Source organism: Quercus robur, chromosome 6, assembly GCF_932294415.1.
Source record: "Quercus robur chromosome 6, dhQueRobu3.1, whole genome shotgun sequence".
In the NCBI taxonomy this organism is placed as follows: domain Eukaryota; kingdom Viridiplantae; phylum Streptophyta; class Magnoliopsida; order Fagales; family Fagaceae; genus Quercus; species Quercus robur.
This window is the reverse complement of record NC_065539.1, coordinates 5,430,994-5,503,082: the sequence shown is the minus strand read 5'-3', so window position 1 is coordinate 5,503,082 and position 72,089 is coordinate 5,430,994. Positions and strand designations below refer to the sequence as shown.

General features: G+C 33.2%; 3 protein-coding genes across 6 annotated transcripts; 2 read left to right on the top strand and 1 right to left on the bottom strand.

Moving 5' to 3' along the window:
• The first annotated feature begins 34,073 nt into the window (after nucleotides 1–34,073).
• On the top strand, nucleotides 34,074–36,132 carry LOC126732434 (uncharacterized). 3 transcript variants are annotated; one of them, XM_050435282.1, is made up of 5 exons: nucleotides 34,074–34,162; nucleotides 34,435–34,595; nucleotides 34,777–34,841; nucleotides 35,077–35,173; nucleotides 35,760–36,132. In XM_050435282.1, exons 2-4 carry the CDS (start codon nucleotides 34,451–34,453, stop codon nucleotides 35,143–35,145), a joined length of 279 nt encoding a protein of 92 aa, XP_050291239.1. In that variant the 5' UTR covers nucleotides 34,074–34,162; nucleotides 34,435–34,450; the 3' UTR covers nucleotides 35,146–35,173; nucleotides 35,760–36,132. The 3 variants fall into 3 exon arrangements, with proteins under 3 accessions (XP_050291239.1, XP_050291240.1, XP_050291238.1); XM_050435283.1 differs by having other exon boundaries at nucleotides 35,702–36,132; XM_050435281.1 differs by lacking the exon at nucleotides 35,760–36,132 and having other exon boundaries at nucleotides 35,077–35,380.
• Nucleotides 36,133–44,359: 8,227 nt separating this feature from the next.
• LOC126732433 (uncharacterized) lies at nucleotides 44,360–45,027 on the top strand. Its single transcript, XM_050435280.1, has one exon. The coding sequence runs from the start codon at nucleotides 44,470–44,472 to the stop codon at nucleotides 44,908–44,910; it is 441 nt and encodes a 146-aa protein (XP_050291237.1). The 5' UTR covers nucleotides 44,360–44,469; the 3' UTR covers nucleotides 44,911–45,027.
• Nucleotides 45,028–46,954: 1,927 nt separating this feature from the next.
• On the bottom strand, nucleotides 46,955–62,002 carry LOC126732432 (uncharacterized). Of its 2 annotated transcripts, XM_050435278.1 has the most exons (14): nucleotides 61,597–62,002; nucleotides 60,695–60,771; nucleotides 60,081–60,239; nucleotides 56,658–56,871; nucleotides 54,529–54,615; nucleotides 54,282–54,421; nucleotides 52,116–52,196; nucleotides 51,949–52,013; nucleotides 50,994–51,169; nucleotides 49,741–49,871; nucleotides 49,554–49,641; nucleotides 48,441–48,654; nucleotides 48,200–48,300; nucleotides 46,955–47,870 (listed from the first exon to the last, which is right to left on the bottom strand). In XM_050435278.1, the coding sequence occupies exons 1-14, from the start codon at nucleotides 61,762–61,764 to the stop codon at nucleotides 47,358–47,360; spliced, it is 2,214 nt and encodes a 737-aa protein (XP_050291235.1). In that variant the 5' UTR covers nucleotides 61,765–62,002; the 3' UTR covers nucleotides 46,955–47,357. The 2 variants fall into 2 exon arrangements, with proteins under 2 accessions (XP_050291235.1, XP_050291236.1); XM_050435279.1 differs by lacking the exon at nucleotides 61,597–62,002 and having other exon boundaries at nucleotides 60,081–60,217.
• Nucleotides 62,003–72,089: the final 10,087 nt, after the last annotated feature.

The following is a 72,089-nucleotide window of genomic DNA, read 5'->3' as shown; positions in this document are numbered from 1 at the left end:
TCAAGAAGATATCCTCTACTGAAACTGTAAAGGAAGCATGAACCATCCTCTAGACAACCTATGAAGGAACTAAGGCTATCAAGGATTCAAAGCTTCAGAGGCTTACCACGAGCTTTGAAGAGATTAAGATGGAGGAGGATGAGTCATTCGATGAATTCTATGCCAAACTCAAGGACATAGTGAACTCAGCATTTAATCTTGGGGAAATCATTTTCGAACCCAAGATTGTTAAAAAGGTGCTCAGATCTCTACTCGAGAGATTTCATGCCAAGATCACAACAATTGAGAAATCAAAGGATATTGATAAAATTCCTTTGACAGAGCTGGTGGGCAATCTGCAGACTTATGAGTCTTCAGACGATGATGATTCTAAAATGAAATCCTACATTACAAGGCAGTTCAAAAAGTTTATGAAGAATGCCGATGTCAAAGGATTTGACAAAGACCGCAAGCAGTACAGTTCGTCTCAGTTCAAGAACCAAGACAAAGGAAAGAAGGATGCTAGGGATGGCGATCAATACACTGTTCCCTCAAGACCAAAGTGTTTTGGGTGTCAAGGTTTCGGTTACATGAAACAAGATTACCCTACATATCTCGAGACCATTGGAAAGAGTAAGGCACTTGCTGCTACTTTGAGTGACACCAAGCCTGAAGATAATTTTGATAATGAGGATGATGGAATCCTAAATGCCTTCACTGCCACTGTAAATCGTACTGAGCGGATTGTTGAAGATGTGGATGAAGAAGAGGACTTAGTGGAGTCTAATTTGAGAAGATGGATGAGCAAGATGACATCCACACAGCTTATGCAAAATTATTCAAAGTCTCGAAAAAGCATGAGAAGTTGTATAAGTTGGCCACCAAGAAGCTTAGTTATATGGAGCTTGAACGAAAAGAAATCTCCACGAAGTTTGATGAAACCAATCAGACCATTTTAGCACTGAGATTTGAGAATAATTTCTTAGATGAGAAGACCATGAAACTTGAGGCAGAGCTGTTCCAAGTCAGAGCTCAATTGGAAAGGACTTCAAGTGCAAAGCTTAACGAGATGCTCAACCTTTAAAAATTTGCTTCTGATCGAACTAGTTTAGAGTATGATTTCTCTTCTCCTAATATTGCTTCTCCTAGTACTACTATTTTTGTTTCACCTGCTAATAATGTTGAATTTGAGAACAATGATGTGAAAACTGTTTTAGCTAGTGAAAACATAGACAATGGCAAATCTATCTTAAGAGCACCCCCTAAACTTGATAAGAAAGAGATTAAAAACCCTAGAGCTAAGAACGGAAACACTCGAAAGCCTAAACCAAAGAAGCAGTATCACTGTCATCACTATGGAGTGACTGGGCATACTCTACCAAATTGTTATAAGTGGTTAGCCACTTAACAAAATAAATATATGATCTTATTAGGAAACCGGAATTAGTTTTCATCCTCCTTTGCTTCTCTTGGAGATCTTCTCAAAGCCTTCATGTTCCTTTCGAACTTGAACAGTTTCAATCCTTCCCCCTTACCGCCAGATCAAGGGTTTGCTAAACGGAAAGGTTTTTCCAAGGTGTGGAAGGAAAAAGGCTCCAAGTGATTTAGTCACTTTTTCTCTATCTCCCCTTTCTTGTTTTTTAGTATGCATTACTTGTGTGTTTTGCTTTCTTATTTTGAGTTAGTTTAGTTTTATACTTTGCTTTGTTTAACATGTTTTTGTTTGTTTATTTCCAATTTTGTTTTATTTTGCTTTTCATAATTTTTTTTTTTGAAAAATCAGAAAAATATAAAAATAGTATGTGTTATGTGTACATTGGTACTTGTGTACCTTGAATGTCTATTGAAACAAAGTTTTCTAAAATTTGTGTTTTTTGTAATTTAGATGAGCATCTCTATACACAACTAAGCAAGTGAGCTTTGTGGTTCGTGTTTTTGATAAGTAAGGTTAAGTAATCTCTTGTACTAAATACTCGTATCACTCTTTTTGATGAGAAAAACTAGAAAATCCTAAAAGAAAGGCATAAATAATCATCTCGCCACTGTTGCCCGCCAATCATGAAATGACATCTGTATGTTTCGACATAACAAAAGTGCAATGTCAAAAGTTTAACATAATTGTGTATTCCTTTTCTTTCTCTTATATGTCCATGCATGGTTTGCTTAAAAGAAAAATATGTAAAGAAAAATAAAAGTAAAAAGAATCAAAATGTTTTATATATGATTACAAGCGTGTATTCTAGGAGATGTGGGAGTTATAAGATGTACCTCAAAGGCGATAGTCCCCATCAAGCAGTTATGATTGCGTGTGAGTTAAAGTAATTTTCTCATATCTCAAATCGTCATAACATGTAGACATTTTTGCAATCTTGCGATATTTTTCACACACAACACTCAATATTCTTTGCTACTCTTAATACATGTGCATGTACAATGTGATATAGCCATCACAAAGAATACATGTGTTAATGTATGCTCACTAAATTTTCTAAACTTTTTTTGAAACATAAAATTGGTTAGACTTGTTTATTATGTGTGTGTGTGTTTTGGATCTAAATTCTTGACATTTTTCTTAATGAGAGATGTTTTTGAGAGCTTAAAATGATGTTTAGATCTTTGGTTGAGTAGCATGGTTGAGTGCATTCATGTCTGTGTTTTTCTCTTCTTTTGAAAAACTGTTTTTGAACAATCTCAACAGCTTCTTGACACCTCTCGATAGCTTGGCTATCTATCAAGCCTCTTGAACTTCTTTCCTCGATAGTTGTTATCGCAATTTCGATCCATCGAGGTTTTTGATAGCTTCTCGACAGCTTCTCAATCCATCAAGGAAGTTTTTGTATGCTCGATAGCTGCTCGACAGCTTCTTGATCCATCGAGGTCACTTTGCTTTGGACACCTCTTGATAGCTCCTCGATAGCTCATTTTGGCAAATTTTAATTCTTGACACCTCTCAATCCATCGAGCTGCATATGTTTCTATATATAGGGTCAGCGCGATATTTCTCTCATTTCTCCTCGATCTCTCTTGACAGAACTTATCTCCTCACCTTCCCAAACTCTTTTCTCTCACTCCAAACCTCATTCCCAAGTTATTTTCGGCCTAGATTGATTCTTCCTTCACTAGTAAGATCTTGTTTTCCCTATTTTTCATGCATCTCATTCATATAGATCTAGGTTTTTTGGGTTTTTGAAATTTTTTTGGGGTTTTTCAAAATTGATAAGGTTTTTACAAAATTTTTGGGATGGGTTTTGTTTAAATGATCCTAAATGTTCATGCATTGCATCACATTTGTATTTTTAACTATGATTCATGCATTTTAGATGTGTGCCTACTATGTTAAAATGTTGTGTGTTGGTAGGATTGGATTGGGCTGAGCCCATGATGTTTTTAATGTTTCATGTCACATGTTCATGCATTTTTGATACATATGTACCTTTATTTATCTTTATTTTGATATTGATCTGTGTTGGCGCTTCTTTGCGTGTCTCTCTCTCCCTCTCTCTTTTTTTCGATTAGTTGCTCTATGGCACCTAAACGAAAATCTATTCTGTCTCGGAACCCTCTTCGTTTTGGGGCATTTTGTTCTTCTTCCCCCCGCTAATTCTACTCCATCTCATGTCCAGTTCCGTGATGATAAAGCCTGTAAGGACTTTTTGAAGAACTTCTCACGACGCAGCATTCATTCGGAACGCCAAGTCGTTCTATCGGACTTTTTTTATACTAACCTTCCAACTATCATCTACAGTAAGGGTTGGGAGTCATTGTGTGGCATCCCAGTCACCTGTCCTTCTGTGATCGAACGGGAGTTTTATTTCAACATCCACGGATTCAACTATTATGTACCTCATTTTGTCACTTGCGTTCTAGGTACGCGTATTGTGGTCACTCTGGATCTTATATTTGAGGTGCTACACGTACCGTGGGTAGAGTTTGCTTACTACCCCGGTTGTGATTGTCTTCGGATCCTTCCGTGATCATACAGGAGTTTTACTTCAACATCCACAGATTCAACTATTCTGTACCTCATTTTGTCACTTGCGCTCGAGGTACGCGCATTGTAGTCACTCTAGATCTTATATTTGAGGTGCTACATGTACCGAGGGTAGAGTTTGCTTACTACCCCGGTTGTGATTGTCTTCGGACTGTGTCTAGAGGCGAACTTTCGTCTCACTTCTGTGAGACACCTTCTTATTGAGGTGACCTCCAAAACACCCATTGCTCAAGCTTTGCAAAAGGTCCGAAATTCTTTAACATGGTGATGACATTCGTTCTTCATCTATTGTCTCACTATAACTCTATCACAGAGCCTCGTGCTTGATTTTTGTTATCCCTTCTTAAGGGACTCACTATAGATTTTCCCTCCCATTTCATTCTCTCCCACATAGATGTTTGATACGGCAACCCGTGATAAGCTCATTTTCCCTTCGGCTATCACACAAATTCTCTGCCATTATTTTGTTTCCTATCCCGTGTCTACACACTTCTCCCCTATGTGTGCCATAGACGTTGTTACCGTTAAACGGAGCGAGGCTCAGCTTCGACCGAAGCGGCCACGGACTGAGATGACGACTTCTTTGGCTTCTTCTACTCCTTCTTCATCCACTCCTTCTTCATCGACAAGTGGTTTGACCCTCGAGGCGGTCATAGCGCAGCGTCAGCACATGGATGCTTGCCTTGACACACTCAATGATGAGTTGTGTCAGGTGAACACCCATGTCAGCTGTATTGCACGACGGCAGGCTCGCCTTGATGGCTTCATAAAGTCTCCCTCTCCTTCTCCAAAGGCATTTTCTTGAGGATGATAGCTCTTCTAGTGACAACACGATAATTGCTTGAGCTACTTACTCTTTGTCATTCGTAACAAAAAGGGGAAGTAGTTTTGGGATGAGAGTGGTCATGTATTTAGGGCAAGAGTTAGCATAGGACATTTTTGTGATAAGAGGAGTGTTTATATTTTTGAGGGATGTAGTGAGGTTATTATGTATTTTCTTTTCTTTCTTTTACATTTACCTCATGTATACCGGTCTTGTCACCATTTGACATACATTGTACTTATCTTTTGATATATATATATATATATATATATATATGTTGATGTATGTTATTCACCTATCTTTTCATGTGTTGTATCTTTTCATGTGTTGTTTCTTCTCACTTTTTATGCATATGCTTCTTATTATTTGTATGCAATCTTTTATTTATGTTTTACACTAAGATGTCGTGATGAGTTTTATTTAAAGTGTTTTCAAAATACAGGTTGTCAAAGTCTTTCTTGCCATGAACTCTCTTCTTGCAAATTTTTTCAAGAGTTTGTGTTGGGATAGATTTTATTGTATTCAACAAATAAATATGAGTTAAGTGATTTATGACTTCTCTTATATGTTCATTTGTTTGTTGTGGTTTTGTCATGGATTGCCAAATGGGGAGATTGTTAGGACATATGTGAATCATGTTAGAAACATATGTCAATATAGAATTGGCTAATCCTTTGACAAAACGCATTTTACTTGTAATTGGGAAGATCTAGAATATGTTTAATACTTCAAAGAATAAGGTTTCAAGTCCAAGTGTTAAAACCATGCAAATCTATCCGAGAATCAAGTGAAGAAGTGTTGGATTTTAAAACTCGACAGCTAGCTCAACAGATAGCATCTATCGAGGTTTAAAAGACAACTTTTGCTCGATGCTCGACAGCTGCTCGAGTATCTATCGAGATTTATGAAAATTAGATTTTGAGTTCTGATTTTCATCCAATCCGTGTATATATGTTTGAGCTTTCTTTTCTCACAACCCTAAACATATATAAGGATTATTTTAAGGGCCGTCATAGTTGATGCAAGTGAGTGTAACTTGATGCAAAGGTTTTTCATAAGTATATTGTGACCAGAGACAATTTGCCTTAAATTCATCTTTTTCTTCAAAAAGCTGCTATGTTTGTATGCCGTAGGGTTTTGTAACCAAGGAATTTCGTGATCTTCATCGTGTTGATAAACTGAAAAACTTTGCAGCCAACATCCTTCTCAAGTTAGTGGTTAGTCACAAACTTGGATCTGTGCATCAATTGGTTAGTCACGTACTGAGAGCTGTACATTGAAAGGAGAGATTGTCACTATAGAATAAGTCCATTTGGGTATTGGAGTAAGGGTTCAACTATAGGTTGGTATAAGATACTGAGATTCCTTTACTTGTAACCACTTGCTATGATAATAGTGGATTCTCAGAAGTGGTAACCTTAAAATCACCCGGTGAAATTTTTGCCTTGGAGGTTTTCCCCATTTGTAAACAAATCCCTGTGTGAACTTTATTTTTCGCTACATATTAACTTAGTTGGTGATTTATTTGTGCTACCACGCGTATTGTATGTTAATCGGATTAATTAATTAACTTGACTAATTAATTGATTAATTTATCACAAGGGGTTATTACATTCTTGGCCTATCACTAGACAATCTTTAAAACATCTCAACAGCTTGGGAACTCAGTTATAGATCATACAAATGGGTTATTTCTTATATAGGATAATTGGATCATTTGGTTAGGAAGTTAGTTAAGCCATTTTTTTTTTTTTTGGTTGATAATTTGACAATTTATAATGAGAAATGGGGGATTCGATTCCCGAATATTTTTATTGGAAATATCAGGAGACGCCAACTAAGCACGTACTAAAATGAACTAGGATCTAATTAGCTAGCCAATAATTAAGAATTGAAAATAATATTCCAATAGAAATCAATCATGATCTTGTATACGAGTTGCTAGTAATTTCTCAAATCAATTAATGAGAAATGTTGTATTTGTATTTTTTTTTTAATCCCTCTCTCTCCATAATCTACTTAACCAATAAACACTCATACCTTAGATTAGTTTTTGTTTCTCAAAAAAAAAAAAAAAAAAAAAAAACCTTGGACTAGTTTTCAAATTTCCCATATATATTTCCCTATACACCAAAACGAGATATTTCCCTTTACACCTATACACAAAACTCCTAAGCACAACTACTCACCATCCAATGAAAATTGCATCCCTTCTTTTGTTACTAGTGGAAATAAATGACACTTATCAATTACATAGAAGACTTGAAGCAACTTTTCATTCAAGTAAAAGATATGAACGTGATTGTCAAGAACAGACTACTCACTTTGTGGGTTGGTTATTGGTTGAAATTACTACTCCGTTTTGGTTATTATATAATGTCTTCTCATTAAAAATTGGACACTCCTTAATCAACACATTCATTCAACGTCAAGATCACTTTTTCTCTTTTATCCTAGTAATAGGATTGGTTTGTTTGTCAAGATTGTGATTTCTCATGAATGGCGTATAAGAGATTTATGGATGACACTTAGGTGAAAGAAAAAGTTTATAGACAAGGGGAGCTTAGTAAGACTTGTCCATAACGCAGAGAGGTCTCGAAACCTACAAAGAGACAATGACTCACATAGTCATAGTAAATACGAGATTGTTGGATATACATATATACATTGAGATTGTTGGGTATCATTCCAACATAGACTATAAAGTATAAACACGACATGGCTTTGTTATAAACTTTAAAGTCCCTAACTGATGATGCAGCAGTACCATTCCACTTAAGTCTTATTCAGCATGTGTTATAATCGTGTGTCTCTCTAGTCAATCAATTATTTCTGTTAATTCCTGAATTTGTACAAGTAGATACACTTATAACCCTAAAAATAATGAAGAAGAAAGTTATGCTAATAACAGATTTAGCCTCTGCTCTAGGTGCATATAAATAGAGTTCATCTCCTGTAATCATTATGATACCATTCAATAAAACTAATTAGCATTTTCTGGCTCATTTTCTATGAAATTTGTCCCAAAATTTTCAAAATAATCTCTATATATTATATCAACTTCTCAATTAAAGTCTCTACAAAGTGTTATCTTTCCAACCATACTTATAAAAAAAAGATATGAGTTGAAGATTCCAACTTAGTGCAAAAAAAAAGTATCTTAACCACATTATAAAAAATAAAAATAAAAGGCTAAATTGCAAATTACACCCCTAAAGTTTTGGGATGTTTGAATTTTATACCCTAAAATTTTAGAATTTTAATCCACTGAAGTTTGCAGGTCTAAAATCTGAAACTTTAGAGTGTAAAATCCAAACATCCCTAAACTTTAGGAAATAAAATCCAAACACCCATAAATTTTAAGAAATAGAATTCAAATTCTGAAACGTAAGAAAGGATGGCAATGGGGCGGGGTGGGTCCGAAGGATGGGGTCTTTGCCCCCACCTCGCATGGTTTTGTCTTACTCCATCCTCGCCGCACCCCACATGACGAGAAAATTTTTCTTACCTCATCCCAACCTCTTGGGGCCCTGTGAAGCCTGCCTCATCATGTAAAGCTCTACTTCTTGTTAATTTGTCCACAACTATTACAATTGTTTTTAATTAAACCTGTTTTGTTAATAAAAATATATTTGAAATTATAAATAAATTCATCCCATCAAATCAGACTAATTTTTAGCAAAAACTGAGTAATATTATTAAAGTGTTTAACAAGACAATATCACAACAAAAATAAATATCTCATAATACAAAATCAATGATTCAATAGTATATAAATTTGTTTATAATAAAGAAAAAAGAAAATGTTAAAATTGGTACCTTATTTCCAATCTTGCTAGAGAAAAAAAAGAGGCAAAAAACATTGTTGGGTAGAAAAAATTACAATTTAACCTTTATTAATGCGAGGCGGGGCAAGGCGGGGCGGGAATGGGGCGGGTTGGGTCTAAAATGTCTAAACCTATCCCTGCTCTGCCCCATGGTGCAGGGGTAAAATCTCACTTCATCCCTACCCCATTACCTTTGTGAGGTGAGGAAAATCCACGTGGAGCGAAGTGAGGAGAGGCGGGTCAAGCGGGGTGGGACAAAATTATCATTCCTACATTAAATGTAAAATTCAAACACCCCATAATTTCAGGGTGTAAAATTCATACACCCCAAACTTTAAAAGTGTAATTTGCAATTTACTAAAAAAAAAAAAAAATCTTTACAAATTTCTATCTTTAGCTGTAGCATACTCACTTTTTCCTTATTTAATAAAAAAATAAAAGCTAATGGCCACAAATATAAGAATACGACCTCTCAAGTTTTCCAAAAATGTTTGTTAGGCAAGTAACCCAATTACAAAATCACACATGGGGGTGCCTCACTCACTGCCTCTATAAATAGACAATTCACTAAAACAATTGTTTCCTTCGTTTTTTATTAGAAACCCACCAGCTTCCATGCAAGTCGTTATACGTGCTTTTCCAAAACCGATTCATATGATATGAAAGTGAATTTAATATAAAGCAATACAATTTTTTTACCTGTCAGGCTATATTTGTAGCAATGCCTAAAAATATATCAGTTTTTGTACTTTCTCTTTCGCAGTCCACATCACTCTGTATTTTCCGGAATAATCTGATTTGATTTTTAATAATGATATGTTTGTATACTTCTTTTATATATATATATATGTATGTATCTATATATATATATATATATATATATTGTGGTCTAATATTTTAGTTAACAATTCTATGCGGTTACTGGGTCAATTTATTTCTTTATAATGCAGAAGTTTCCAGGATTGAGCATGACAATTATGTGGAATTATTAATCAGCATGGGTCATAACATTTTTGTCACTTATATTGCAAAGTTGAAATTAAAATATTAAATCATATTGTCCTATTTTGGTATAGCCTATCTTCACGGACTCGAATTCAATTTACTAATTAGGGTTATTAATTTGTAAGTATATTGGCCCCATATATGGTGAGATTCATGCATGCAATGCATCAGAAATTTTTTTTCTTTCTTTTTTGTCTTTTTATTCTTGGGGGCCTGGAGGGGTGGGGATGCTTTCATATTATGTATAAATGAAAATTATGCATTTTGTTTTTTTATTCATTGTGTCATCAATACTTTAAAGACTTATTATTACGATATTGCCCCATCTTTTTTTAGTGAAAATTTGTTTTTATTTTTTAAGGACAGAGAAATTACTAACCTCAGATAACCTAAAACCAGCTTGATCAGGTAGAATTGAAAATATTTTCCTGCATTGCATCGTTATCTAAAGCCTATAAGTATTGGCTTTTATTAACTGGTGGTTTGAAGCACATATTGAGATGCATTTAATACAATAGTATTATATAAAACTAGTCGTTAACCCGTGCGATGCATGGGAAAGCTATTGTATATAAACATTTAATACAATAGTATTATATAAAACTAGTCGCTAACCCGTGCGATGCACGGGAAAGCTATTGTATATAAAGATGTAAACTATTCTTTTTCTCTTCCTCTTTGATTGTACATTAGGATTCTAGTCTTATAGTTCCTATCCTTGATATGAAATATTAATCTTGATATGAAACATTAATTTACATAATGAAAAATAGAAATCAATCTTAAGTTTAAAATAAAATGAAGAATTAAATCTTTAACATCCTCGATTATCCATAAAACGTATAAAACACAAATTTAAAGAACTACTTAATCAATATTTCAAATAAATTGAAAAATTGAAAGACAACTTTAAAGTGTTTTTTGCTACAACTAAACTTACGAAGAATCAAACTAAAACCCTCAATTATGGGAAACTCAACTAAGGCCTTAATGGCTTAATGCCGCCTCATACTTGAAATTACTACAAAATACAAAAGCATTTATTTCAAGCCAAACATAATAAACCACCGCAAACCTATCAATGTTTCTTATGGTGCTTTTCAAATTTCTGCCTTCCAACACGTTAATTATACAAATATAATATTTATTTATAAAGTAAAGAAAAAACAAAGATCAGAAACCTTTTAATTTGATATTGGGTAGAAATAAACTCAAAGACCCATCCGCATGATTTAATTCTCCTTTTCTTTTGGTTACAAATAGATTGGTGCCCTTCCCAATCATTAAAAAAAAAAATTATTTCATGTCACAAAGGTGGAGAATTTAAACACATAAATTGTTTAAATTGGAGATACAAAATATTCTAAAATTATAGGAATAAATATTCTAAAATTAATGATCTTGATGTCATTGTCTACTGGTCTATACAATGCATTGCCATCAACCACTTGAAAATAAGAGAGTTCATACAATTTTCCTTCTTGCAGAAGAGGCTTGAACTTTTTAGCTATATTATTTCAAATGATTGCATGTATTGAATTATTCTGCAAGTAAAGTGCATCAATTTTATATAGATAGAGTTCATGATATATATAATAATCGAACAATATTAAAAGCTGTAGAAGAAAAACAAACCTACTCATAAATTAAAATCATATTTAAACTAATAATATCATTATTTTTTGAGTTGATTGCATTCCACATCCTTGATATTCTGATCTTGACTTTCCAATTTTCTTTGTGTTTGTCTATACAAAGCTGATTAAGGAGAGAATATTACATCATCTTGGATCCCTACCTGTATAGATTAATAAATTTGAAAGTATTCATACCTTGAATGTTTAATCATGAACCTGGCTTTCTGCCCTCCTTGTACTTGAAATGTACTTTAATTTTTACATCAACATATATATATATATATATATATATATACAGTATAATATACCTCTTGTGTCTCTTATAAAAGAATCCCATATTAATTAACAACAGTAGATTAAGTTGATAAACTCTTTCTCAATCAGTTGGGTCGAGAGGTGGATAGACTTGGACCTTACATTCATTGCCGCATCTGCAACCGTTGAAGCATTCCGGCAATTTCAAGTAGTAGCTTTTAAGGAATTAGAAAAAAGTAACTTGTAAGTACATATTATACAATCAAAAACTATACCAACGAACAAAACAGAGGACCATTAACCCTTCACGCCTCACCAAAGCATAGCAAAGCAAATGAAGTTGGACAAACACATAATAAATTATTACAAAGGCCTTTTTTGCCTGAAAACTCAGACTTCATTTAAAAAAAAAAAAAAACACAAAAACAACAACAATAACAAAGAAGCAGGACAAACGCAATAAAGAGAGCAACAATCACACAACTAAAACAAGCCAACATTGCTGGTTAACAAAGCCTTTGTTAACGTTGTGATACCCCAATTTGATTGATTGTATGATGTGTGTGGGTGTGTGATGAGTCCCACATCGGATATTTACTGGGTTGAACTGGGATTTATTAACAACTGTAAGGAGCTTCAATTGTGACTAGTCCTTTTGAGGTATAGCACAGATGTGGCTAGCGCTTTTCCTTGGGTTGTTACATATGGTATCAGAGCCGGCCCGATAATCCCATGTGGGCTCAGAGACACTACCCCACAAAGTGGGCCCTAACGAGAACGTTAGGGATTTAAGTGGGAGAGATTGTGATACCCCAATTTGATTGATTGTGTGATGTGTGTGGGTGTGTGATGAGTCTCACATCAGGTATTTACTGGGTTGAACTGGGCTTTATTAACAACTGTAAAGAGCTTCAATTGTGACTAGTCCTTTTAAGGTATAGCGCAGATGTGGCTAGCGCTTTTTCTTAGGTTGTTACAAACGTAGTCTGTAAAAGTTGGTAGCCTTTAATAGAACAATTTTCCTTCACCAACATGCAAACATTATATTGCAAATTCCATTGAAAGCAAATTCATCCACGCTAGCCCTTGGGATTTGAAAAAGAGTAAATACATGTAAATTTAGTTTTATATATATACAGTCAAATACGTATTATTTCAGGCCAAATGCTTAGAGGATTTGGTGCATAGGAAAGAACCAAGCAGAGGTTGCCTTAATTCAAAACTTGAATCAAGAATTGTTATTTGAAAGAATCAAAGTTCAGATGAAATATCTCAAATTCAAACCCAAATTAGCCTTCAAATATGGCCCCTATTGAACCAAAACCAATTATCACAAACCAAAATTTCATCAAAAAATTTCTCGAGATGCAAAAGTTTCCCTTTGTCAGCATGATCCAATGAAATGTTTCTATTCTCATGATCTTCTATTCATATATTCTAATGCAAATCATCTGACTTGGGTTAAAAGAGTCCTATCATACTACTACTACTACCTTTTTCTTCTTTTTTTTTTTTTTTTTTTTAATTCGAGTCCATCAAGATTTGGGAATTTGAGTCCTATTAGCCATCAGGATTTGTTGTTTTTTTTATTTAGATCATTGAGATATTTTGTCAAACACTTACGGTTGGCCTATTTTCACAAAGGATATCAATTCTTATATCATTCTCTCAACCATTATACCAGCAAAACATGAGAAAGAGAAAGAATTACAGAGAGAAAAAGTAAGAAAGTTGGTGAATTTGTCAAACAAAATTGGATTTTGAATAACATACAAAAGACTTTGTATGTTTTGAATAAAAGGAAGATCGTTTATATATATATATATATATATATATATATATAAAAAAATAAAAAAAAAAAAAGAATAATCAAATAAGATAGCCAAATTGGATTGTAAACATATATTATTAAATAGAAACTCACCTGGAGAGGATACAGATTTTCAACGAAGGGTATCGATTCATGTTGATGGGCTGGCCTTTCTTCACAAAGGATATTGGTTTGAATGACAGAAGAAAGCTTGGAATGAAGGTAGAGAAGGGAAAAAGTCTGAAGGCAGGGGAATATGTATGTAGATAGAGGCATGGAGGAAATTGTGTGTTTGAAGAAGGAGATGGGACTGTGTGAAGAAGAAGAGAGGGAGTTTGATGAGTATGTGCTACTGTGTTTGTGTTGAAAGGGGAGAGTGTTTTTTTAATCGGGTTTTGGTTTTGGGCAGAAGAAAATTTTAGGGTTTTAGGGTTTTGGCTATTTTTTTTTACCTGAAATTTTTGGGAGTTTTTTTTCTTTTTAATAATGTCGTGTTTTAGAAAAGTTTTTTTTTTTTTTAATATTGTGCTAACGTGGAAAATTATGGGAGCTTCAAAGGCTTCGGTTTTATATATATATATATATATATATAGATTATTATACATTGTCAACAAATGAAGGCAAATTATGTATGTTAAAATATTAAAAACAAAAGTATAAATAACCAAAATAAATTTGTGTATGCAAATAAATGAACTGTTGATAAGTGTGTTTTCCTTTATAACACGTATGTTACAACTTATAATTGAACATTTATTAATTTTTAATTTATGATGGAACTCTAAAGTATTTTCAATGTCAACAATACTAATAGAATGATGGAAAATTATTGGGTACTCCTGGAGTACTATAAATGCGTACTCCCTTCTCTCACGTGAATTGTGAGTCCTATCATAAATTTAATTAGTGGGACCCACCATTCATGTGAGTGGAGGGAATACGCATTTATGGTACTCCGGGAGTACATAATAATTTCCCATGAATGATACTAGAATATTATAAATTTTACCATATAAATCCTACAAATTGATATATTATCAATCACGAAAGTAATTCAAATACTCATCTATTATCTTAAGATCAATCATATTTATTATTACATCAATTTGTTAATGTTATGCTATAAAATTTATAATAAGTCTAACATTTTTAACATTTATTTATAGTATTGTTTAAGTGCCTAACTTTGAAATTTTTTCTTTAGTCTCAGGAAGAATTTTGAGGAACTTTGACTTCCTTCCTTAAGGAATTACCCATGAACCCAAACAACCTATATTGAGTCAGCTTTAGCAAAGAGACTCGAAATATGTTTAGCAATAATAGTGATGTGGGATGCAAAAGTGACAAAAAAAAAAAACAAAACATATCAACTTCCAGAAAATAAGAAACAAAATACGTTTACTTCTGAAAATTATTTCAAATCTACTAGGGTTCCTTAATTCATAATGTGATAATTATCTGTAATTCACCAGAAAAAGAAATAAACAGTCTAAATTATCTTAATCTAAAAAATAAATTGCCTTTAGAGTTTACAATGCATTTAAATAGTAAAAAGAAAATCTAGGGCGATTAGGAAAACGTACAAAATCCTAATTTGACTAAATAACACCTAAAATTAAGGGAATAATAAATCTAATCCTGAAAATCTAAAAAATTACATAAAATTACCAAAAATAGAAAATTACAAAAATTAATTTGGAAATGTTGCCCAACATCAAATAACATTATTCTAGGATTTAATTATTTTAAGTCCCAACCTCTTCAGTCTTAGCATCTAAACTATTTTTGCTTTATGAAAAGTTTGAAAGAAGCCACTCCACAAGAAGGCATTGAAAACCTTCTTAATAATCCAGAGTCCCTAGCTCTAATTGTGAGAATGGATATGCTTGTCCAATAACTTTGGGTCCAAACAATATAAATTGAATAGTTGAAGTGTACCAGTAAAAGATAAAAATTTAGCAATCCGAGACTTGATTCTACAAGTAATTTTGTTCAATAACCCTTTGTATTCCTTCTATCAGAGGTAGGTCAACACATTTTGGTCCTAAGGCTACTATCTGGCTTTTCTTATAATTAATTTTTTGTGAAAATTATTAGTTTCTTCCAATATCTTAATCGTAGTCTTTGTTGAACACTTCTTTATGTTTTCAACAATTTTAGCCTCAATTAAATTGATTTCTTTGTACTAATAGTATGATCATGCCAAAATCATGAAATATTAACCATGTTATTGACATGTTAAATTCATTTCATTCAAAACATGGCCACATTGCTATGAGAATTTTTCACATGTGTGAAGCATTTTAAATATAAAATAAAAATTTTGTTAGAAACTCGTATATTTTAAATGATGTCATTTTTGTCATATATATCAATTCACCTTCAAATATATTCATTTCAAATCTTATTGGTTGGCAATAATATGGCCCTATATAGGTCCAACTCAACACATTTTAGTGCTTTCTCTTTATTTGTCAAATATTAATTGAATAACATATATGTTTTGATATTTTTTTTCATTTTTAAATATATTTTCTTGCTTTTTTAGATGCAAAATTATTAATTATGCTTTTGTGTTCAAGGTCTACTAAGATTTTTTTTTCAATTTGTAATATCTTTAATTCACTTAATCTTTCTTATGACATAGTTAATCTTAAATAAGATGTCATCAATTTTAATTTTGAATAACTTTTTCTTTTTCTTTTTTGTATACACAAATATAAAACATATTGTTAGTTAAAAGTGATACATGTTTTATAAAAAGAATCTAAATTTTTCTCATAATTTAATATGTTAATTTGACTGTTTTCATCTATTTATAAAACAGATGAAAATAAATGTAAACAATAAGCTTCAGAATAAATTGTTTAAAAATATCATGTTTAAGATGATCATTGTATTTTTGCAATACTATAAGACAAATAAATGTATAACATATCTCTTTTAAAAGGCTTTCTTCCTTACCCAAATAACCTAATGGATGAGCCATCCCTGACTTCCATACTAACTTAACAAGAAAATAGAGTAAAATTTACCAAAAATTGATGCAATTTCCAACGAGGTCTATTTTACTTCTCCTCCCACCTCTCAATCCAAACAAACCATGCCAATGGCTCCTTATTGAATTTAAAAATTAAAACAAAGTGCTGGGACAACAAACTTTGGTTTTTGTTAAGTGCTCGGACAACAAAGCTAGGTGCCTAAAGTATAGCTCATAATCATAGCACCGGATCCTAGGTTAATACTTTTTTCGACGCACTTCATACGGACTCAATTAAAAACAATTAAATACTTATTAGTGAACCACTTTTTTTTAGGGGTAATGATACAAGAACCACTAATGAATATTTAAATGTTTTTATCCTTCGTTTGGCTATAGTCAAGATTCTGAATTTGGGCTGAATTTGATTCCACCTTCATGTTGAGATACAAGAGACAAGGATAAAAGCATTAATTAATTAATAATTATATTAATGATGTCGAACCTTGCACCATTTTTTACTCCTTGGCTTTGAATTAATTTTTTGTTCCCATGGCAAGAAGCAACCCCTGATACCCTCCTGGTTCTTATTTTATAGCCTTTGAAAATGAGCCTTACCTGAAGCGGTCTTAGCACTACTGTCATCATCCTATAAATTATAGTTTTTTACTTGATATTCTACCATTGCCGAATAAAGCGGAATTGTATCAAACATCTCTCTCTTAATATATTATAATTGAATAACATTAAGGGATGTATTTTTCTCAATAGTTTGATGTAACCTACCGTGAACAACATCACTTTCAACTAATTTCACATCTTGCAATACTTATATCATGCGCCAAACGAAACAACTTATATTAACCAGTGTGGGAAAAAATTTGTGTTTATAGACTTATTACTTACATGAAATTTATAGCACAAAACTCAATAGAATTCAAAAGGAGAAAATAGGTAACTAGCACTAAAACACTAACTATTTAGTTAGTAGTTAAGGTTTCAAAACTAATTGTTTTTCTAGCATCTCGAGTCTTTCAAACTCGATTTTGGCTAATAAATCGACCATCAAACGCTCGATTTCTACGCTCTGATTACTGCCGACGTGGCAAACTTTGCCACATGGGAACACAGAAATCGAGTCTCTAAGACTCGATTTCTAAGTGTACACTCAGTGAGGAACCACAACGTCAGGCAAGAAAGCAGAGAAAAAAAAAAAAAAAAAAAACAAGAAATAAGAAGAGAGATCGGCGAGACCCAGGCCGCAGATCGGCGAGACCCAGGCGCCGCGCGCGGCCTGGGTCTCGCGAGCACAGGCGAGACCCAGGCGCCGCGCGCGGCCTGGGTCTCGCGAGCCCAGGAAGCGCGAGCCCAGGCGCCTGGGTCTCGCCGATCTGCGGCCTGGGTTCGCGAGACCCAGGCCGCAGATCGGCGAGCCCAGGCGAGACCCAGGCGCCGCGCGCGGCCTGGGTCTCGCCGATCTCTCTTTCTGTTTCTTGTTTTTTTTTTTTTTTTTTTTTTTTTTTTTTTTTCTCTGCTTTCTTCCCTGACCTGACGTTGTGGTTCCTCACTGAGTTACGTATAACACTTAGAAATCGAGTCTTAGAGACTCGATTTCTGTGTTCCCATGTGGCAAAGTTTGCCACGTCGGCAGTAATCAGAGCATAGAAATCGAGCGTTTAATGGTCGATTTATTGGCCAAAATCGAGTTTAAAAGACTCGAGATGCTAGAAAAACAATTAGTTTTGAAACCTTAACTACTAACTAAATAGTTAGTGTTTTAGTGCTAGTTACCTATTTTCTCCAATTCAAAACTACAAACATATTGAGCACTTGAGCTTTGTGTCTTAGCATACCCATAAAATCAATTGTCGTTATTTTTTTCTTATTGTTGATGTGGTGAATAGGATTCTTACAACACTTGACTAATCCCTCCGGTGAATAGAAACCCTATTCCACGCACCCAATAATTACAAGAAGAAATTTGTAACCACTAAACCAACCTCTTGAAATTATATCAATTGTCGTTTGTTTGATTGAAAATACAAATCACCAGTCCAACCTCTTGAAATTAAATTAATTATTATTTGTTTAATTGGAAATACTTATATTCATGTTATAAGCACCAAGGAATCTGTTTATAATGAGAAGTTTGCCGCTTGATAAATTCATGGCATTGATTGTTCATGCAGTGTCTCCAATTAAATGTGTTAATCAATTTAATTGAAGGCAATCTTGAATCTGTCCATTTACCAAACTAAGCATGTGAACCATCTCTAAACTGTCGATGAATTTTCTGACATTTTTTTTTATATTTTAAAAAATAAAAAATAAAGAAGAAGCACATTTGGTGAAATGTTTTCAAATATTATTATAATACATTAAATTAAAGTGTTACCCAAGAAAAAACATAACGCAACTTATTGTTTAAAATATATTTATGTAGTACACGCATATTACGCTTCCAAATCTTTTTAGGGAGCACAAAATCTTTTGTTTTGTATTAAAAATAATATTAAACCATTTCCTTTGCCGTTTGAAGGTATATGATAGAGAGTTGTTAATTATTATTCTCAGACACATATGAAGTTATGAACATCTCAACGTTTTGTACCAAGCTTCTAGGTTTATTCTCCAGAATATTTTCCAACATACACACCATGTGAAAACCAAATTTGAAACACATATATTTCATTATAATAAACAGCTCAGTGATGATATAATTATATAAATATTAAAGGATTCGTTAATTTGTGGACCTAAATTAGGTTCTACTTTCATCGTATTTGTAAAGAAAAGGGAGAGAATAGTAAGTAATCGAATCTATTATAAATATTTTTTCACTAAGGGTCTGTTTGAAAATCACTTATTTTGTTGAAATTGAAAACTTTTTGCTGAAAGTACTATAAATAAAAGTAAAAGTTAGTTAAAATAGTACATTGGGATCTATGAATAGTATCAAAAAGTGTAGTGGGGTCCATAAATAGTAGCAAAAATAAGTTGAATAGTAAAATAATTTTCATTTTTTCATTTCAATCCAAATGGAGGCTAAGACGGAAGATATTTAGATCATAAACAATTCATCAAAAAAAAAATCATAAACAATTTTATATAAGTACAGAAAAAATTCACACTGAATCTACTATAGATATTATAAAATCAAAGTTTGAGAGAAAATTCACATAGAATTTTTCCATGTAGTACGTAGTTTTATGTCACATTTCATTCTCTCTTAAAAGTTAAAACTAATACATGTACATTTAGGATTTAGCGTGCGTACACACACTCACACACACACAAAAATAAAAATAAAAATAAAAAACTTGATTTTTTTCTTAAAACAGAAATTTAAGGTATATGCTACTACTTTTTAGTTTTTCATTGGAGAAAATTCTTTCCCGGATCTCTCTCTTTCTTTAACAAACAATTTGGCACATTTGAATTTAGAGTGTTACATTTGGCACATTTGAATTTAGTTAATTAATTCATGACAAAATTTTAAGTAATGCGAAGTACACACTGTGCTTTTGCCCTGTGACTTTATATAACTCTACATATTGGCTTACTATTAAATATAACCATATAAGACTAAGATCAAGGTTATTGAAGCTGTTATTGAAGCTGGATTGGCAGCCAATGATCAAGGTTTTCAGAATATTTTGTTCATCAGTGATAGCAAAGGACTTATGCAGACAATCAAGAAAAAATGTGCCACGGATTGTATGGACAGCACTAGGCTCGGACTATTGCTTCCAAAATCAGAATGGCTTGTACTGTGATATTTTTTAGGTTCCTCATGTTATTGTGAAAGACATTTGGTCTGTAGCTAAAGTGGCAACACGTTTGCCACTACACTATTGCTATCGGTTTCCAGTTGGTCTTTTGTAATGCACCTGTGTATTTTATTTCTCCATTCAATGGTGTGGAAAAAAAAATATAACTATATAAGAGCTCAAAAAGCGTTAGACACCCTCAACAAATTGAAAATATTGCTAAATTATAGGGAACAAAAATTGTATTTTTGTCTTTATTCTTTAAACCGGAAAAAAAGAAAATTGCCCAATGTGAAAAATTAAACAATAACTTTTTTTAATTAATTTTAAACCCCACATTTATAAGTAATAATAATCTTTCCACCTCATTCATATTTATTAAAACACACTATGAAACAACCTATCTAACAAAAGGAAAATTCTCAAACCCTTTCCTCCCTAAACCTCCAAGCATTTTATGCCCGAGAAGGTGTCAATTAAATTACAAGACTATTGGCATCCTCTCTACACTATATTCTATCTCTTTCTATATTATCCATAGGACAAATCTAACCATTAAACTGTATATTCTTTGTGCTCTTAATACACATGTCAAATTTTGTGTCAATAGGATATTATTTACTATATAATCTATAAACTTATATTTTATGTATAATTTTAAACTACAAAAATTTGTAACTTAAATAATTTATTGATGATATAGCTATTGATTTTTAATTTTCTATAAATTTTGCAAGCATGTAGGATATAAGAAGAAGATGTAATCTAATGGTTAATTTGTCAAAATTCACTTCTAATAAAAAAAATATTGAGTAAAGTTGTAGTTTTAGGTTACAAATAATTTTCTAACTATACTTTGTCTTTGTCCATAATGCCCACTCTCTCTCTTCTGTAGTTTTTGCTTTCTCACAAAGTTTGTCTTTGACATGGAGAAAAGGGTTTTTTTTTTGGGTGCAATTAACGCCAATAAAAATTTCCCTATCTAATTGTTCCATTACCTCTTGATCACTTTGAGTCTTTTTTAACTTTGCTAGTTCCTCGGCTCTTGAGCAATAACATGGCATTTTTTAAATGACATGCTAATTTTTTTAATTATTAAAAAATTAAATATAAGCATAAATGGATCCGAACCTGTTTTATTTCATGGGAGAAATGTTAAGGACACAATTTTTGTTATAATTCATCACATGACGAGTTGTGACTAGTGCAAAAAAGGTAGTGCGTATATGTGGATCTATACTTCCTCCGTTCATAATTCGTCACGTGGCAAGTTGTGGTAAAAATTGTGAAAAAAGTTATAGTCTAGTATTGCTCAATCACCCCCATTTAATTAAGTCATGGTTGATTGGTTGGTCACAAATCACAATGGATAAATTCTGGGATTTGGCAGAGCTTGCTCGCGTTGGGCCAGGCATGGGCTTGCCGCAAAACATGGATCACATCTAGAAAACAGTGGGACCTACGAAGAGAGAGAATCATATAAGTGGAACCTTTCCATGGGGCTCACACCGAAGAAATTTTGAATAAATGGGCCCAGTGTGGGGAACAAGTACTCTTATTGGGCCACCAGAGATGCTAATAGGTAATAGCTACCTGCATGCTTATTAGGACCACAAGTGAGTTTCATTTTTCACTAATGAAAGTTTTTGTTTTTGTTTTTGGTTCAGAGTCTCTAAAAATTTGCCAAAATTATTATAAATTTTCTTTTGGATTACATGAACGGATGTAGATAATTTCGAAGTACAATAATTGAAAAAAAAAAAAAAATCTCATGATTTTGCCGATCCCTAGGGTTAGAAATCATTGGAGGCTTGGAGCAGCAATGTCTCCTCACTATACTCCTTTTGCTAGTAAAATCAACCTGCGAAGACACCACATTATGACCTTAGATTTAACAAATAACAACTGTGAAAAGTCTCCATCAATGTCTTTTAAATCATCTAGCTGCACTTGAACTGTGAATCACTTGAACTTTGTCAAAGTCACACACAACCCTTAAAGGATAAGATTGTGTCATCTCAAATCCACTCTAGTGTTAGACCTTTCTCAATAATTCTCATTGAATGCCACCATTATTACTAGGTAATCAAGATGTTTTTGAATTTGGAGATTGCGTAATGGTCTTGATTATTGTTGTCTGCAAATTAAGGATGGTTTAAGTTAAGCATAAGATTATTGCTTATTTTAATTACTATTTTTCATTAAATTTGATGTATTAACTCTAGAAAGACTATAATAAGATGTAAAAAGGAAAGGAGAGTAATAGCGTTAGGAATTAGGATGAGAAGGGAGTAGGAACTGATAGGAATAAGGGGAGAAATAGAGGAGAATTAAATAATGTAGAAGTAAAAAGTCAAAATAAAAAATGATATCATTCCTTTTGTTCTTTTTTTCTTTTTTTGGGGTAAATTACGATTTTGTTCCTAACGTTTATCCAATGTGTCAAAATGATCTCTAACATTTCAAATGTATTAACCTAATCTTTAACCTTTTGATATTGTGTCAAAATAATCTAATGGGTAAAAAAAATGTTAATGTGACTAACGGTAATAATAAAAAAATTAGTTGTATGCAGCATAGTTTCCACATGTGCTGCCATGTGGCATGAATTTAAAATAAAATTAGAAAGGGAAAAAATAATTATTCACTCTACATAGCAACACACGAGGAAGCCATTTTGTATCAAAATAAATTGTTATTATAACCATTAGTTACATAAGCTCTTTCTAGCAAGGATGTCAATACCGTACCGGAGGCCGTACCGGTTTGGCCACCGGTACGATATATTTCGGATACCGGTCAATACCGGTGTACCGTTTCGGGTTTACCGCTATTTTTTATATTTATAAATATATATATATATATATATATATATATATGTATGTATGTGTTTGTGTATATATATATTATAATAAATATAAAAGTTTACCATAAAACATTTCCTCAATTTAGAACTAGTTATTCATGGTTTTAGACTTTAGTATCAATTAAAAGGGAAAAAAAATAAAAAAATAAAATAGAAAGCTTAAAAGTTACCATTGCATACTAAGAAAACAAATAATACTAATAAGTTAATACAAATAAGTTACCATTTTGTCCTAACAAAAATTCAAAAATTACAAAACTTAAAAAAAATTAAAAAAAAAAAAACTTTTTTCTGTACCGGCCGGTACGCCCGGTACCGGCCGGTATTGCCCGAAATTGGCCGGTACGGCCGATACGGCCGGTATTTTTTCCGGTACGAAACAGGGGGGTCGAGTGTACCGGATTGCTGGCCGGTACGGTATATTCCGGCCGGTACGGCCGGTACGGTACGGTATTAACATCCATGCTTTCTAGTCACTATTTAATGGCATGAACTATTTTGATACAATATCAAAAGATTAGAGACTAAACTAACAAATTTAAAATGATAAGGACCATTTTGACACACAAGACAAACGTTAGGAATCAAAATGATAATTTACCATCTTTTATATAAATCTCTCCTGTCCCACGGAGTGTTGTTTTATCTTCATCCTCTAAACTCATAGACACTTAAATCTAAACCAATGGTCTAATAATACAACAAAGTTTGTGAACATAGGCTAGAATGCAATCTTTCAAATAAAACAAAGCAATTTTTGATGAGTTTTGTGAACACAATTTATTGATGTATTACTAAAAGTAATTTTCATAAGTCAAGAATCTTGTAACTTAACTAATACGTCTTTGTGTTTTTAACAAAGGCATCCAAAGTATAAATCTCTCTCACCTCCAGCTATAAATGAGACAAATAATAATAAATTTAAAAAAAAAAACATAAGAATAAGAGTTGGTACGGCACAAATCATTCAAATCAATCTATTAAGACTAAAATGGTAAGGATTGTAGCGAGTGGCGTAGAGATGCTGCCACTAAAAAGTAAAAAACACTACAAAAACATATGATCATAAGCCCTTCACCACCTTGAAACGCAAAACACCAACACCAACCAACACGGGAACACCTTCAAGAAGCTCTTATGTCAGACAATTCGAAAAGTTTAATCAAATCAGGAAAAAATCCCAACAACCCTCAAATAATTCAAGAAATTTTTAAAGCAACTAATAAAAAAACAAAATTTTCCACAACCAAAAAAAAAAATAAATAAAATAAAAAATCACATCCAAGTCCAACCCTTTTTTTGATTCAGTCCAATCATCAAAACATTATAAAAAGTGCTGGGTGGTCCATTAATTGTCACACTCCATTGGAAGATATTGTACCCATCAACCGGACCATATTAGAATTGAAACTTTTATATATTTGGATTGACTTCGTAGGACGGGAATGCTTAGGATGCCATTAAGGTTGTAATGGACTAAGTCAAGCATGTATTGAATGTTTAAACTTGGATTGACAAGGTTAATAGGGTGTTTAAGCTCAATTCAAACTTGTCTCGACTTCTAATGTTCAAACTCGATGGTGTTAAAAATTCAAATGCCTCGAGCGATTGATGACTGGTTTCATTAGTCAACTCGCCAAGTTGATCACAAGCTTAAATCAAGCCCAAGCTCAATCGTGCAAATAAGTTTTGTTCTTTTATTCTTGTTCTTTTTTTATATATATATTTTTTATTTTATAAATCTAGTTAATGGAAAAAAATAAACAAACAAAAAAAATTTAATGAGAAGGAAACTTTTTAAAATTATAAATATAAAAGTAATAATTTCAACAAAAATATAAGGTTGTAATTTTCTTTTCTTTTTTAGAGTTTCAACCTATGACATCCGCTCCTGATGATAACTCTTTATCATCAAACTAAGACATCAATCAATTTTTGGTGTAGGTAGGGATTAAACTCCAGATTTTTTATACAATCATAAGAGACTTTACCAATTAAGCTAACTGACCCACAAAATATAGGGTTGTAATTGAGTTAAGCTTAGCCACATACTTGGATATTTGTAGATTTCTCTCAAACTCATAACAAGCCTTGTTAATGAGCTTAAGAGTCTGTTTGGATACTACTTATTGCTAAAAACTAAAAACACTGTAGTAAAATAATTTTTAAATGTGTGAATAGTGCCATGGGACCCAATTTTAAAGTTTTTTTTTTTTTTTTTGCAAAAGTACTTGCATGTCCTGTGAGCAATGCACGGGGTACACACAAAAACGCCAAACGCTAGCCGTGGGCTAACGCAGACACTATCCAAACGAAGGCTAAATCAAGCCCAAATTCAACTTGTTTTCTTTTTCTTTTTTCTTTTTTTTTTTTTTTTTTAATTTAAAACTTGTTTATCCTTGAGCCTTATATTCACAAATTGCAAGCTTATTCTTATTCATGAACGCAATAATTTACTTAAGCTCAATTAACTTTAAACAAGATATCATTAAACTAGCTTATTATCAAGTCAAGTTCAAATTGTTCATGAACAACTCAGTATGTTTATCATTCTAGACGATGCCAGGAGACTAAGAAAGGTATACACAGAGAAAGAAGGAAGCTAATTAGCTTTATGACGAGAGAAAGAGAGAGAGAGAGAGAGAGAAAGAGGGTACTAATTAGATTTGTGATTATGAGAGTAAAAGGTTTAAAACCAATACTTTCGCCTTCTAATCATAGCCACCCCCCTTTAACCGCCATCTTACGCCACCATAGAACCCACCACAACTCAAAGTCTTGTTAAAAATTCTAAAAGAGTTGTTATTCAAAGCCTTCCATGAGTGGAAAGAAATCAATACATGAGTAAAAAAGTAGATATTAATGAATGAGAGAAAAAAAATATTATAAAAAGAACAGAGAATAAAAAGACAATTTTAACCTTTGTTTAGAGCTATTAAGAGTGATTAGTTGAGTTATAAAAATTATATTTAAAAGAAAATCACAGGTAAGCAAAATAAAACCAACTAAAACTGCAAAGCTATAAAATATAATTAACTCAAAAAGTTAACATATTAATCAAATTGGGTAAGTAATATGGTGATTTAAATTGCACAAAGGTAGCATCAGTCATATATGCATAAACAACATCACCATATTCTCATCAAAAAAAAAAAAAAAAACATCACCATATTTGCACACTTAAAAAATATTGATTTGGTATGATCAATATAGACTAATATATATCCTTAAAGCACATGTTAACCATCTATTTTTATAAAAAAATTATAAAAATGTTAAAAAATGGTCAAAATAGTAATATATATATATATATATATATATATTTGTTTTAAAGAACCCCACGTTGGGCTCACATGGGTTGGTGGGAAAGAAGACCCACACCCACAGGCCACAACGTTTAATGTCACATCAAAACAAAAACAAAACAATGGGTCCATGATGGAAAAAAGAGAATAGTACTGCTTTTTGTAGCCATTCGATGGGCTTTGTAGTTTGCATTTCTCTCTATCTCGTCTGGACTCGGAGACTCGTGTTCCTTTCCTTTCCATCACTCTCACTCTCGCTCGTAAATGTAGTGTGTACGTGACGTTTTTTTCCCTTTGGTTTTCAGACTGTGGAAAGAAAGGTAGAGTGAATGTGAAAGAGAGGAAAAAATAATAAAGATTGTACAGTGACTGTGTATACGGAGTGGGGATCAATGGAACCCACCTATGATCCACCACATCTTCTTTATCTACTGTCACTCCGTCACTCTATCGCCAGTGGCGAAGCTACGGCCTAGGGGGACCAAGTTAGGATAAAATCTCAAAAAAAATCAATGAGGTTATGTTGTCGCTGGACTTTCTCAAATGACATTACTTATCTGACGTAAAAAAAAATTTTATCAACTTATTTTATTATTATTTTTTATAATTTATGATATTATTATATTTATTGTCTTATTTATAGGTCTTATTATACTATTTCAACTAATTTTTATTTTTATTTAAAATATTTTTTGTAAAAAGTTTTTAATTTCAGTAAAATAGGTCTTATCGTACTATTTCAACTAATTTTTACTTTTATTTAAAATATTTTTTGTTAAAAGTTTTCAATTTCAGCAAAATAAACAGATCTCAAACAGACTTTTAAATTTTTTTTTTCTACAATTCTTCCAATAAATTTTTTTTAATTTCAATTAAAGAAGTTGTTTCCAAACGAACCTTTAACCTATTGCTCCTGTAATTCTATAAACAAAACCCATGTTCTCTTTTACAAATCCCTAATTAGCAATATCATGAAGAAGAAGAAAAAATCGTCAATTTTTCTTACAATTATTTATATACATCGTCAACATGCCACTCTGCCATTAGTCACCACATCATCTTCTTGCCATGAGCGGCCTTCGACAATGGTTGCTACCTTACAAAGCCTCTAGCTGGGTGATCCTCTCCTTTATGGCCAACCTGTTACCCTACCATGCATGATGTTGTTCGCTCTAATTTCTAAACCACCTGACTGAATTGGCTACGACTAGTATCTCTCTCTTTGTGATGTATCCTAGGGTTTACTAAGAGAATGATTAATATTGATTAAAAAAAAATCTAGGACCACAATATTTTGCGTCACAACTCTAATTTGGCACACATTAAGTGGTGGGAAAAATTGTATTAAAAAATTCTCAAAATAATTCGTAAACAAATATCCTAAAGTTAAATCTGAAATTTTAAATCAAATAAATTTTAAATGTCTTTTCCTTTCATATCCATTGATTTAAGATATAATTTCAAATTTTAATGATTTGAAAATTTTAAAATCCTGTATTTGATAAAAACCATCGAACAGGATTATTTGAATTTTAATCCTAAAATCCAAATTCAAAGGCATCGGTCAATCGGTCCAATTTAGTTAGGTCTCAAAAAACTGAATGATTCTAGCACTGGCTGTCAAAATGGGAGTGGGACCCATTAAAGTCTCGGTTGCTTTTTCCTCCCGTCACCCATGTTTGACTCTTTGGCCACTCACCTTCTTATGCCAAGTGCCAAGGGAAAGTGAAGACGTGTCACACATATCCACAACTGACAGTCTGACATATACACACGGACACTCTACTTTTCTCTCTCTATCTTTCACACGCACACACACTTTTTCTTTCTTTTTACAGATCCCTAGAAGCATCTCTGCCCTAGAGTTTTGTGACCAGTATTCTGTAGAATAGACCAAAAATGCTTGTTTGGATTATGGGGTTTAGCCGTTTAGGCACCAACTTGCATTTTATTTAACCCATTTCCATTTCGGACGTGGTTCGAGCCGGCGAGCCATGGCACACTAGAGCCTAGCGTAGTGTTATGAATCTTTTAACATGTCACAAACTATTAAATTAACTTTTTTTTTTTTTTGAGCAAATTAACTTTTTTTTGTAAGAAGTTAATTTTTATTTATAGATTTGGTTAAAGATAAAACAAAAGAAAGATTATTTAAGTAAAACGTTGGAAGCTTTTTCATTCTAGAAAAATTATTGTACTTATTATTTTTCATAATAAATTGCGTACGAGGTATTCTCTATAATGCTTAGTATTTTTGTTTAAATCTTGGTATTTTTTATTTGACAAAAAAAAAACTTTAACAATTAAGCAAATTGAGCTCAACTAATAAAATTTCTTATGATTGAATAAGAGATATAAGGTTCAATTTCTATCTACACTAAAAATTTATTAATATATTGGTTTGATGATAAAAAAATAGTTAAACTATTGAAACTATCAAGAGCTTTTTTTAATTAAACGGTAAAATCTTTTTACGATCAAATTTATCAAATCTGATCTTTTGGGTACATTTTTTAATAATCGAAACTAATGTCTCGTGGGAGCATTTTTGAGATTTATGAACTTGCCTATGACCCTTACCAACAAGTCACATTAGATATTATAGTGACTATGTCTACAGTCTTTGACCAACCTTATGGCCGAAAATAGTTAACCACCCGAACTAGCAAGCAATAAATATTTGAGAGACTCAGAGACACCAACCATTGAATTTTTTTTCTGAACCCCAATTCCATAATGATGACATAAACCCCATCAATTTACTATAGACTTAAACGAAGAATATAAACACAATAATCACAATATAGAAAATTAAGTCCTTACCACAAACATAAACAAAAGATGTCTGGATAACTTCTTCTTTTTTCCACAAGGATAGGGGACTGTTATCGTTGAGAGATAATGACCATACTAGAATAGTAATAGCAGAGAAATCAATCTTCTTTATGACAGTAATAATCATGGACAAGGAATATTGTAAATTTGTCTGGATAACTTCTTCTTTTTTCCACAAGGAAAGGGGACTGTTATCGTTGAGAGATAATGACCATACTAGAATAGTAAAAGCAGAGAAATCAATCTTCTTTATGACAGTAATAATCATGGACAAGGAATATTGTAAATCTGAGACGTCATTGGGCTTGGACTATCTTGTTTAATAAGTACATAGGACTTTCATCTCTTTTTTCCTGAGTGCGGTTAAGTCACGTAGAATCATAGATTAAGACCAAAGTTGTCCGTTTCATTAGGTCACTGACATTGGAGTTGGACCTTAATATAAATCCCTATTACACTCTCTTAACATGTATAGAAAGCTCTTTCAAATTTCAATAGAAAATTGGCACCGAATCAGACGTAATATTATAGAGACTCTTCAGGGTGGGGGTGCCACACTTTGTTGATGGCTTGGGTGATAGGACAACCTATCTAACTCATTAATGGACAGATGAGACAACACATAAACACCACATTAAACTTCTTACTCCTATCTTGTTTAAAAAAAAAAAAAAAACTTCTTAATCCTATCAAATTGCTTCTTCATTTTATATGAACTCATTATGCATAAATTAAAACAGACCATATTAATAATAGCAAAAAAAAAAAAAATAGTTTATAAACATTTTTTTTCCCGCAATATGAGAAGAGAGCAAAATAAATTGATTTTACTTTACAATACTACATGGTAGATAAATTTTATAGGGAACTTAGCCTAACATCTTATTCTAAGAAGATAACAATTAAATTAAATTGATTTCATCACTGTACAATTATAATATTTATAGGGAATCTAGCCTAACTCTATCATAATCCTAGTATGATTAGGTTACTTTGTCCAGAAAATACAGACTTACAAAAGTCTTTGGATTAACAAGACCTTGACCCAAAGAACCCTAATACATCTAACTTATAGAATGGAGTCATGTCGTCGCTGCCCACCACACATTTGAGGAATTCTTTTGCTAGCAAATCACAGTTTTAGTCTTTTAGATAACTATGATTATCTGGCTTAAGATATATATGTACTATATAGCTGGTGGGAACGAAGACTTCGTTTGACTCACTTTTTGATCACTCTGTATAATAGTAGTTCATGCAAAGTTAAGATCATGCCACCTACTTTCCCAAAATGCATGAATTTGTGCTTATTCTTTCATTTGAGTAAAGTACCTTTTGGAATATATGGTGGCCTATTATATAGTTGTACATGGTAGGGGTAGGGGTAATAATACAACCAAAAGAAGTGAACAGTGACAACCAAAAATAGGACCCTTGGCCTTTGCTCAGAAAGCATACATAATGGTCCATTTTTGTGTACTGTTTCTTGTAAGAGAACCTCTCCAGCATTTAGTTTACCGAGAATCTTTACAAGAAAATGTTTGCATGGATTATCAACATGATATTGACGCATTAGATATTTCAGGCTTTTTTTTTTTTTAAAGGAAGAACTTAATTAAGTAGCTCTCTGATCTCTGTATTGATGGAGCAAGCTAAAAACCACAACCACAGAATAATGGAAGAAACGACTTTGGTCCTAGTAAATGACCAATCAAGACCATATTACACCATGAAACCACACAAAACCCACCAGTAAAACACACGGCAAAAAAAAAAAAAAAGGCAAACGAATTTACTAATACAATGACTTTTGCTGCGTGATTTTCTATATCTTTCTTTGCTACAAGACTTTTCCTTTAGTTTTATATAGTTAATTTTGTTTAGAGTAGCTTTTTAAAATCTTACTTTTTAAAGTATAAGTATATACTTTAATTTCCTTTGTACAAAAAAATTAGAACAAACTGGTGCTAAGTGGCCAAGATCATATCATGCTCACACAAACAACGCTAGAACTAGAAAGAAACCTAGAAAGAGACCGGGGATACTTTTGAATTTTTTTTATTAATATATACTGTTAAAGCTGTTGAGTGATTGAGAAATTGTACAAAGAAAATGAAAAGATTTTACATGATTCTGTCTAACAACTTATGTCTACAACGAGAAGCTCTTGTCCTTAATGGCTACATGTTTACGATTAAACTCTTGTATTACAATGACCCAATGTACAATTTATATATTAGAAAATATTAGACTGATCCTAAGCTAACTCTATACTAACACAAGGTTAGTTTGTTCTACAAGTACTTGGTCATAATATCTCTAACATATACCAATTATAAGTTTTGATTCAAAAAATTAATTCTTAGCCCACCTCCCAAATTGAAAATCAGTCCCCAAAAATTCAAAAACTAAAGTGGCCAGCTAGCTAATATATATGACTAGGGACCCCTTCCAAAACAAAAATAAAAATAATTTTTTACTAGGAAAAAAAATCCTTTATTTTTACTTTAAGAATACCTCATCTCAGAAAAAATGAAAATGGCTAATGCATTATGACAATGTGTTTAGGAAATTTTGGTAGTTGGCTTATTCATGCATAACCCTTAGCTATGATCCTCTCAAGAGGCACATGAATATTTCTAGAATTTATGGCATTTGTTTGTAAGTTTAATCCGCACGAATTCATAAATCATGAAAAAATACCGTTTGAATGGATATTCACTATTATTAGCATAATATAGCTTAAGATATGGACTTTAAAAAATTATTAAATAATTTTAAATAGTGGCAATGGCTTGTAAGGACTAAAATAACAATAGCTTACCAATTTGTTTATAGGGTGGTTGTACTTATATTTATTCTTCTAATTTTTATTGTACCTATGGAATGAATATTATTAAAATAAGGTTCCACAACAATATGAAAGATAATATTCTACTATACTCTTTGATTTTGTAAATCAAAAAGGAAATTGTTATGAAATTTAGTACATAATTAATCATAAATAATTTTTATAATTCAAAATATTGAGTTCCATTTTAATCATAAATTATTAGGTTTAATGTACTAAAAATAACTTGTCATATATATTTTTTTTAATATTTTGTTAACACTATATGGACGCTAGTTTTAGTTTTTATATGTTAATTTAGTTTTGAATTTTATCATATTTTTTATTCTTGAATTATCAAATTGTTTCACCTTTTGGCCCCCTAAAGACAAATCCCTGATTCCATCTCTGCACACAAAATTCAACTAAACTCATATTGCTAGTAGTCCTACAGTCCTACTTACTATCAATTCTTTCTAACTTTATTCTCGGCTCTATTCTACGAACATTTCTTACTAATAATAAAAGCTGTTTCAAGAATGACTCATTGCATAGATCTATGTAAAATAAACAAACAAACAAACAAAAATTCAAATTCAAAATGAAAATGTATTAATGTGTTTTTAGTTAAGTAAAAGCTGTTTTAGTTGAGTTCGAATATTAGTTTCTTGACTCTATGGTAAATAACAATTATAAAAATTAAATATACTATAGGTTGCGAACTTGCCATGGATAAATTTTTAGGATATAATGGTAGTATTTTTTTTTTTTTTTGTCTTTGTAACAATATTTTTCGAGATTCTAACTCTTTGGAGCCCAAAGCATTCCAAGCAGGCTAATTACCTTCAATATTTGTGGGCCCAGAAAAAACCACATGTTGTGGAACGCATCGTAAACTAGGCCCATTATACTGTTTATTGAGCCCAATCATGCAAATGCTCTATCCTAACCCGTTCATCTTTGAACATATATTCTTTGTCCCTTTTTTTTTTTTTTTTCTCCTTCCAGATTCAGGCCGTTCCATTTTAGTAATAATTTTCATATGATTTAAAATTAGTGAATAACTGTCAAAGTTCTTTATAAATCAACTCACATCTCATTATACTTTCAAGTTTCAATGACGTTCATAATTTAAATCTCTTGACTCCTAACAATCATATTATCAAAATAATAATAATAATAATAGTAGTAGTGACAAACCCTATTATCTCATGCCCAATAACTGGCCCAAAAATAACCCAATAAATAAAATTATAAAAAAAATAAATAAATAAATAAATAAAAACCAATCTTCCTTCCACTTCTAGTCACTCCCAAATCCAATAGCCCCCAAATTCCTAACCCGTTAATCTCTCTCTTTTTGTTTACCTCTTGCTCAAGCTGTGCACAAGTCTCTTTCATGTTAGGGTTTTATTTCTGTCTACTTTTCTCATTTATTAAATTTTGAGAGCTTTGAGATTGAGAATGATACTCATTTTATTGTGATTTTTGAATAGGTGAGGTTCTCAGCTTCTGCAAGAATCACTAGCGTCTCTATCTCTCTAAACAGGTAATAACTATGTTCTACACTCTGCTCATTCAGTTAATTACATTTTCAACTATAATTATTGTGTGGGCAACTATGCTATTATGGGTTTGTTTGGAATTTGTTTATTTTGCTAAAACTGAAAAAATTTTGTTAAAAGTACTGTAAATAAAAGTAAAAATAAGCTAAATATTAAAATAAGTTGGCAAAAATAATCTTGCCAAACAGACACTATGTATGTTTAATTGTCCAAAAACATTTTCTTGGTATGTACAAATGTGTGCACTTTTTGGTTTTTGTTTTTAAATAAAAGAACTATTTAAAATTAGTAAATAACAGTTAAAATTCTATATAAATTAACTTACATCTCAATATACTTTCAAGTTTCAACTAAAATGTTTATGGTTTCAAATTTTAAAAAAATAAATAAAATAAAAAAACTTAGTTACTAACCCAATTATCTCAGGCCCAATAACTGGCCCAAAAAGATTAACCCAATAAATAAAGCTCACTGGCGTTTCAAACGTCGACGGCCCAGTTGGCCCAAAAAAAAATGCTGACACCTGGCAAATTTCCAACCATCAATCGGCCCAACCGGGTTAAAAGCCCTAAATCTCTCTCACACGATCAGTCTCTACTGTCACTGTCGTTCTCTCCTCGGTCCTCCGAGCTCAGCCTCTGCTCCTCTGCCTCTGACCGGAGCTCCTCCTCCCCCTTCTCGCCGGTAAGTCTCTCAAACTCTCACTCTCTCCTAGCTTTTTCAAAAAATGAAATCTAACTGACTTACCCTAAAAAAATGTTATGTACACATTCTTATTAGATTAGTATGAGTATGTTTTATAGCGAGTTCCCTTCAAATTTCTGTCATAGTACCCACTTTACATGGTTATGTTTTAATCTCTATACAGTTCCATAATTCCATTAGTTTCTTTAGCATTTAATTGTCTGGTTTTTGTACATGATGTATAGTAGTTCAATTGTTTCCCTGCTTTTAAGGTGAAAACAAAACAAAATGCCACTGGGGTTGATATTAGGCTTAGGAAGGGCATTTCGAAGAAAGCGGCCATCATCCCTTGACATTCTCTCTTCAAAGAGGGCGCCACGAGATTACTACAAGGGCAAGAACTGCAAACCAACTGGATTCCATACCCGCAAAGGTGGTGGCCATTTAGCCCTGCATATACAGACAGTAATTTGATTGTGGGTTTATCGGTTCATTGAACATTTCTTTGTTTTTTGAACATTTAGCCTTTTATCCCAACATAACTATTGTGCTGCAATACTCACGTGTGCTGAAATACTGGAAAGTAGAGTAATGCATTTGGAATATTGATGCAGGTGGATATGTTGTGGTGAATGAAAAGCTGCCTAATTATGTAGTCCCTGATTTGACTGACTTCAAGGTACTCATTTTTGTAAACTTTAAAGACTATTTGTATATATTTGAATGTTGTGAGTCTTCAAAGGGAAAGGTTCCTTTGCAGCTTCACATTGTACAGAATGCTTATTGACATGGAAGCTTTTTGAGGCCTCGTTTTATTGTTGCTCAAGAAATCCCAACATTTATGTTGCTTTGCTTCCATTTCTAACGTTTTTAAATGGTAAATTTGCTCATGTTGTTTTTCCCTTTTGGTGCAGCTGAAGCCTTATGTCTCACAGTGCCCAAGAGAAGTTAAAACTGCAGACGCAACTGATGCGGCAAAATAAAGCCAACATGTCCACTTCTAATACTCTGGTGATTTTTGTGCCAAACAACTTTGAGTGTTTTTGAGAAAAAATAATATCAAATTTGGATTTTACTTCCCAAATTAGTAGATTATTAGCCTAATGAGTACTTTTGCCTCTTGTTTCATAATTTTAACAGTTGTCTCTATAGAATGAAATAGATACAATGTGAAAAATTTGGTTGGATGAAAAGTACATCACTTGCATGCCTCCCTCATTCCCCTCTTCATTAACTATGAATGGAAGGAATGCTATTTAATGTCAAAATATTCCAACCTACACTGAATTACACAGCATATGGATTTTCCTTGCGTTTCTGATTTTTATTTTTTGATAATTCAATAGTTGGGGTTCTTTATACATTTGAATAAAACATACTTATTTATCCAAAAAAAGAAAAAAATAGTTGGTGGTAGGGGGGATTTGAACCCTTTACAAGTGTCATCTTAGCTTAAATAGATGCTAAGTAAGTGCTCTCATAATATCTTAGCAATGTTGGTTTTTATATACAAGGATCATTGAATGGGGACCAATTCAGGTTCTCAAGACTGCATCTAATGTGCCAAATTCTGTGGATACTTCTATATGCTCATTAGGCACCGATGTTGGTGAAGAATTTTTGAGCTACAAGCTATTGCAAATGAAGTTTATCTATGTCGTGGACCCAGTCTGGAAATTGAAATATTTTTGGGATGTCTTTCAATGAATATGGGAAATCGCAATGGCTAATCTACCAAGAATTATGGTTCTGTTCTTTTCAAAACAATGTCTACACAGACGGAAAATATGGACTTCTGTATAAAAAGGGGGCAGTAAATATTTCTGTTAAGCTAAAAGATCATACTAGTCTCTGTAACTAAAGGGTTTCATTTCTCCCTTCAACAGAGGAGGTTTATATCCAATAACCAATAGGTTATGCTCCTTTGCTGTGTCATTCTTGGAGGAGATATTTTATTTATTTTTGGTTTAGATTATAGTTTTTCAATTTATCATATTATTTGATAATTTTATTAGAGGTTCAAGAAATATGGCTTTTACATGTGAGTATAAAATTTATTAATTTATGTTGAAAATGATTTTATTTTAGACATTTTTTATTTGAAAGATTATTACTAAACACAATTTTTTTACATTTGTTTATGCTTTTATTATTTTCTATCCTTATAAAAATGGTGAAAATTCTTTTGAAAGAAGTTTAATTTTTTTTAGACATTTTTTTAGTAAAATTTTGTTAACGTTTGTCATTTTAATACATTTATTTGTATTTTATTATTATTAAATTAATTATAACATAAACACTGTTCGACCTCGGTTTGACTTTAAAAATCTTGAATCTCTCTTCTTCTTTTTCGGTTCGTTGAACAGTCCTAATTTTAAAACTATGATTGAGATTGGCTAACAGCACATGCTATCAGTCTTTTTATAAATTCAAGCTTGAGTTTACAACAGAACTGGATTTCATATTTCTTTGCTATCCATTCAAAAAGGGTTTTTTTTTTTTTTTTTTTTTTTTTTTTTTTTTGATGTGTACGGTTGAATATGTTAATGAGATGGAATATCATAGGTATCAAGTTTTTTGGAAATTCTATTAGAGCTGAAAATACACGTTGCAAAGAAAGCTACATATTGTTTTGCTGTATTTGATTGTTCCTATTCAATTAGTTGATTAGTTAGATAGCTTGTCACTTGTCAGCTTCTTATTGGGCCTAGCTTGTTAGTGGAGTCAATTACTTCATTAGCACTGTATAACGACCTGAAAAATTTATTAAGTGGTTCACCGTTGAAGCATCGATATCGTTCATTATTATATTAATTAATTTATATGCTTTATATAATAAAATTTGTAATGCTTTTAGCATTTTTTAAAATTGCATGATAATAAGAGGTTTAAAAAATAAAAAAAGGGCTGTGGTTTATTTTTCTCACCTCCAAAATGGTCTTCAAAATATTAAACCAATATAAACTCAACCCAATCGAAAACCTGTTTGGGGAAAAAAATTGTTTTGAGGCTTGAATTTTGTAAACCAACATCTTACACAGTAAATTGTCAATATTAACCATGTTATTTAATTCTTTTTAATAAATTTTATGCTTGAACCATGTTATTTGATTCTTTATACGAAAATTTTTCTTTGGTTAGTATCAATTCATCAAATTATTTATTTAATACATCAAATTAACCCTGGTTAGTTAGTATTAAATAAATTTATATTAATTTATATTCAAATAAAAAATGTCTCATTTAAATTTATTACCTTAGGCTCCAACTACATCAAACCGGCCCTGAGACAAACTTCAAAGAAGAGGATTATTCTATGCACCCTCAAGTGTGTTTGCAACCATCAAACGAACCATTGAGGAGTACTTATCTTTATGTTAAGAGATTGTGACATTCATCAGTGTTCTCCTACAGTGTTAGCCTTCACGCCATGGATCTATTATCCATAGATAGATTTCTACAATGGTACAATGATAATGAAGGATTTTGTTTTGAAGGGGTCATAAAGATTATTGGGGGTTGTAAACTACTAGAAAGGCTTGCGAGGATCTATGGAAGCAACTGGGAAACAATAGTCTTTTTTCTATAACATTTAGTTAACTGTGTTAACACCAATCTTGACTATAGTTTAATTTATTATCATAGTTTAATTTAGGTTAAAATGTAAAACCCACCCTCTATATTTCACTAAAATTCATTTCAATTCTCTAACTTTGATTTTGTTCATTTTAGTCCTCTAACTTTCAAGTTTATTCAATTAAGATTTTTCTATTAACTTTTGTTATATATTGTGGTTAATTTTCCAATTTTTTAATTTTTTTCTTCAAATTTTTTTAAATTAAAAAAAAAAATCCAATTAATGATTCAAAAATATTTTCCAAAAAAATTTAACAAAAATTAACGAAAATGTCTTAATTGAATAGATCTGAAACTTAAAGGACTGAAATTAACGAAAGCAAAGTTAGAAAGCCTCAATTAAATAAATCCGAAACTTAAAGGATTGAAATGATTGAAAGCAAAGTTAGAAGTCCTTAATTGAATAAATCTAAAATTTAGAGAATTGAAATGAATAAAAGCAAATTTAGAGAACTGTGGGGGTCGGCTAATCAATAAATTATTAAAGTCGTATAAATTGGGCTTGTGGCCCATCCGAGGAGGTAAAACTATCCGAGGAGGCCCAAATCAGGTTGTAAGGGTAACCAAACAAAAGGAAGAGTAGATATCGCGTAAGGTGAGTTCAGTATTCGTCCGAGGACAAAATCGTTCTCGGAAATATGAGTCCGAGGACGACCTGAACGCCACCTTGTTATAAATATACTTCGGAACTACGTTACCACTAAAAGTGGGATATAGGGCCAAGGGTAAGAAAGAAAAGGGAAACAAATATCTATGATAGCAGTTGCCTTCACATTCGTTGCCTCTCAACCAACTCTCTGGCCGCATTAATGTGGAGGTAATGCCTGAACAGTGATGAAGCAGCCTTACAGCTACTGGTTGGAGGTTCTAGAACGTGTTAGATGGGACAGAAAGAAATCTCCCGAACCCAACCTACACGTGTGTGGTGAAGATGATATCAGGTTGTAAGGGTAACCAAACAAAAGGAAGAGTAGATATCGCGTAAGGTGAGTTCAGTATTCGTCCGAGGACAAAATCGTTCTCAGAAATATGAGTCCGAGGACAACCTGAACGCCACCTTGTTATAAACATACTTCGGAACTACGTTACCACTAAAAGTGGGATATGGGGCCAAGGGTAAGAAAGAAAAGGGAAACAAATATCTATGACAACAGTTGCCTTCACATTAATTGCCTCTCAACCAACTCTCTGGCCGCATTAATGTAGAGGTAATGCCTGAACAGTGATGAAGCAGCCTTACAGCTGCTGGTTGGAGGTTCCAGAACGTGTTAGATGGGACAGAAAGAAATCCCCCGAACCCAACTTACACGTGTGTGGTGAAGATGATATCAAGAGGGCAGTATATAACATGAAAGAAGTCATTGAGGGCAGGAGATCGGAAGATAAAAAAAACAGAGAATACTCAAAAGAAAAACTTATGTACCAAAAAACTGAACTTGTTTCAAGGAAAAATTAATCGTTATATCTGTGCTAATCTATCTATAAACGTGAAGTTTAATCGTTTTTCTTTTAGAGTTAACCTAGTTCTTGGACACCCACGCTCTATAAATTTTATTGCTTAGACCTTCAACATACGAATCCAATACCAGTTTGGGATCGTTACAAATCGAGTCCTTACAAGGACTAAATTGAATTCTAAAGAAATTTAGAGGGTGGGTTTTGCAACCTTTAATTTTATTATCTTTCAAAAGTTCAGGATTTTATTTAGTACTTTTAAAATTATATATTTTAATTTAGATAATTAAATTACCCTTTAGTTTAGAATATTTTTAAAAAATTTACCTTCTTTTTTTTTTTTTTAATGAACAAAACTCATCATATATTTATATTAAGTGTAAATTTTGAAAACCTAACCGTTAGATTGCATGATTACATCCTTAATGCTTACAAAATTTCAAGAAAATCAAAGATCAATTGCTATGTCATCAAATAAATGTTATAATTTCAAGTTTTTGTAATCTAAAGTTGTATATAAAAAATAAGTTAATTGATCAAATAGTAAATAATATCCGATTTGAACGAAATTTGATATGCATGTTAAGAACATAAAGAACATAAAATTCAACAGTTAAATTTTCAAAATTCACACCCAAAAAAAAAAAATATATATATATATATATATATATATGAGAAGTTTGAAGAGTTTCTTTTCAAACTAGTTTGGAGAGAAACTTTGTTCTTTTTTTATAGTTTATTATTTTGTGGCTATTGAAACAGAGAAAGTATATCTTCTTTAGAATGTATACATTAAGTCTCTTACAAGTTACAACACATGGGAGTTGGAACCTACACACTTACAGGTCTCATGTGTCGTGAGAGATGACTATATACACCCGAAATAGAATGTCCTTCTTCCTTAAATATACCAATAGCAAGTAAGTATCTTATATGGCTAGCTTATACAAGAATTTGTAGTCGTATAAGGTTGAACCATCAAACTTACGTGCATTACTTCTCTTCTTTTCTCATCAGTGTCTTATTAACACACGGAACAAAAAAGTTGTGCACGAAATGAAAGGTAAAAGCTTGAGTCCCGTGCAAACCAAGCCTGAAAATAAGGATCGAGAGTGCCCCACCTCATCGATCTACGTTGATCCTGGTCGTCCATTTAGTCGACACCCCCACGTGCACGTACTTATCGAACCTCGTCCTACTCAGTACTTTCCACTGTCATTAACCTTTTGTTACACAAAACAAAGGTCCCCCTATCCATCTCCTCGCTATCCAAGACTACACGAAAACATAAAAAGTGGGTCACCGTCACTTCTATTTTCTAACAAATTTACTCTTCTTCTTCTTTTTTGTTGGGAAGGCTAACAAATTTACTTTAGAGGTAAAAAGTGCCCCCACCAATTTTTCACCCCCACCGTCACTCTTCTATATTATAACAAATTTAAGAAAACTTAGGTAGGTAAGGTTACTCCTTTCAATTGTATTTACTTTCTAGCAATATAGTTATATTGAATAAAGAAATTATAAAAAAAAATTATCTTTTTAAATACAATTAAACTTAATATTATGATTAATTTATCAATTTTATGATTTTATCACATGATTAAACTCAAAAAATAAATCACATGATTTTGTTAAAGCACAACATTTTAAATTATTATATTAAAAAATTCATTTTTTAACTAAATTAAGAAATTATATTACTATAATTAATATAACATCATTTTTATAAAAAAGTTATTACCCATATATATATATATATATATATTTTACACTTGTGTGAAATTGTGTCACTGATTTTTTTTTTCTTTAACTTTTTTCTGTATTCAAAGTTCCCAACTTTACCCAAAGAGAAAAAGAAACCTTTTTCTATCTACGTGGCTCGAGACCCATAGACGTTCTTTCCACGTACACTGCCGCCCCGCCGCCCCCCCAACCTTTAATAAATGTAGTGGGTCCCGCATTTTAGTGGTCGGCACTTCCTCAATTTGCATCCTTGCCGTCAATTAAGCTAACCGTTTATGGCTGGTTTTGGTATGTCTATCTAAATAAAAGATTTTAATTTTTTTTGAAAATATGTGTAGGTAAAAAAAGGTAAAAATATGTGTAATATTTTTTAAAAATTGAAAATATATGTTTTAATAAGTCTACCAAACAGCCCTTAAAACTTTCAAATTGCAATTTTTTTTTTGGGAGAAGAGTTCAAAGAGCAAGCCAGAGAACTGGAGGTTTGAGTCACTGGGCTGTGACCATATATGCACACACCTCCTCAATTCCTATTAATGAATTATTAATAAGTATATCAAATGTAAACACACTATTTTTACATAAAATTGGACACCTTTCTTGATTTTGTACATGGAGTCCACCTTTAAGTACAGCTAACGTATACCTCACCCCTACACAGAATATAAGATTTAGTTTTTGATATTTTAATGTAATTTTTGGATATTTTTTTTTTTTTGAATATCGTTTTGTTTTTTTAGAGAGTTTTTAAAAGTATTTTAGTCAATATTGGATGCTTGTATCATTATATGGTAGAGTTTTAGCTAGAATAAGAATATGTTAAATAATATTTTTTAGTGACGTTCTCCTTGTTTAGTCTAATACTTTTGTATTTAACACGAATTAGGGTTTTCTTTTCCCCAAATTTTCTTCCTCTAGGCAAGCATAGACTCATGTAGGGGTACTCGCAGTGCAATGTGGTTTTGGGTTATTTTTAACACTGCACTTTACGGTGTGGTTTAGCCAAAATCATAACCACACCGCACCTTATTTTGGTGATCACATGTGCAGTGCAGCGTATAAGATGCGATTTGAAACCGATATATTTTTCGAATTTTGGGTTTTTCTACTCAATCCAAAACTGGTTTTTCCCTTTGTTTTGGGCCAAGGTTTAAACTATTGAGCTAATTTTTCTTTATTTTAGATTGGCTTTCATAATCAATACTTGTTAGAGTTATTAAGAGATCTATGGTTCAATCTCCACTTACACCAAAAACCGATTAATATCTTGGTCTGATGATAAAAAAACTATCATCAGGAACGAATGCTATATTATAATTTTTTAAATTACTAATTTTGACTTTAATTTTTTATATATTATAATTTGATAGTTACAATAGGAGATGAAGGATTTGAACTCAAAATGGTTTCATTGAAAACACCAGATGGTTTCATTGAAAACACCAGGAAGTGTCAACCAGTTGAATTATAAGGCTCTTGGCACCAATTATGCTTTTATGATATCAGTCTATATTTATATCTTTAAATTAAACAAAATTAGGTATAATTGTAAATTTATTTAATGTCTTATTATTTTCTTTCTTTTCCATTTTAATTTTCAAAACAATTAATGTGAGGGATATCTAATTCCCACCTCTACTTATTATTATTTTTTTTAATAATTTGATATTTTAGGGAATGAGAAATTTAAACCCTAGATGTCTCCATTGAAAACAACAGAAAATATCGGTTGAATTGTAAGGCTTTTGGCACCTCTAAGTAATTTTAAACACTGAAAAAAAAAAAAAAAAAAAAAAAAAAAAGAGAGAGAGAGAGAGAGAGAGAATTGATAACCATTTTTATCCCATTTCCTTTGCTTCCCTAAAACCTCGTATTCTCTTCTTTCTCCAAACTTCAAATGCACCCTTACCTTGCCTACCAAAGCTAATCTAGCTCGAAGAAAAATTTTATATGATTGCTTGAGAGAGATCATGACTCATTGCTCAAATATTTCCTTAGTGGATTTAGTAGACCAAATAGTAAAAAGGCAAAATGACCCAGAGATTGCAATATTCTTCGCAACCAGTTGTATGATTTGGAGTAAGCAAAATCAAGCTCGTTGCATCACTTCACATAAGGGTGTTCACCAAACCGTATAAACCGCACCAAAACCGCTCGCAAATCGCACCGCACTGCAAGTAATAGTACACCGCACCGCACCACATCGCATGGTGCAATGCAGTTTGCAGTTTTATAATAAGAAAACCGCACAAACCGCATCGCACCCTCTCTATATATTAATATATTTATTTATTTTTAATATTAAATATATTATTAATAGTTTAATAACCCTAGTTTTCAAAAAAAAAAAAAAGGTTTAATAATCCTAGCAAGTGTTGACTAGAAAAGCCAACCCAAAAAAAAAAAAAAAAAAAACTAGCTCAATAATTTAAAATTTGGCCCAAAAAAAGGGAAAAATTAGTTTTGTACTAAGTAAGAAAAGCCTAAAATTTGAAAAATATACCGACTTCAAACCGCATCTTATACTTAGTATTGCATATGTGACCGCAAAAATGAGATGCAGTGTGGTTATGGTTTTGGCTAAACTCTAAACCACTCTACACCGCACCGCACCGCACATATAACCGTAAAAACAAGGTGCGGTGCAGTTATGATTTTAGCTAAACCGCACTGCAAAGTGCGGTACTAAAAATTGCCCAAAACCGCACCGCGAACACTCGTCTCCACATCCTAATCCCCCATTCCCATGCTTTAGAGCTATTAGAAGCTAATTATGGAAGCCTCCCTTTTGTTGGAATGTCTTGCTATTTTTAGAAGCTAATTATGGAAGCCTCTTCCTTTTGTAGGAATGTCTTGCTATTTTTTTATGGTAAATTTTAATGTAAGTTTGCATATAGACGCTGTGTTTGTTTGTTAGGGGAAGAAAAAGTTCTGTACTTGTTCTAGTTCTATCCTTGTTGGTCTAATTATGTTGTTTCACTTGGTTTTGGCTGAAGTTCCATTTGTAACGTGTTGTTTGCTCCTATTGCAAGACTGGTTCCTTACTTTGTTTAAAATCTTGTCCTTTATTCTCAAAAATAGTAATAAAAATAATAATATTACTATTATTAATTTATTAGATCTATTCTACTTCTTCCTCAAAAAAGAAAAAGAAAAAAAAGATCTATTCTACTTATTTTGGCTGCGGAAGTAACACGTGTAGAACCCGTGTGATGTTTCTTAGTTTTACATTTACATTGGACTTCTTGTTTATCACACCAGCTGTCACGCAAGAATGATCTATAGTATACCAAGGAACCTTCGTGGAAAACACGTTATTTGTATGCCTTTATGTCTCGCACGGACACACACACACACCCATATATAATATTTATGCAAACCATAAGCGAAAGCAAAGAAAGTTGAACAGTCTAAAAAAAAGGCTAGGAAGTTCAAGAATTTCTGCTCTCAATATCTATCAGATTTGCACGCAAATGGGTTGGTCTGAATCACAACAAGGTTGCAAGAAGCACCCAGGTGAGAAGCAACTACCTGGGGTTTGTCCCTCTTGTCTAAGAGAAAGGTTGTCACAAATTCAAGGTCATTCAATAAACAAGAAAACATATGGTGGTGTTGCTGATTCTTATTCTGCATCACCATCTGTTGCTTCTTCTTCGACCTTTGTGTCTCCAGTTTATCGTCGACATCATCGTAGGCTTTCGGAAAGGACTGGGTCTATTTCTTTTACGGTGAGTGTTAGTCAAGGCTTGAAGAAGAGCAAATCAGTAGCTTTTGTTACGAGGAATCGAGCAGAGGAGGTTGCAGGTAGTTTGAAGAAGAAAGGAGGGTTTTGGAAGAAGCTGCTGAAGTCCACAGGGAAGAGGACCAAAGAGGCTTTCATGCAGCCAAGAATTGGAAGCCAAAGGTTGGAGTAATAGTGGGAGGGATTGTTCTAATTATAACAAATGCTTTACGAAAATAAATCTGTATATAGTTTGTTTTTTTGGGTTTTGGTTTCGCTGTCTTTTAATGGAAGACTACTCTTTTTTTTTTCCTCTTTCTTAAACATGTTAGATTTTTGTAGAGATAGTTCAAACTTTTCTGATAATTGCTTTTTTATAGTCAAACCAATGCATTGGTTTTCGGTATAGATGTTTGGTTTAAGAGGGGAATTGAACCCTTTATCTATTAATTGTATTAATTGAAACTCAAACATGCTGGTTAATTAGGCCCATATCAAAGCTGAATTTGATCAAATTTCTGGTTTGCACTTGGCCTGTAACAAGTGGAATTAAGAGATGCTTCTCTCTCTCTATTTTGGATTTTTTTTTTTTTTTGAAGTTTTCCTGGTCGAAGTGATAGAGATTTGTGGGGTTCCTCGCAACGTGGTTTGGTTTGAACTCTAGTTCCATAATGTTGAATGTTGACTTTTGAGTATTGTAATTCGCATTCGTGTAAAACAGATGTAGAATTTTCCTTTTCATATATATATAAAGGAAATATAAAATCTTTGACTTTCAAAAGCCGTGTTTGATCGTGTAACCTTCTTTCCTCCAAGCAAGCACGCAACCTACTCCGCTCAATTGGTAACTATTTCGATTGGATGTTTTATCCCGCCGTCTCAGTCAGCAGCAGTGAAGAGTTATTGCAATCAAACAAAGTCATGCCTCGTGTGCATTTTTTAAGGGGTTTTAACTAAAGGTATCTATTAATTTTCGAGTATTTGAGTATCGGAACCTACTCATATCATTTTATTTTATTTTAATTTTTTGCTGGGTAATTGTTTATGCAAGGCGTCGAACCTTGAGTTGAAAGTCGCTAAGGAGACCGGATACCATTTGGGTCAATAGGCCCGATGATAATTTATTTATGTTTATATATAAAAATATGATTTTTGATAATTTCTATGTTCAATGTATAATAAAAAGCTAAAAGTTAACGGTTTGACCTGTTTTGGTTTCTTTACATCAAGCATGTCACATTGCACGTGCCAGTGTAGAAGAAACCAAAATAAGTACGCAAATTCAAATTACTTGAATTTCAAATAATTAAAAATAAAATCATATTTAAAATATATCTTGTTTACTAGCTATATATTGGCTTGGGTTAAGTACTCTTATGTACTAGCCCATTGAGACGTGAACATATGACAAATATTTGATACGTGTTCAAGTCCTAATAGGTCTAACGCATAAGTGCACTGTACCTAATTCTTTCTCTACTAGCTATTATAAGATTAATGAGTAAAACTTAGGTATAGTACTTAAGTATTATTCTTTAGGTTCTCATTTTAAGATTTTATCATGTGGATTTTTTATTATAGAATGGAAGTGTATTTTTTAGTTAAGTAACCATATGACTAAATCTTAAAAAAAAAACCTAAAAACAACAACTAAGATACTGTACCTAAGTTTTGTCCAATATCAATTAAAGTCTTCATTACATCTTTGTGATGCCTGTTCATATTCACACCTAAAATTGCTCATGATGATCAACTGTACTAACTTTATTGCACGGCACCTAAGTTAATTCAAGAGAAAAATGTTCAATTTCAATATTTAACATCTTGCAAGACCCTTTTTTTTTTTTTTTTTTTTTTTTTTTTAAGATAACTAGATAGTTGGGGTAAGGAAATTTTTAAACCTGAACATCTCCTTTAAACACATCAAAGAGGTGCCGGGTTTTTTCATCAAATTTATCCAGATTTTTTTGCCATCAACTCTTTCTTTTAGCCTAGGTACAACCATACTTTAACCAACTTTTAGCAAATAAGCAATCAACAAAAAAAATTGCAACCATACATTAACCGAATAAGTATTTAGTAATCAACAAAAAGTTGCATCCACATGCACGGGCTTCTCTTTTCTTAAAGGATAGCTGAAAAAACAGCAGCTGCACTGCAAATTCACCCAATTCAGAAACTAATTGCTATAAATATATCATCCTGAGAATTTTGAAAGGAATCAAGGACACAAAAAGTGTACTATCAAAATGTCATCTTTGATTTCTGAAAATTCAATCGTTACAATTTTCCAGTATTCCCCAGTAGGGGAAGTAAATGCACAAAGCTATATTACTGTTACAATTCAAATTACAAAAATTTCCAACTGTTCTTTCTTTTTACAGATCATGCTTATGAAACGTATCCTGCTTTCACTTTCCTATTATCTTCGAGTCCTTCAACTAGCACTAGCTGCAGATAAATGTATGTAGTTTTTAGTATAACAGTCCTCCCAGATTTCAGTTATATTGGAGGGATCCAATTGCCAAAAAAATCTGTAAGCACCACAGAATCAGCCAAATGCAGGACCTGTACATCTTCTAGGCAAGCTCTCCCAATTCTAAAACAATGACATTCATTTCTTCAGACAGATTATGGATATTATGTACTGGGGCCTGAATTCTTGACTTCAATCTCATGTTCGTCCTCATCACCAGAACTCCTATGGTCAGTAGACGGCCGTTTCAATCTCTGGAATATCTCGTCAAGAGACTCAGATGAGGAATCACGAGAGACAAGTTTAGTTTCCTGAGTTTGGCGCAAGGGAATAAATTTTTTAGCCCCTATGTTCGTCTTGAAACTTTGAAAACCAGTCTTCATGGATTCCCAAGTTGAGGCCAAACCAGAAGAAGGCCCACCTGTAATATTACCAGAGCGCGAGTTGCCCGCATCAAGCAAGGAGACCTTAGCCGAGGCAATGTTCTTCCCTACTGGCTCTATATTGGAAGATCCTTTTTGTCTACTCTGTTCTCTTATAGCAGCATACTTGTTGCTGATGACTTCTTTGCTTGAGCTGTATCTACGAGCCTCTTCCTTCAAAATCTTTGAAGGAATTTCATGCATACCATCATGGGTTAAGCCAGTTGTAGCCTTCATTTCAACAGTGGTTCTATCCTGAGCATTTTTACTTTTAAGTAAGAAAAGGAATTACAACCAAAATTTTAAGTTTTAGATGAATGAAAATGAACATTCTCAAATAAGATAAACATCGGTGAAAGAGATTTTTCCTCCTCTATCCAGGTGTAAATAGCATGAGAGAAGTACATAAAAACCACAGAGAGAAAGAGAGAGAGAGAGAGAGCAAGTTATAGGGACCTCGTTTTCCCTAAACAATATCCAAACATATGGTACAACAAATATTTCCAAATGACACACAGAGAAAAACATATTATACAATAATGTGAAAAAAGAAAGCTTCCATTGTTTAGAATGTATTTACATACTGTGCTATTGCTGCCGGACTCAACATCTGTACCGTTGAAATTCCTTGCCAATGGAATAACATGTTCACCAACTTTGCGCCCTTGTTCAAGCCAAGTACGTTCTGAGAAAAAAAGGTCAACTTACTAGGTATACACATACATATCCAAAAGGTTTTACATTTAGGCATAAAATTCAATCTAGTTCAGAGCAAGCGGAAGAAAGTACTGAATGCATATTGATAACAAGTCATGGTATGCTTACCTTTTTGTAGGATAATTAATCCAGATGGATCAAATCCATCCATATCATCTGCCTCAGTTTGAAATCTAAACCTCTTCCAGCTCCCAAAAAAATCAATTACACGGTCAAAGAAATTGCTAGCAACCAAGAGGGTGTATATCACCATGATAAGTGGATAGATTCTGTTAAACTCATCTCCAAAGAAAGGAACAACTTTGTCGATGGTCCCCATTCGCTGTAGTCAGAATTCCATATTACACCAAGAGAAATGAATCAATCATTAAATATGGAGAAGTGGGGTAGAAATTCTCATGCACAACCTCTAATGGTTAGTAGTCTGTTGGTCCAACACCCAAAATACTGATTACATCCAAAAAAACTAAAAGGGGAAGCAAATAAATAAATGACATGAAATCCTAACCCAGAAACTGGCTGAAAAGATAACATTTTGAACCACATAAAATATTAACAGGAAGCACTCTGAAGATTCATGGAAAACCAAAGAAAGTTAAGAACACAATATTTTTTTTCTTTGGAAGGGGAATCCATTAATAAACACTGCTTTGCAGAGCTTTTCCAAACATGTACAGAATGTTCCCTAAGAGACTCCCCAAAGTATCCAAAATTTAGTGTACAGAAGTCCAAGTCAAAATTGGATCCCCACTGAGAACACCCTGTAACTGCAAACTGGAAAGAGAATGACTCCATGGGAAAATTATAAAGACTAAGATGAATGTCTCATTTCAAACATCTAGGATAAAACTTTTTATTTTCCCTTTTATATATATATATATATATATATGTGCTGATTGTTATTTTAATTTACTGCAGAAGTATGATTCCCATAAACAAATACACATCATGTTTAAAACAAAAGAAAAGGGCACTGTATATGTTTTCTCGCACAAAACATTACAATTCAATCAGATCGAGAAACAGAGAAGATAAACTGATATGTAAAATTTAAAAACACAAAAAACAAAAACAAAAATCTTGAGTATCTTATATTTTGCCACCTGGTTTTCTAATCTTTGCATCAGGTGGGACAACCCACACATATCATTTTCTTGATTAACTTTCTGCTTAGGCTAGATATACATTTTCAAAACTGACAACAAAGTGACGGAGAATTACCTTTTCAAATATAGTATATACTTTGTAACCAAGACTGATGAGATTGAGATAGTTGTACGAAATCGGAGGAGCATACCGAGCAACCATCCTGGCAGAAATATTGAAATGGGATATTAAGTAAATTTTAACAGAAGAGGAATAAAGCTTAGTTCAATTTGCAATAATTGAGATATGAGGCAGAACTTACGAGCATATCATAAGCAAGTTAACTGAGCTTGTTTGCCTTGGCGTCAATGAGTAAAACATAAACATTCCAACTTTGAACAAGGAATAATATGTGCATATGCACATATACATCAGAGGAACAAAGGCAAAGACCTGGGGAAAAATTGAACCGATCAATTTATAATTGCTCTTTATTGGTAACATTTGAACCTAAAATCTACACCAGCCCTTAACCACTTGAGTCAAAGCCCAAGGGTAAATCAACCAATATATAACCACCAGCAGTAAGCAGGACAAATAAATGACATAATGCACAAAATAATGACATGAGATAAAATAATGAACAAGCACGAAAGTAAAGACAGAACAAATAACCAGAGGTTTACATTTTTGCAACTTAACATCAATAATAGAAAATGTTGTAACACTAGGAGTAAATAGAATTAAAAAAAAAAAAGAAGAAGTGAGCAACGCAGTGCAATGGAAATGTGAGAATTTATGTATGGGAAAATCAGTTGTGAAGAAGAGAGTGAATGAGCAAACAAGAAAAACTGACTTTCAGAATTGCCGAATTATCACATTCTGAAATGGAGAATGCAAAATAAATGCCAACTGGGATGGCACTAGATTTTAAGGCAACACTTTATTATTTCAAAAGGGAGGGGGGGGGGGGGGGGGGACTAACTGAAATTTTTAGCAGAAATTAAAAGAGTCAGACCAAGTATGAGGGAAGATTTTATGGTAGAAGTAACATTTTTTAGTAGATAATATAATGAAACAAAGCACAAAGTTCCCACCCACTCGACTTTCAGATCATCTCTAAACCTTTAAAATCAATTATGAGTCACGTACAACTTATTTAGTCCATGACTCACTGGATAGTTTAAAGAGTACTGGTCCATCCATGAAATGGAGGCAAGGAAAGGAAATCGAACCGAAATTATTAATGTGCCTCATTCATTTTGCATTTATGGTCGTTCAATTTCTTGTAATAAACAGTCAAGCAATCAAAAACTGAAAGCAAGTGCGTACAATGAACATTTATACAGACCAATGATCCAAACATCCACATATATACAAACTAATACAGACCAAATCAACACGTAGGTAACTTTGATGGGTATTCTTAAGAAATTAAGATTCAAAACGGAGCTAGATATACTGACTTCTAGAAGTGTTCTCTCCTAAAAGATGAAAGAAGTGATCTCCAACAGACAAAATGCAACTTGTCTAGATGAAACAAAAACTTGAATCTATTAAAATATTATAATCTACCTGCACAAGAACTTCTTGGTTTCTAACTGAATTTACAAGGATTGAGAAAAGAGATAGATCCACTCGACTAGATAGTAAAGTTGCCTCTCCTAATAGAATTGCAGCTGACATGATACCAAGTATGATAGCCAACAGTTTCTCAAGTTGCTTTCTGAGGATGCATCGCCATAAAAATTCTGCAAAATGAACCACCATTTATTGTAGACTTGAAGACCACACCAACAACTACAAATAAGTTATTTATTCTAGACAACAAGCTACTAAATATTAGAACAAGCCCAACTCATATGGTCAAACTAAGGCAGAAATGATAAATAAAGTAAGAAAGTTATTCAGCACAATTCAGAAAGGCCAAATATGCCCCAAAATAAGAACATGACAATGAGGAACTTGAAGTAATTTGTGTATCTGTGTGTATGATGCAAGACAAACTAGAATGTAAAGAACATGAAATATAAAGTATAAACCTAAACCTAAACCTCTAGGAGTCAACACCCGACCATTGAAATAATAATAAGAAAAACTTTATTATCAATCAAATTCTGTCATACAAAACTTTTCTTGCAAAAAAAGAACTTAAACTCCTAATCCAAATAGGAAAAGAAAATAATAAATTACATAAAAAGGAAATCCTAATAACTCAGAGATTGGCTTAGGTCCTTAGGCCCAATAGACAGCAGACTCCTTATGTTTTTGTGTCCGCATCAGTGTGTGTGCACGCAGAAAAATAAATATTCAGGACAAGACTGTGCAGCTCAACTTTAAAAAACCAGCAAACTAGCAGAACATAGAGAATTGTTTTTGTACCATTATTTTCAAATTAGCAAAAGGTAGTTTAAAAGTAAATAAATAGATCCTCAGTTAAAACAATGCTCATAAAAAGTAGACAAAAGAACCAGAGTTCATGCACATTTGTAAAATTTAAGGAAAAAACCAATCAATATAGAATGCTTACCTGCGGTATCAATGAGAGACCCTATTTTGCCAGTTCGAGCAGGTTTAAGGCTAGAAACGTACTTCCTAAAATGAGAGATAATCAATGTTTAAGTTCATGAACAAACAAGCTGGAACATGAACTCAAATAAATCAAATAAGAAAAGAAAAGATTAATTTGGAACAGACCATCCAGTTGAAGAACGACGTTCGTAATTTTTTACTGTATCCTCCAGTTCAAGAGCCTCCATGACGTATGACATATACTCACTGAAAAATTAACAATTAAATAAGACAAAATACAGGCTAACCACCAAAGTATTCACACAGCCAAAGGAGAATTTTTTTTTTTTTTTTTTTGATAAGTAATTACTGCTTCATTGTATAAAGACAAAAGTTACAGAAGGGACCAGAGTACACAGGCATTGTGCTAAGGGCCACCAGAAAGCAAAATTATAAAGCAAGAAAATTACAATTATCAAGCAAATCAGCCAAAGAATTAAAAGTAAAAACACCCGAAGCTTTTGTCCACTCGAATGAAGTCCGGAAGAATAGCAGCTCCAAATCATGAATCAAAAAAGTGAAGGCGTAGAATATTGCTTGAACCATGAGGACTTTCTCTTCTTTTTTTTTCTTCCAAAAACTAAATTCATTAGAGAATGCCAAAGCAAGTGTAAAAGAAACTATATCTGAAGTGCACAAAAAAGATGACCTTTAATGGTAGAAATTAATATATATACACACACACTAATAATTAAGAAAATCAGACACAAGAATGATGTCTTTAAGTTATATCCTGTTCATCAAACCTCTTCAAAAACATTGTTCTTCCTCTACACCACAAGCACCAAATCAAACACAGAAATTTTTTTATTTATTTAGTTTAGGAATGATTTAGGAGTGACGAGGACCATTTTATGACATGAATGTAGCGTAAAAATTATTCCTTTCTTTGGTTAAGAATAACTTGCTCTAGGGACCTTGGTCCCTGATGAAAACATTTTTTATATTTAAGTTTTGACCTCAAGGGAAGGGAAAGGGAACATGTGACAGAGAATCAAACATAGTTTTAGGTTGTGTAAAAGATGGCACTGCACCCCTTCTCTCCCCCCCACCACCCCCCTACGCCCCCCAAAAAAGAAGAAGGGAGATGGGGGGGAATTGGAAAAGTTCACAATCTAATTTATCTGTTTGAGCAACTTAGAATGTCCACAGAAATTATTGGAATAATGGAGGATGGGTAGAAAATCTAAAAAGAATGTACAACCTATGGAGATAAGAAGTGGTTCCTGATCTTTTCTCTCGTGCTTTGGGTAAAGACGCTTGGATTTCTGAGTTGATTACTATTACATCAGACGGTGGTAGTAGTTGGAATATTCAATTCCACCGGGCTCCTGATGATTGGGACGTGGAGAGAGTGGATGCTTTTTAAGAGCATATTTATTCCAAAATGCCAAAGGGTGAGGGGGTTGATAGTTTGTTTTGGAATTTAACCCCGAATGGTGTTTTGGATGTGCGCTCGTTCTATAATTCCTTATCTACTCCTCCTACCATTCCTTTCCCTTGGAAGTGTATTTGGAGTGTTAAGGTACCTAGAAGAGTTTCAGCTCGGGATAGTATTCTTACTATTGATAACCTTGTAAAAAGGAACCTGCCTTTGGTTAATCGGTGTTGTTTGTGCTGTTGTGCCGAAGAAACAGTGGATCATCATTTACTTCATTGTAAGTTCACACATGCCTTATGGTGAAGTTTTTATTTTTATTTTTTTATTTTGGTATACAGTGGGTGATGTCAAGGACGATTGTTTCTCTTCTTTGTGCATGGGAGAATTATTTGGGGATACACTATTCTTCAGTCTGGAATATGGTGCCAGCCTGTTTGATGTGACTAATTTGGAGGGAACAAAATACCCGCACTTTTGAGGATGTTGAGAAATCTGTTGATCTTTTGAAGTCTTTGCTAGTTGGGACATTGTTTGGGTGATCACGTATTTGGGGTTTTACGCAATGTATTTCTCTATTTGATTTCTTGCATTCTATTTTCGTTTCTCTGTGATTTTTTTGTATTTGTTTCAAGTATAGTCTGTTCATCATCGTGAACATGATGTACTTTTTTATTAATGAAAATATCTATTACCTATCAAAAAAAAAAAGTGGTTCCTGATTCCTTTTAACAGATAATCCAAAGCCATTATTAGAGGGTGTGTCATAAGTGGTGAGAAAATGTAAAGCAAGACATGGATAACCTTTTGTGTGTGTTTTGTTGTTGTTGGGGAGAGAAGGGGGAGGCAGGCATAGATTTCAAGGAAATTTCTTCATTGAGAAAAAATAGTATTCAACTAATCAATCAGTTTACCTTTTGTAACGGTAATACTCCTCTCGAGCTTGTCGAAGGTGACGCCTAAGTGTTGCCATTGATTTTTCATCTGTATCATAGTCCATATCGTTTTCCCCTAATTGGCCACCTTGTGGTTTGAAGGCTGGATCTTCCTTAAACTGGAAATTAAAAATTCATCTTTAAAATAGTACAAAGAAAAACCTTGTTGATCCAAGTGAAGGCTTCAAAAAAAATATTTCAAGAAAAAAAAAAAGAATGAAAATACCATTTTAGTTAACATATTATCGATAACATCCATATAGGGCCTCAAAGGATCCCGCTTTGACATCTGATTGGACGTTGCCTGAGCAACCTATCAAAGCAAACCATAAATTCAAAAGGTAAAATAAAATGATGAGGAAAAAAAAAGAGGACCTAAGAAATGCATAATAAATTAGTTAGAATAAAGCAATCATGTTCAGTGCACACAAAGCAACAATTAGCTTTCCATCCTTAGCAGAAAAAAAATATATCAAATCCAAGTGTCTCATTATCTTTGAAAATATGAGACAATATGATTTCTAGCTCTTAATATCATCCTAGTTGGCAAGATGTTTAGGTAATTGACCAAATTCTGGGCAATAGACTAGAGTTAAGGTAGAAAAATGAAAAATCACCATACAACAAGAAGTCATTCAAGAGAAATCAAAGAATGAAGCATCAAACATGATGGTGTTGGTCTCGCAATTCTTCTTCAACTAATTGTTTGCTTAGTAATATAACAACCTGTTTCAAACCTACAGGATAAGTACATACTGCCCATAGTTTCTGGAACTTATAGAAAAACTGATTGGGAGGATTTCAAGAAATGGTTCAACTTCAAATGGACTCTGGATTATAAAAGCTGGTTGTTGCCAACAACAATGTCCCAAGGTAAACCTTGAAACCATAGACAAACTGCAGAGTTGGAAACCTTGTCTACAGATCTAACTGAGAGCACATGATTATAATACAAAGGGAAAATTTTAGAATTGATATGAACATTAAAAGTTTGTGGATTATGCACCTGATTATTATAATTGATCAAAAAACTATTAGTAACTGCACCCTTATCATGGTTGGATTGCTTAACCAAGCCTTGCTTGGAAAGTGATTATTGCATTTTAGGAAGGAATGTAACAGGTTAGGGCGTCAGGTTATAGCAACCAAAAATGGTGTGGCTAGAGGGGGCTGGTGCACTAGAGGTGTTAGAGGGACTCATGGGTGCAGGACGTGGAAGAATATTAGGGCAGGTGCAAAGAGTTTCTTTGGACAAGTGGTGTATGCTACAGGAGAGGGTCATTGTATTCATTTCTGGCACGATCCTTGGAGTGGACATATTCCTCTATAGGAACTCTTTCTAGATCTATTTGCTTGCTCTGTGTCTAAAGAAGCTTAAATTTTTTACTTGGTTATTTCTACATTAGAAATGGGAAGTAGGAGCTGGAATTTACAATTTCGTTGAGCTTTTCATAACTGGGAGTTGGAGGGTGTATTTGTTTTTAAAGTTTTTTTATTCCAATATGCCAAGGGGTGAGGGAGATGATAACCTAGCTTGGCAATTAACTTGAACTAGTGTTTTTGATGTGCACTCTTATTATAATTCTATGTCTAGTCCTCTTACTGCTTCTTTCCCTTCCCTTGGAAGAGCATTTGATGCATAAAGGTGCCTAAAAGGTCTTTCTTTTTATGGACACTAGCTTGAGGTGACTAGTGAGATTCTTAGCATTGATAATCTTGCTAAGAGAGGTCTGCCCCTAGTTAATTGGTGTTGCTTGTGTTGTTGTGACAGAAAAACCGTGGATCATCTTTTGCTCCACTTTAAGTTTGCTCATGCTTTATGGAGTGAAGTTTTTCTGATGTTTGAGATCTAGTGGGTGATGCCGAAGACAATTGCTTCTCTTCTATTTGCATATGCTTTATGGAGTGAAGTTTTTCTGATGTTTGAGATCTAGTGGGTGACTTCTATTTGCATGGAGGAATTTGGTTGGTGAAACACTTTTCAAATATTTGGAATATGGCTCCAACTTGTCTGTTGTCAATTTGGTGGGAATGCAAAACCCATACTTTTGAAGATAACGAGACCTTTAAGTGGTCTCATATCAGGGGTTTTGCGCAATGTATTTCTATTTATGATTTTCTACATTCTGTTATTTTTTTCTTCTAGAGTTATCTGTAATTGCTTCAAGTACACAATGTTCATCATCGTGAACACAAAGTACTTTTTCTTTTTCTTTTTTTCAATAAAACTTCTATTAACTATAAAAATAAATAAATAAAGAATTGGGAGCAAGAGAAAAGGAAAAAGAGAAGAAAAAAGAAAAGAAAAGAAAAGATAACTCGACTGTTCTTGGACAGAAAAAACAAAAGACTTACTACAATAGCATTTGAAAGTTCTTGATGAGCATCATCAAGCTTAACAGCCATTTTCGCAATTTTATGAGAGAGTACTTTTTGACGGGTGGTCCAGTCTGCATTTTTCCAAATGCTTTTTGGAATTTCACTCAAGCCAAAGCCAAGAAGAAATGCACCTGTAACAAGTCCAAAAGTATTTGAGCAGCCCATGGCTAAACCCAGAAGACCACTAACCCTGTTAACAAAGGCATCAAGCAGCAACAAATGAGAACATAGCTTAGCTGCACCACAGAGAAATAATTTTAAAAATATATATATTAAAAAAAAATATATATATATATATATATATATATATGGTAACCATGTAAGCTAGCTTGACACAGCCACACTTGACAAGTATTAAAAATAAGAGGGATGGGGGGATAAACAATTAACTGGGCAAAAATTATTAACTTTTTAATGAATTATTAGTATTGAGATGGCTTATTATAACCACCTACGTTTCATGTATATAAAGATTATGGGTGAACACCAAATTTAATGCGCAAGATTGAGTACTCAAATATAACATTCTTCTTCCGAAAAGAAAAAAAAAAAAAAAAAAAAAAAAAAAAAAAAAAGAAAAGTAGGCAGTGTTAGGGTAAGGGGAGCATCACTTTCAAAACTTTATACTTGGCTTTCATGAAAGTGTCTATGAATTCTCACATTCCACCTTAGTCCCCCCCACCCCCAAAACCAAAATCCAACTAATTATCCAAGACTAAATAAACCAGGCCATCACTGTCAACTAATCAAGCGTACAAGTTAGGGTACAAATCCTTTAAAGAATGGTTTCCACCCTTACTCCTAAGCCATCCCTGACATCAAAGTTCACATGTTGGATGGAGCAATCCCAACCCACTTTGATACTACATCATAGGCTACACCCATAAGTCCCTCTATTTGGTTTTGAATTCCAGCCACTCCCTTCCACCCTAGACTTCGTAGCAATCACCTATCACCATAAGTGTGTTTCTACATTCCCAAAGTGCCATAACCCTTTCCCCAACAAGGATTGATTAAAGCTCCCTAACTTCTTAACCCCCAAGCCACCTTCAACAACCGGTGAACAAACAATATCCCATGCCACCAACGAGAATTTGAAATCCTCTTCCAAGACAGTAAGACACCCCACAAAAAAAAGATCTCTCTAGCCTTTTTGCCACATACATGGGAATAGTAAATAAAAAGAGATAATATGTTGGTAAACTTGAATGCGTATTCTTCAACAATGCTATCCTCCCTCCCTTTGACAAATATAACTTCTTCCAGCCAAACAATCTACATTCCATTTTCTCTAAGATAGGATTCAACAAACATTGCGCCTTAAAGGATGCCCCCAAAGTTATTCCAAGGTAAGTCATCGCCAAGCTCCCAATTTTACGACATAGTATATCTGCTAGTTAAAGAATGTTACCCACATTACCAACCGGTACCACTTTACTCTTTCCTAGGTTAACTTTCAGACCTGTAACGGCTTCAAAGCAAGTTCACGCTATTCTGATATAAAGAATTTGCTGGGGAGAGAACATTTTGAGGAGACTCCAATTGAGAGGTTAATATATCATATAGGGACACCACTTTAACCCAAAAGCTCAAAACTATGGGTATGGGCCCAATTATGTTATATTAACCGCTCATTCTTCTCATTAGCATCCAATGTGGGATTTCACTACTTAACCAACCATGCTACTCACAAGTGAATATTTCAACAAATCTCCCCTTTCACGTGCAAGTCTTCTACCAAATCACTTCTAGCACTTCAGTTAGTCTCCACCTTGAGCGGAAGCCTTTTTCTTTATAATTCAAGTGTCATGCATCACCATTACCAATAGTGTGCCCTTTACTCAACCATAGGTGGGGTGAACATGGGAGTCTTCCTTGCACAACTATAGAAGTCACCAACACGCACCTAGCAGAACCTTTACTCAACCATGGGAGTCTTCCTCATTCTACTTGGTGGAATCTACTAGCAAACACTTACCCTAGAACCATCGACTCTAATATCACTTGTTAGGGAGAGAACCTCCCCCAATTGAGAGGTTAATATAACATATAGGGAGATCACTTAACCCAAAAGCTGAAGTCTATCGGTGCCCAATTATATTATATTAACCACTAATTCTTCTCATTAGTATCCAATGTGGCACTATGCTACTTAATCAACCACGCTACTCACACGTGAATATTCCAACAAAAAATTTTCAGTATTCACATCACAAAATAAAATGGTTTCATCAACAAATTAAATAAGGGAGAAAATTAGCCCCTCAGTTGGAGCATGCCCTACCCAAAACCCAGTAATAACCCCCCCCCCCCCCCTTCCCTCCTTATTTTTCTTCAACATCCTATTTAACACCTCCATAACTAGTACAAAGAGCACTAGGGATAGCAGGTCACCCTGCCTTAACCCCTGAGAACTACTAAAGAAGTCAGAAAGGGAACTGTTTACCATAACTGAGAAATGGACAGAAGGTATATATATGCGTGAATCCAATTCCTCCACTTCTCACCAAACTCCATTCTACCCAATGGATAAAGTATCACATCCCAATTAACATGAACATAAGCTTTTTTCAATATCCAACTTATAAATCACCCATTAGCAATAAGAACCAAGTCTAGAATTTTTTGACATTTTTTTACCTCTACAAAAACAGTCTACAACTCAGAGAATGTTTATGATTATGTTTACTAAACATGGTTTTCATTCTATTAGCCAACACCTTTACCAACTGTTTATACACACTACCCAACAAGCTAATAGGCTGAAAGTCCCTAATATTAGTGGTATTAAACTTTTTAGGAATTCAGGCAATAAAAGAAACACCAAGGGATTTTCAAACTCAGGCTCTAGGTCCAACTAATAGCAAGCTCCATCCATAAGACCATTGAGTGGGCTATCTTCTTTTTGCATATACGTTCATAGGTTTGCATAATAGCCTCACCTACTTCAAAAAAATTGGAGATCTCTCCCTCCCCCAACATACAAAGACACGTTGGATCCATGCTTCTATGGGTGTGCTCTCTTCTAAAGAATCTTCCAGATGCATGTATTTTACAATGTCAAATCCATCAACTTTCTTAGGTCAAATTAACATTCTTTAATCTCTTTGTTCTTTTCTAAAGAATTTTCAACATGCAAATATGCATTATTTCAAATTTACAAATTACAAGTCACCATGCTTGTGACCAAGATATTTTAGTACAAAGAGGCTATAACAAAGTCAAAAAACAAGTTCCTTTATGATGTAGAAACATTTCAACTTGATACAAGAACTTGGTTTAATGACCCCCTATGAGCTCTAGGCACCTAAAAGGCAAACCTAAGATCATATGGAAAGAAACTATAATCCATATGGAATAAAAATCAACTAAAAGAGAGTGAGAAAGTGAGAAACAGACCCCTTCTTACGCATCAGAACGAGGAGAATAAGTCCAAAGAGGCCAATAGATCCCACAACTATGTAAAAGATGAAGTTAGCATGTAGGCTAGTCTTCAATCTTTCTTTCACAGTGAAGTCTCCAGCGTCTTCATAACCCTGAATAAGGGGCACCACAGCCCTGCTTAGAGATAAAATAACTTAAATATATGAGGAAACATAGAACAGTTAAAACTAAAAAAAATCTCTACAGTGAGTTTGACCAGCTTATGCAGTGAGAGGTTAACAAATGGACAAGTAATAATATATTGCACAATTATGACACTTAAAAAACCATAGCCATCTCTATTTACGAAACACATTAAGGAACCAAAAGGGAGAACTTCAAAAATATGCAATGTGCATATTCATCTACCTTGCACAGTTTAGGTGTGGCACGCTTTGCTTTAAGTAGGTTAAAACTTCATTAAGCAGATGAAAATATAAGAATTAATACTACTAGGAATGACACCATATAATACATACACACACGCATACAAGAAAAATGCAAATAGAAAACCATGTAATGAGCATGTCAGTCACTTTCAGCATAGTGACCAAGTTATGTATAAGAAAGTCTGTGTTTGCACGGCATACCAAGTAAGTAAAAACGTACTCCAATATGACCAGCTCCAAAAGAAAGAAATCCCTCCATTCTGGTTATTATGCATAGTCTGCACGTGTAAGAAGCAGCAACATTAATCAAACCAAACCAATCATTGTGCGTGTGCACACACTCGCGCACATACAGATGCTTCAACAAATCATTAGTCCATTTAAAAACCACTCAAAAAATATATGCAATAACAACTTCGGATGATCTCAACTTTCAGCTTCAAATCAAAAGAGACATTCCTATATACAAGAGAAATAAAATTTTAAACATATATGAAGTTCTATATTTTTAGGATGTGCCTAAAGACTCGTGCAAAATACTATAAGATTGTAAAAGGACTTATATCAAGTTATGATTTAGGGAAAACTAACAACAGTACTCCTTCTACTACACCCACAACACTTTCATAGCAAATCCGAGGTAGTAAATTGTTATTGGCTTTAATTTGAATCCACTACTGAAATTACTTTTTTGCTCACTGGTAACAGCCAATAAGAACCTGCCACTTAAAGATTTGTTATAAAAGTGTTGCGAAGATGTTACGGTCATAGCATTTCTCTAAATTGTATAAAAATTCAGCTACAAAAGAAAAGTTAAAGAACATGCTTTGAATTAAGCTCAGGCCAGACCAGGCCAAAGCCAATCTTCACCAAAATTGAACCCTAAATCACAATCACACACCAAAACCGAACCCTAATTGCCAGAGTCAATGAATAAAAACAAAAAAACAGCAGCAAAACCAATGCACAATGTTCAATCGCTCCGATTGAGTTTCGTCTAATCCAGATATGAATTTACGAATAACGAGTAAATCAAGTTTTAAAAAAAACGGAAGAAATGAAACGAGAAAGAAAGGAAAGGAAATGGTAGTGGTAGTAGGTACCGCCCAGATGTCAGCGGGGACGAGGACGATGATGGAGAGAGAGCAGAACCAGGTGTATCCGACGGTGAAGAGCACGTATCGAGGGGCCTCTGGTCCCGCGAAGTACCGCAGCGTGAAAATCACCATGCCTACCGTTAGAGGCAGCGAGATCATATAGAACACCCACATCTCTCTCTCTCTCTCTCTCTGCAACTTTCTCTGCAACTTTCTCTGGTTTTAGAGATTCGAAATTCGGTGAGTAGAAGGAAAAACTGAAAAGGTAAAGAGAATCCGAGGGGAGCGATCGCTGCGATTTGGAGCTAAAGAGAGGAGTTTGTGTCTGTGCAAGCCCGGCCTGCTTGCGTTACGTGTACAGGGGGGATCAGTTTTTCTTTTTTTTTCTTTTTTACTCAACTGTAGTGTTCTATAAGGTTCGCGCGATATGCGCTAATGCGTGCATTCAGTAGCAGCGAGAGCTGAGTAACGTTTATTTATTTTTGTTTTTTAAATAATAGTAATAAATAGAAAATATATATTTTTAGTAATTTACATTACTTAAAAGAGAAGTGATTATTGTATCAAATTTGAATTTTATATTAAGATTACTTTTTGACCCAATAATAACAATCAGTAACAACCTGTCACTTAAAATTTGTTGTAAAAATATTGTAGACAGCATTTCTCTACTTAGGGTTCGTTTAAGATCCGCTTATTTTGCTAAAACTTAAAACTTTTGCTGAAAGTATTGTAAATAAATGTAAAAGTTAGCTGAAATAGTACAATGGGACCCATGAATAGTATCAAAAAGTGCAGTGGGACACATGAATAGTAGCAAAAATAAGTTGAATAGTAAAATAAATTGACAAAAATAATTTTTGCCAAACACACACTTAAAAGTGTAGCCATTGCCTAGGTAGCATGCACGTGTGCATGCCATGGCCTTGGTTGCATGCTCACACGTGGCTGCCATGACCTAGGTAGCAAGCCATGATCTTAGTTGTGTGCCCTAAAAATTACATTGCTTGTGCTTTTATTGATCAATGCAACCATAAGTATGAATGTAGTTGTAATTCTAGAATTTAAGGACTGTTTGGTAACATTGTTCTAGTAACGTTGTTTGTATTTTTTGAAAATATATGTGGGAGAAAAAGTGTGTACAAATACGTATAATATTGTTTAAAAACTGAAAAGTATTGCTCAAATAATCATACCAAACGACCCCTAATGTTACAGTGGTATATAGTAGGGTGAGACTAGCTTTGGGAGAGATTAAAACGCATTTCTATCATAAATACATCAACGGTCACTTCTGTCATAGGGATCCAAATCCCAACTACTTCAATAGTCATATCTATCAGTGCAGTAGTTAGATCCAACACAACATTTAAAGATTAAAACGTATAAACAACTACACAAGATCCAAAGATTAAAACACAAAAACCCACAACTACAACGAATCTAAAAATCAAAACATATTCAAAATCTCAATTGCCTTTATGATTTGATCCATAACATGGAGGGTTAAGCTAGGTTGGAGTTCTCAATACGAGGGCATCTGAACCTTAATGGCATCATTGCTAATATGAAAGAGATAGTTTTAAAGAAAAAGAGAAAACAATACATGAAAACCGAGAATGAGGAGGAAGTAGAGAGTTTTGTTTAATCTCTACATAAAATAGTGTGTTTTAAGAAGGATGTATCCTACAAAATAGTGCGATGTGGTTTTTGTTGTCCAACCCACTCACCCACCCGCCCAACCTGCTCGTACTCGATCGGTGTTCACCCGATCCGACTGCTCCGGCGGTCGGCCGCAGGTCCCGAGCTCCAAAACTCGACGCCGGCGGGTCGGTTTCGAGTCCCCTCATTCACAACCCGTGAAACTTGACTTGCCCGAAGACATCAAATTTTGGCAAATTCTCCAATGATTCCGACGAGTTTTCAGCTTGATTTGACAAATTTCGGTGACCAAAACAATCAAATCCGGCATAGATACACCAGATTCGGCGATTCTCAGCACGTTTTGGGGAAAAAATCATCGAATTTGATGAAATTCTCACTGGATCTTGGCCGAATCATGCGAGATCTCGCCGATTTTAGCCGTTTTTCTGTGTTTTCTGTCGGGTTTCAGCCTCACCTGAAACCGATGCCACCCGTCGGCAAACCAACCCGTGAAACCCGACCCTCTTAATGGGTCGGTTGCAGGTTGAGAATCTGCCCACCCGATCTCTTACGGATCGGTTGCGGGTTGGGCACAAACCCGATTTGCTCGACCCATGGACACCCCTAATAGGAGGGATACAATTGGATCAGCTCCAATTGAGTTTGTCAATTCCAATAGGAATGTATAAAGTCATACCTAATGTGCTGCACCTAAGAAGATGTAGGACGAACTCAATAGGTGATGCAATTGATGCAATCGCCTAAGGCCCCCAAATAAAAGAAGGCCCCCACTTGTAAAAAAAAATTTTATATATATAAAATATATTTATCTATATATTTTAATTAAAAAAATTTAAATACTTTTATTGGTCAATAAAATGCATTAAAAACACCCTATTGTATCCTAAAATGTAGAAGATTAAAAAAGAAAAAAAAAACAAAAATAGTCAAATTTAAGCTAACAAAATTAAATTTAGGCTGGACAGCACGTGTTCTACACAGTCGCGCACTGCACACTGCACAGGCTATATAGGCTGCACAGCCCACTGGCCCACAGTCATAGGACAACACGTTTTCTTACTTTATCAATTATTATAAATTATCATACCAATTAATAATTTTATGTGTATCATATCAACTCATTTGTATTATAGTGACACTAATTCATTGAACCATGTAATAAATTAATTTTTATTTGAAAAATAAAGATTAAGTGGATTAGCTATATTATCAATTGAAAAAGAAATGTTAGAGGAACTTAAATACAAAAACTTAATTAGTAATTTTGCATCTCAAAAAGCAAGAAAAATAGATTTTAAATAAAAAAATTCAATATATATTATTTGATTAATATTTAAATATAAAAAAAACCCCACTTACAATTTTTGTCTAAGGCCCCTAAAATTGTTGAGCCGGCTCTAAGAAGATGTATATAAGTTGTTCTTTATAATTTTACAGGTGTAATAATTTAATTTTATATTTTTAATTGTGATAACTTAATCCTCATATTGTATTAGTGTGACCATTGCAGTGTGTAGTTGATCTTATAATAATCTTATAAATGTCCTTATTTGCTTCTTAATATTATATTTTTAATAATTTTATCTTTAAGGGAATTTCTTAATTTCAAATCCATATTCCCTAGCAGTATTTCCATTTATTTATCTAAACAATTTTACTGCTTCTTAATAGCCCTACATTCAGTGCCAAATTTATTCATTTTATGATCATACAATTCTCTTGATGCACTTATCCAATTCATTTATCATGTTCTTATTATATGATTCACATTATCTTTGGTATCTCTACTCTTAGAATTAATAAAAGCCTCGATTCTTACTTTGTTTACCATTCAAAAATTAACAACGTGAGTATTGTAGGGTCCATCCAAAGTCCAAACATTGATAGGGGTAGAATTTACCTCATTAGAGATAAAGATGAATAGCTGCAAAGAGGGACGGTGATTTTTTATTTTTGAAACTAGAGGGACGGTGATTTGATCAAACTATCTACAGAAGTTTCTATTGAACAATTCATAATATATATACATACATATATATATATATATATATATCATTCTCAGTGATAAATTCACACCTAGAATGATATTGAACAATTCATTAACGCAATCAAACACGTTGTGTACTTTTGCCGCATGATTTTTATTTATTTTTAATTGAAGGAGCGTGATTAATTAAGTAAAGCAATATTTTGATGACAGCAGCACACTTTATAATTACACAATTTAAATGTAATTGTCCAATAATAGACCCTTTGCGTGCAAAACATCCACAATGCTGCATTTTCATTGAAAATGTATAGTATTGTTTTTCCATTTAAAAGTATTTACTCAACGATAGGAAATGGTCCTCTGTTTCTCAAAAAAAAAGAAAAGAAATGGTCCTCTTTTTTTCTTTTTCTTTTTTTGTTGCTGAATAAGAAATGGTCCTCTTTAGTCTTTACCTCTTTGGATTGAGGATTGGGCTATAGAAAACGACTTATAGATTTATTGTTCCATGGCATAGACTATGTATCATCCATACTCATTCCTTCTGGAATTTCTCTTGGGAATTTGACCCATATTCTTTACTTGGGCCTTCTCGTTCAAGCTGATTGCCTAGGTCCAAAGGCCTGTGTTTAGATCTCTCTCTTTTTTTTTTTCTTGTTAATGGGATATAACTATACCATAAGATTTGCCATCGCAAAAAGAAAACGAAACTCAAATCCTCCCGCATCTTTCAAAGGCCTCAAGATGGCGTTTTGTGGGGCTTTTAGAATCTAAACCCACGGGAGATCGAACCAATGGGCTGGGCTAGAATTAGTGTCCAGTCTTACTCTGCTGGTAGAACTTTTTGTATGAGAAGTGAAACCCAATAACTAAATAAATCACACACACACACACACGACCGGATTGAGATCCGGTACAATTTTTTTTTTTTTTTTTTTTTTTCCCACCGTGTATCCTCAAAGCTTTCAACTAGAGACTAATCACTGTTCGTGCCGGGTCGGCCCACGAAGGGGTAAAGCACTGGCTCAGGGATTCTTTTCAAAGTACAGGTAGCAGGACTCGAACTAGGGAGCACACCTAGTCGAGCTAAGTACAAGCACTCTGAGACCAAGCGCCGAACCGCTTGGCCAACCCCACTGGGTTTAGATCCGGTACAATTGAACCATACAATTAACCTCATTCTCTTCCCTCAACATATTTTTACTGTTCTTACTTCTTCTTTTTTTTCAATAGTGAAAATTTAAAGTAACAAAAATTTAAATTTCAGTCATTCATAAATTATAGTAATTACATATGGTGCAATACCCTAATAGTTGCTTGTGGTTTCAATCCCACCAAACCTAACCAAAAACTATCATAATAACTAAATAAATAAATAAATAAAGGGTCCCTCGATTTTCATTTTCCCGAATTACTTAATTGAAAAGATATACTAATTATTTATCCAAAATACACGTTTGTATCACGTCAATCAAAGCCCCAAACATCACAATGAATGGACACAATCACATCATCATCATCATTCCTCGACAGCAATCACATCTTATTGTCACTAGACAGAAATGTTTAGATGTCATCTTAAATGTCAGATCGTTCCATTGTTAACCAGGTTGCCACAAATTCAATTGGGAGTAAAATGAAAATGCAAAGAGGGTGAACAAAATAAAAGCAAACAAAAAGGTGCACAAGCTTTGCGTGGCTTTGGGAAGTCACCGATTTTACACGCATTAAATAAAAACACTGTCCCTAACAAATGATAAATAATGCACTTAAACAGTGAGATCAGGGGCAAAAGCCATTGAAAATCCGAAGTCCATTAGACATATATCTGTGTCCATGGGGTGGATTCATTTACTAGGAAGAATATTACTAATTCCTCTTAAATTGCCTGCCAAGTTTTGCCTGGATGTCCTAAGACGCATTGAGTTGAAAATTCTGCTAGAGGAGCTTGAAGGCATGGACCCACAATATGTTATTCCCGACGAATGGTACGGGTACCTAGCCCATCGGCGGGGCAATACTTAGGTGGCTCATAAAGTGGGCTGGATCCACGATGGGGTTCACCCACTTCGTGAAAGTTCAAAACACTGCTCTGGCCCTCTGGGGTTGCCTAAACTTTTTCCTATCACTGAATGCCTGAATCTAACATCAATTGTGAAAAATTATCAAAATTGGTCACAATGAAATTCCCTCTAAAACAAGCAAGTTCGAAATTTTACAAATTCTAGCGAATTAAACTCTTGTGAGCTTTCATCTGATTGTATTAAGCCAGCTCAAGTTTTGCCAAAGTTTGTGGAAAAGGTATTTTTCACATATTGTGAAAAATACCTTGCCACAAACTTTGGCAAAACTTGAGCTGGCTTAATACAATCAGATGAAAGCTCACAAGAGTTTAATTCGCTAGAATTTGTAAAATTTCAAACTTGCATGTTTTAGAGTGAATTTCATTGTTGTAATGTATTTTTTTTTTTTAACGAAATATTGGTGGAATGTATCAGATATTTTTCCATTAGGTTAAACACTTTGGTTAAAATTTTTTAATTATGATGCATTTGACTAGCCAACATTTTCAACCTAAAGGGGTTGATTTTAATGGTTTAGACAATTTAGATGCTTCATGTGATCTAATAAGAGTTAAGCCCTAGGTTCAAGTCTTCTAATTAATACACCTTGGGATCACCCAAGAGATTCCTTCATATAATTACATGATGTGTAAGGGATTGATGGCTACACTTCTCCCCCTCTCCATCATCGATAGCTTCTATGGTGTATGGAATTGTCTCTCTCACGTGCTTTTTGTAGTTTCACACATGTCCGTATGAATGGTAATCAAGTAGCCCATTTGTTAAAAAAACATGTTCAAAATATTGAGCAATATGTCACTTGGATTGAATTAAACATTTGTTTCTTAGAACATACTCTCTCAAATGATGTAATTTCTTTTCGTTCAAGCTAATGAAGTTCCAATTTCCTATAACAAAAAATACTCTAAGAGTCTGGGGTACCTGCATTGGGAAAAAAGGACTAAAATTTTCAACATTTAAAAGTTTTTTTTTTTCCTCACTGCATAATTACTAAGATAAGATCAAAAGGAAAGTTTATATGTCACTTATTGTGACATGTTAAAAGTGAATAAGAAGAGTAATGCTATAAACAATATATATATATATATATATATATATTTCACAATAGTTAAGATTGCATGTTTTTATTGGTTCTCATTTGGGTCAACCACCAATATCATTTTTTTCACCTACTACTAGTAATCTATCACATCAACAAGTGTCAAAATTTTTTTGTGTCTATAGACTTTCTTGAATAAGAATATATACTCATGAATGTTTAAGTTATCTTAAATGTTAAAATATTTTATTCTTCACTTATAATGTGTGGGGAAGAGTGGAATCAAACTCAAGCTCTTTACATAAGCTCTTTACATGAGAAAAATAGGATAACGTTACAAAATCGCAAGCCTCCTAATGCATGTCATTCATTTTAAAATGATTTAAGGTTAATCTCTTTCATTTTACTATTTATAAGAAATGTTATGTTCGCAATATCTTTAAAACAATTTCACAACAAATATTAAATGACAAATTATTACTAGTAGATCCAAAAATAATTTTACTAGTCTACCTAAATTAGAACTAGTAATAACTTACAACATTTAATATATTGTAAAAATGCTGTGGACATTAAATTATTCTTTACTTGGGAATACTTCTTAGTGATGCATTGAATATGATAAAAGTGGAATTATATATATATATATATTATACAAGATATAAATTCTACTTTAGTTTAATTTAAGTGTATATGTGTGTAAAATTCCATTTTAAAGATTTAAACCTTGGCCCTTACACGGCTTGTGCCCCATACTCTACAAGCACTTATACTTTTTGGAGTGGTTATTGTGCCAAGAGTGCATGAGAATACTTCTTAGTGATGCATTGAATATGATAAAAGTGGAATTATATATATTATACAAGATAGAAATTATACTTTAGCTTAATTTAAGTGTATATGTATGTAAAACTCCTTTTTAAAGACTTGAACATTAGTCCTTGCGTGGCTTGTACCTCATACCCCACAAGCATTTATATTTTTTGGAGTGGTTATTGTAATAAGAGTGCGTGGCGTAGGATTATATATTTACTATTTAGTGATGCTCTGAATTTGATAAATGAATTATATATTTGGATATCTTTTTATAGAAATTTTAAAGACTTGAACAGTATCCCTTGCATGGCTTGTACCTCATACCCCACAAGCATTTATATTTTTTTGAGTGGTTATTGTAACAAGAGTGCGTGGCGTAGGATTATATATTTACTATTTAGTGATGCTCTGAATTTGATAAATGAATTATATATTTGGATATCTTTTTATAGAAATTTGAACCATGCCCAATCATAGCTAGAGAGCTAAGGTAAGAACTCAAAACAGTCAACCAATAAGGGATAGCTTTGATAACACATGTCATGTATTTTAGAGGTTACCAAAAGTGATTCTTAGGTCAAAGCCTGTCGTCTTTAAAGATTAATAGAGTTGCAACTTGCAAACTCAGAGAGAAGGTCCGCCGACAAATTCAACGGTTTCATTGGAACGCGAGAGCCCTGTGAAACAAACGGCAGCTTTCGAAAACCTAACTTACATAAAAGGATAAGGGTTCTTGAAGTTCAACCTACATAATGATGCCATAGTTGAATTCACGCGCACTAAAATTAGCACTAAGAACAACTGGTGCCCTACAATGCAGTTTTATTGTACCATTTCTTAACCATGTTGTCTCCGAAATACACAGTCTCATATGATGATATGCCTATTTTATAATGCTGTAACTTGCAAATCTATGTCAGTGTCCTATGTTAGACACTACCTGAGTGCATAGGATGGGCCACAAGTGACAAGACCCATACCAATATTGAAACTCCAATGCACACAGTGCACTCGAAGAAACTGTCAAAGTTTGAGCTTTTCTTTCTTTTTCATCCTGTTCATCATTAGGTTACTCTCTTTTTTTGCCTTTCGCTTTTGATCAACTTCATTGCTTCTTTGACCCTCAAATGGGAACGCTTTAGAAGATTCTCATACGAGACTGAGAAAGCTTCGCACTTCCTTTGGTTGCCATTGGATTCTTGTTGTTGCTTTTTCATGACATGGATCATTATACCTTTAACATCTTTTCCAAAGCTTACTCAAATGGCACAAAACTATTTTTGCCATTGATGGCCGTCCCGCCACATGCACGTGGCAACGAATACAAGAATTGGCTTGCACATGACATGACCATTACAAGAAAGTGAGATCACTGTATCTTTACTAAAAACACACATGAAATAATTATTAGGTGCCAAAACCTAGTTAAAGATAATCAGTGTTCTCTAGGGTTTGGCTCCTGACAGAACTATGGGATTGTGGATTCACGTTACCAAACTAAACACTTTCAATAAGACATGGAGATGAATAATAAAAGAATGAGCGCACATGTAGCATTTACATTAATTAATGGAGCATTGTTACTGCTCGTGTAACTTATTTTGATCTTGATGCTATTGTTATATATATATATATATATATATATATTTATAGGTTGTAATATATTTGTTAATCATAATTTAGAAGAGTAAGATCCAACGAGACAAAATATAATGATCATATTTAAAAGTTAGCTTAACCAAGTCTTGAGAGTGAAGTGTCACGAGAGTCAAGTGATGTTTCAGTTCAATGATCGCTTGAGTGAATTTTATATGAAGGTTTATTGAACTTTCTATTTAAGGTATTTAAAGATTCTCTCAATGGTTTGATGGAACCAAGCAATTCACTTGAGCAAAATCATTTGAATTTTTAGAATTATTTAGAATCATGCAAAAATTCTTAAGAGTAAAAATTATCATTATTAACAATGCTTAGTAACTATTTTAGTTGTATTTTGAAGGTTATGACTTTTCAATGTTGTCTTTTCACTCTCTATTAATTATTGTTTCATATTTAATTGTGAATCCAAACCAAGCCAAGAGAGTCGATTCCGTACCATATCGGCCGGTATATATCGTACTGGCAAGAAAACCGGTATATATAACCCCCTTGTTTCGTACCGGAAAAAATATTGACCGTACCGACCAATTTCGGGCAATACTGGCCGATACAGAAAAAAGTTTTTTTTAAAATTTTTTTATTTAAGTTTTGTAATTTTTGAATTTTTGTTAGGGCAGAATGATAACTTATTTACATTAACTTATTAGTATTATTTGTTTTCTTAGTATGCAATAGTAACTTTTAAGCTTTCTATTTTTTATATTGTGTTTTTTTTCTTTTAATTAATACTAAAGTCTAAAATCATGAATAATTAGTTTTGAAGTGAGGAAATGTTTTATGGTAAACTTTTATATTTATTATAATATATATACACACACACATACATACATACATATATATATATATATATATATATATATATTTTTTTTTTTTAAATATAAAAAATAGCGGTAAACACGAAATGGTACACTGGTATTGACCGGTATCCGAAATATATTGTACCGCTGGCCAAACCGATACAACCTCTAGTACGGTATTGACTCCCTTGATCCAAACACATCATAATTATTATTCGTAGAATTCAATATTTAGAGTGTGGGCAATTATCATCTTACATATAGAAATTAAATGGCTCTCAAAGTCAATATTTTATTATTATTCTTCTTCTTATTTCACTCTTTTTCCTAACAACTATTAGATTTTTTTTTTTTTTGAGTAAAACTATTAGATTTTTTTTCGTGTATATGTATCATGGCATTTATGTATAAACAAAACTCAACTTCATATTTGGATGTAAATATTGTCTTAA

Coding starts and splice junctions, on each gene's coding strand:
- LOC126732432 (XM_050435278.1), bottom strand. CDS start 61,764: ATGTGGGTGTTCTATATGATCTCGCTGCCTCTAACGGTAGGCATGGTG. Junction 56,872..60,080: donor GTTCTGATGCGTAAGAAGGG/GTCTGTTTCTCA, acceptor CTTTGTTAACAG/GGTTAGTGGTCTTCTGGGTT. Junction 48,655..49,553: donor TATATACTATATTTGAAAAG/GTAATTCTCCGT, acceptor TTCTGACTACAG/CGAATGGGGACCATCGACAA.
- LOC126732434 (XM_050435282.1), top strand. CDS start 34,451: ATGCCACTGGGGTTGATATTAGGCTTAGGAAGGGCATTTCGAAGAAAG. Junction 34,596..34,776: donor TGGATTCCATACCCGCAAAG/GTGGTGGCCATT, acceptor ATATTGATGCAG/GTGGATATGTTGTGGTGAAT. Junction 34,842..35,076: donor CTGATTTGACTGACTTCAAG/GTACTCATTTTT, acceptor CTTTTGGTGCAG/CTGAAGCCTTATGTCTCACA.
- LOC126732433 (XM_050435280.1), top strand. CDS start 44,470: ATGGGTTGGTCTGAATCACAACAAGGTTGCAAGAAGCACCCAGGTGAG.